At 38.8% G+C, this 72,089-nt stretch overlaps 1 pseudogene; it reads left to right on the forward strand.

The window, feature by feature from the left end:
* Nucleotides 1–38,483: 38,483 nt before the first annotated feature.
* On the forward strand, nucleotides 38,484–49,623 carry LOC140507966 (G-protein coupled receptor 54-like; annotated as a pseudogene).
* Nucleotides 49,624–72,089: the final 22,466 nt, after the last annotated feature.

Genomic DNA, 72,089 nt, shown 5'->3' on the forward strand with positions numbered 1-72,089 from the left:
TGTACCACATATTTCTATAGGGCTCTTTCATCCTCCTTATTTTCCTATTTACCATAGAGTCAAAACAACCTGGAAAGATAGATGTGTAACCTTGTGTAACCCTGGAAAAGTCATTTGACATCTCTCATGCTCAGTTTCTTCATCTGAAAAATGAGGATAATAATAGCACCTACTTGGGGTTGTTGTAAGGATCAAATGAGGTAACATGGTTCTCTTTAATGTAAGTGCTTTTCCTCTGTTGATTATCTCCACTTTATTCTGTATATGTCTTGTTTCCACATAGTTGTTTTCATGTTGTCTCCCCCATCAGACCAAGCTCCTTGAGATCAGGGGCTGATTGAGGGGAGACTTTTGTATCGCCAAGTCTTTACATAGTGCCTGGCAAATAGTAAATGCTTCATACATTTTTACTAACATACACTAAATGCTAGCTATTATTATTGTGGTTATTTTTATCATACCTCTGAGTGTCTCAGATAACTCCATAAGACTCATCTACTAAATCATAGATGGGTTCTCTATGGTCTTCACTGGTCAGAGTTTCTTCTGTGGATGATTAATAGACTCCTCAGTTATTAGGGCATTTTCCTATTATCTCCATGATCTTTCTCCTGTCTTTTTCTCTGTCTCCTTTTGCCTCTCTTCCTTTCTTCCCTTCTATCTCATCTCTCTTTTACTTCTTCATTCTCTTTTTCTCAGTTCCCTTCTTTCTCTCTTTCCACTCAACTTTTCTCTCATTTTTCCCATTTCATCTTTTCAGTGAAAACCTTTTCTTATTTATATAGTTTCTTCTTTACACAAAATGGTTTTTGCATCTGATCCAATTCTGCTCCCAATCTCCTGATGCTTTAGCTTCCTATCTGTGTTTTCCTCAGTGCTACTCAGCATAAAGGATGTGTCTCAGTAATGTATATTTTTGCTGTCTTCAAACTTTAACTAATGATTTTATATTTTATCTTTCCTACTAACTTAAATTTCAAAAGCATAATACATGACAATCTCTCATTAGTTTGACACTGGGCCTTAGCCCAAAGATCAATACTTTCCTCCCTATTCAAATGCATAATTTAAAGGGCAAAGTTATAGGACTTGAAGCAAATCTTTTGCTCTTCTTCAGATCTACAATCTTTTGTTTGTGATATCTGACTCACTTACCAGTCCAATCCACCCTCACTAATAGATTTGAAATGCTTCTTAGATCTCTTGGGCTGCAGTTACTATTAGTCACAGAGCTATTTTTGATTCAACCTTTAAAAAAATTAACCTAATGGTCAATCCCTACACAGCCATTTGATCAGCTTAAATTCTATTTGGTTTCTTAAGCTGACTGAAAACAGTGGGCTAACCATTTCCTGATTTGTCATTTTTCACTACATAAATATTTTTGTCCACAGTCAATCCTCAACTTTTGTGGCAGTAACATTCCTAGAAAACAGCACAAAAATCAAAAAACAGGAATGCTGATGCACTGAATCTATGGGAAATGGGGGGTTACATTCCCATGACCACAAGAAACTGTAATCTTTCACTAGAGATTACTGAAAATGCAGTTTTCTGCATACACTTCTTTATAACAAAACATTAATTCTGGTAATATGTACTTTCCTAACACAGAAACCATGAAATACCCTATAAAATGCAGGGGAGAGGACAGGCATCTCAAAAGCGACAGGAAAGGGCAGAGGCAATGATGTCAGAAGAACCCCAAGGTAAAAGGGAAAGGGGCAATCTGCCATCTCTAATCTCCTTTTGACTCAGTGACTGAACTGATCCTGGATGAAAAGAACATGCCTAAGGGTGAGTCCTCACTCCAGGTTGGCCATGGAGCCCCAGGCTGGCCAGCTGCACTGGCAGCAGGAGCGGCTGGTTGATTGTCTGACCACCCAAGGGCAGGAGTGACCCCCATCTCATTTACCCAGAAACTTAGCTGCTTCTCTATTTTTTTTCAGTTCCCTCATCCTGTACTCAAGAGGTTATTTTAACACTTTCTAGAGCAGATTGACAAATACTTTCATGGATAGTGGGTTTGTAAGGTCCAACCAAAGTAACTACAGACATTCCAGCACAAAGTTTGTCTAACACCTTTATTTTCTCACTTAACCACTTCACTGACTTTGCAGGCTTAGGCTTAAAAGCCACAGGACTTGCACTAAGTCTGGGGGCCATAATTGCAGCACAAAATTGCATCACAAAACCTGAGTTTTAAAGGCAAACAATGAAAATATGCGATGAATGGACAGGGAGCCTTCACAATGATATGGCAAACAAGCACCTGATAGGATATCAGCCTCTCCACAAATATACTCACATTTTGCCTCTCATTTTTTCTCTACCATGCATAGCTACAAATGTGCAAAGTTACCAATGTGAAAGTGAAAATGAAGTTACTCATGGTAAAAGTGGTGACAGTTAAAACACTGAGTGTTAAAGGTGGACTAAATAGTTTTCAAAGTCTAATGAATTATCTTAAAGATTTATAACATAGTACAATATTTATCACCTCCAATAAATTAGAAAGAATAATGCTTCTATAGCCAGGATACCCATATTTGAATGTTGGCTCCAGCACCTGGGAGCTCTTCCAATTTAGTCAAGGTATTAACCTTCAGTTTCCACCTACATAAAGTAAGGATAGGAGTAATTTCATAGAATCATAGATTTAGAGCTAGAAGACACCCTAGAAGTTATCTGGTCCAACCACGTCAGTGTTACAGGTGAGGAACTGAGGCTAAAGGTTAAATGATTGCCCAAGACATCCCAGGTTGTAAAAATCAGAGATGGGATTTGAGTGTAGGAGCTCTGACTTCAAATCTAGACCTATTACCACTGTACTCCACTGCCTAGCCCTCAGGATTACTGGAAAGAAAGTGTGTTCCAAACTTTAAAATATAGAAATATGAATTATTATTGTTATAATCATCTAAGGCTACATTGTTTTATGCAAAGGTTTGTGTCTTGATTGGTTGAAAATATATGCATATGTACATACATACCTATGTGTGTGTATATGTATGTATGTATATATATGTGTGTGTGTGTGTGTGTGTGTGTGTGCATAAAGTGTGTGTGTGTATTTCCACTCACAAAATCTCTGGCTCCAACCTACCTTTTCAGATTTATTTTACTTTAATTTATTTATTTATCCCTTCACACAATCTATCTCGTAGTCAAATGGAGCTAATTTCTGTCCCTTGAACTCAGCAATTGGTCTTCCACTTCTGCTTCTTTACACAGTCTTCCCATGCTCAGAATGAACTCCTTTCCACCTCTCCTCTAATTCTTTGAATCTTTAGCTTGCTTATAGATTCATCTTAGGTACTAACATCTATGGGAAACCCTTCCTGATTCTCATCAATGCTGTCCTTGAATTATATTGTTTTTACTTATCTATTTACTTTTATATCTCGCAGTAAAAGGTTAAATTATTGAGGGCAGAATGTTTTAAATTTTTGCTTTTTAATTCTCCACACTTAATACAATAATTCATTGTATATGTTGTATATGTTGCCTATATGTGCCCTTGTATATGTTGCTTAATGAATGTGTGTGTATATTGTAGTAGAAACTCCCCCTCTTGAGCACCCAACCATTGCTCTTGGTTCCAATTTCAGACTTTGCAGCCATCACCTAGGAAGGCAACTTCTTTGGAGAAGGGTCCAACCATCCCCACCGGCTATTACCCACAGAGGAAACAAACCAGTTGAGCTTCAGCAGCAAAGCATCCTGGAGAAGAGATAAGAGGCAGCATGTGCCACACGAGTTAGACCACCACTACCACCACCTTGACCACCATTCCCCTCAGACTCTGATGGAGACAGCTCAGGACCCCAAATCAAGATCCTTAAGAAGAGCAATGCTTCCATCCCAATACCTACACTCATCATCCTGGGAAGCAATCCCTGTCAAGACATAGCCTGACCAATGCTCCTGTAGACCCAGAAATTAAATTTCTTGCCACTAAATTCTTTGACATTGTCATATGGTTCAACATCAGAAAATATGATTTTGACGCTGAAAATGACACTATAAAAGAGATATTAATATCTGCTCTGCCACTGAATCCTAAGACCATGAGACCCTTCCACCCTATTTGCAGTAATATCTTCTATATATGCTGTCTCAACCCATTAGAATGTGAGTTTCTTGAGAGCAAAGACTTTAATTTGTCAACTTGTATCCCGAGCATTTAGTACAGTGTTTAGCATATATTAAGTGTCTAATAAATGCTTTATATTTCATTCATTCACATATGTGTATATATTTATATACACATATATGTGTATCCACACATGGACATATATTATTCACCTGGTTAGACTGGGTAACACGGGAAACTTATTAGCACTTCCTAATTAACTTTTAGTCTATGAGCTAATGTTTATAATGAGGTGACCCTGGTTTCAACATCCCTTTGCCTAAGCAATTTATCACATCTTGGTAGAGAGGATATGACCCTGTTGTTAAAATAAAAATAACACATGGCCAGGAAAAGTCTTTCCAGATTCCTAATCTAATGACCAGCACATGTGAGTGAATGATTTCATAGAATAGAATGACACCAAGGGTGGCAAGTGCTTTGCCTCAGAAAACTGAAATGTAAAGAGTGACAACAATACTTCCTTCAGTAATATAGAAACAACTGAGCCTAGCATCTAGTTATAGTTATCAGCAATATTTAGTCAACATAGAAAACTCCTGGATAGAGGAGAGACTCTCTGCTACAGATGCAGTTGTGACAGCAAGTACGCTGGCACATCCAGGAAGGCCTGCTAGCATAGGTTCTTAGATCTACTTTTCTAAGGAAGGCATCTTTAAAGGAATCAACAATCTTCTTTAATCACATATACCAAGAGAAAATACAAGCAGACAAATAAAGACCAACAGACAGGGCTTCCAACTGTCTGACCATAAGCAATACGTACGTCACAGATTAACAGACAGATCCAACTGTCTGACTATTATATTATATACATAGTTACCAGAGAGAGAAGCCACAACATCTGGGTTTTCAAAGTCAGGGGGCTCCTTAATGGCTACTCAGAGTCTCATCTGACCATATCACATGAGCATTTTTCTCATGAGCAAAACTTCCCCTTAGAGCATATGTAGAGCCAGAAGACCTCACAACCCACATGCTTCAGTACCTAATTACCAAAAGGTATGAAAGCCTTCAAGCAAGCAAATCTCCCCACAAGCAAACTTTCGCTTTAAACAAATTCCTCCCCCAATGCGCTCTACTTGAGGTCTATTACTGGGCAAGGAAGATCTTTAACTCTCACTAATATAAATTCCATGAACATTACAGAAGTTCATATGTTGTATGACAGTTCTTCCCCTGTCAGTCACACCTCCCCTGACACAGTTGAATTTGTCTCTAAAGGTTGATTTTGGAATGTATGCAATGCCATTTGCCCTGGGTGCAAAAATTGCTAATTAAATTCTGATGTATTTGTCTAAGTGGGTTTAACACTCAAGGAGCTAATATGGGTTCAGTGAAAGCTCATTCAAATCAAGATTCCAATCTATTAAATGGAAGAGAGAGATGGAATTTGAGTAAGAGAGGAGTATAAAGAGGAAAGGGGGAAGCAAGATGGACCAGTGGAAAGAGTACAGGCCTGGAGTCAGGAGGATTCAAGTTCAAATCCAGCCTTAGACACATTAGCTTTGTGAGCTTGGGCAAGTCACTCAATCTGTTTGCCTCAGTTTCCTCATCTGTAAAATGAGCTGCTGAAGGAAACAGCAAACCACTTTGGAATTTTTGCCAAGAGTCTGACAGAGAGTTGGACATGATAGAAACAACTCATCAACAATCATAAAGAGGAAAAGAGCAAACAAGGAGAAAGAAGAATATGCACAGCTCAATATGCTAGCACAGACAGGAGTGGTAGAGGAGGCAGGGTGATAACTTTTTATACCTTTGAAAAACAAAAGAAAGGATGCTGAATGTTGACTGGGAAGAGCCCTGAATGCAGAGCCAGGGGCCCTAGGTCCAGAACCTAGCTCTGATTCTTGCTCCCTGTGGTAAGGGTAATTTAAAAGGAAAGCTCTTTCCCACCCATTAATAGGCCCATGCTTAAATCACATGGAAGTCTAAGTCACATGTAGTGAGAGGAGTTTGCTGAATGGGTGGAACAGGAAGGGTGGAGCAGAGGTAGGAGGAAGTTGGTCAGGCTAGTCAGAGCTGGGAAGGGCACAGGCAAGCAGGCACAGTTAGGCCCTTGCCTGTTTGTTTGTTTGTGGAAAGGCCTGGGGGGAGCACGGAAAGACTTGGGAATGGTTTTGTCCCCTACAGTGTATTGACTTCCTGGCTACTATGACTGATTTGGCTTTCCGGTGTCTGAATAAATGTTTTTCTTCTGCCTTTTATATGGAGAGTCTGTTATAGTTGGTGACTGAAAACTATGCCAGCATATTCATAGTCACCACCAGTGCTGTGAATATTGCCTTGGTGATACACTTGTTTAGGCATGTGTAACCCACTTCACCTTATACCTACCTCAGTTTCCTTGTGTCTATAAAATGAAATATGATCTTGAAAGCCCCTAAGATCACATACATATTCAGGCCATCCTCAGTCAAAGTATAACTAGTAATATGCGGAGGTCACCTAGTCTACGCTATACTTAAAAAGGAATTCCATGTATAACCTATATCAGATTGTTTATCATGCCAGGGAAAGGGGAGGGGAAGAATAGAATTTGGAACCAAAGTCTTTTTTTTATCATTATTTTATTTTTATTTATTTATTTATATTTATATTTTATTTTTTTAAATATTAAAAACTGTTTTAACATGTAATTGGGAAAAAAATAAAATCTTATCTTAAAAGAGAAGGCATTTGCTTTATTTACATCATAAATGACAAGTGGACGCCCAAAATCAAGCTGAAGACCCCAGCGATGAGGAACTCACTCTCTGCTATGCCAGCCTATTCTACTTTGGAAGTGTTGTAATTATGATGTGCTTTTCCTTAAGCAGATAATAACTCTACCATTTAAGCAACTCCACTTATTTCTTCTAGTTCTAGTTTATGGGGCCAAGTAGAACAAGTCTCATCCTTCCTTTATTGGCGCTCCCTTGAGAAGAGCTCTATTTCTTTTTTATTACACTTTCACTCTGGAAACTTTACTGCTACATATAGATCATCCTCATAGAGAGCAGATTCTGTATTCCTTCTGGAATCTCTGTCAGGGGATCTAATAGACTAATTTTTGCTAATGAAAAAGACCTTCCCCCACTCCCAAATAATATGTATATTAAGAACTAGAGTGAGGGAAGAGAAAGGAAGATGGAAACAGAGAGGGGAATGCCAGAAGAGAAAGGGGATGGCAGGAGAGGGGGGAGTCTGAAGTTTGCCTGTTCATCATTTTTTAGAGCACAATAGTATTCCATTACATTCATATATCACAACTTGTTCAGCCATTCCCCAACTGATGGGCATCCCCTTGATTTCCAGTTCTTGGCCACCACAAAAAGAGCTCTAGCCCACTCTTTAAAACTAAAAGTTTCAGAGAAGGTGCCAACCTATATCAGTAGATGACATTTCCTCACCAGGATGTTTTCTTTAACAATCAAGTTATTTTAGAGGACGTAGGACCCTGAGGGACATTCTGCAAACATACTACATAAGTATGTGAACCTCAGTTACGCAGGAGCATCCTGGATGCACTTCCACAAAACTGCATCATTCTCCACCCCCATCCCTCATCCGGAATGTGAAACATGATCTTGGTTCTCTGCTCACAAATAAGAGGTTTGTGTAGAGCAGATGATTTTGCCTTTCTCATTCTTCTGACCAAGGGAATATGTTTATATAGCTTAGAAGATATTTCCTCATCAGCTTGGTGTTGAAAATGCTCAAGAAAATGCCTGAGCCAGGCATAATGTAGAACTGGCTTTTCCAAATGTTAGTCTCCAAATACTCATAATGAAACCAAGAAGCCCTGAATCCCATAGCACCCAAAACCAGAGACTATGACAGTATTGATTCTACCATTATGTTCCTCTAGGAGCTTTCTGGCAACCTTAAACATTTGGGGGTTTAATTTTTTCCCAGTCTTTGCAACCTGGTATATATTTAGAAGACAGGAATTACTAATCTACTTTTTAGAAAATGCTTCTTTACATAATTTAAATGAAACAATATGATAAATCAATAAAATCCCCCCCAAACCAGACAAATCACTCAAAGTTCCAAAAAATAAAAAAACAACTGCCTAAATCTAAAATCTCAAAAAATCTTTTAAAAAGGTGCTAAACAATGTGACTAATGTGGAAATATCTTCAATACGATTGTACATGTATAGCCTATATCAGACTATATGCATGCTGTCTTGGAGAGGGAGGTGGGGAGGGAGGGGGGAAAATTGAGAACTCAAAATCTTATAAAAGTGAATGTTGAAAACTACAAAATAAAGTAAACTGAGTCTTTCTCCAAGATGTATGGGAAAAGGGACAAAATGTCCAATAAGTATTTTCCCTAGATTGGGAGAGGAAATGATATCTTATAGACTGTGATTAAAAGACAGGGTATATTTGTGTTCTGAGTATTAAAAAAAAGATGCTGAAAGTCAGAACTTTTTAAAAAGTTATACTGTAAGAAACAAATATTTTAAAAAATATTTTGTCAGTGCCTGGTTTGCATTGCTGGACTTCTCAAAGAGTCCCCAGTTAGAATCCTCACTTGTAATATATTAAATGAAACAAATCAGTACTCCAGAGGACAAATGGAAAGACCTTTCTCCATCCTACCAGAGAAGAGGTAGCTTAGAGGAGAGACAGAGACACTCAGGGTAATTCATTCAGTTCTTTAATCAGCATTTACAGTCTACCACTTCTCTACAAAGGGGAAGGGGGAGGGAGAGAGGAAAGGTGGGAGAGAGAAGGAGGCTTTACTACCAGGTTATTTAAAGGCAGGATTAGTCAACATATGCATCAAAATTCTAGTGTCCTTCAGTGTTGCTCTACTTTGCATTGCTGCGGTCATCAGGCAAATTCTCCAGGCTCTTTATATTTTGCCCTTCATCAGTTCATCAAAGTCTTTCCCAGACATTCTGTATTTTTCATAATTGTCATTATTTTATGACACAATGATATTTATTGCCTTCCCTTAGGGAGAAAATTTACTCCCCTTATAGTTTTTTGCCACTGCAAAAAAAATTGCTATAAATATTTTTGGAGTATATAAGACCTTTCTTTCCCTGTCTTTGACTTTTCTTGATGCACTGAGACATCTAGGTGGTACAGGCAATAGAGCATTGGATCTAAGATTAGAAAGACCTGAGTTCAAATCCAGCCTCAGATACTTACTATGTGATCCTGGGAAAGTCACTTAACTTTTATCTGCCTCAAGTTCCTCAATTGTAAAATGGTTAGAACAATACCACCTACCTCCCAGGTTTGATGTGAAGATCAAATGAGATAATATTTTTAAGGACTTAGTGCAGTGCTTGGAACACATTTAATTCTTGTCCCCTTCTCTTCCTCCTTCCTTAGGATAAACACCTATTAGTGGTTTTGTTGGGTCAAAGGGAATGCTGATTTTAGTGACTTTTTTTTAGTATAATTCCAAATCATTTGATATAATGGTCAGACTATTTTGTGGCTCCACTACCAGTAAATTAGTGTGCTTGTCTTTCCACAGACCCTCCAACATTTACTGTCATCTTAGACAATTGATGGGTATGAAGTAATTTGTAATAGTGTTATTATTAGTGATTTGGAAGAATCTTTCTTATGACTTTTAATGGCATTAATTTCTTTTGAAAATCACTTTTCACATTGTCCTACTCATATATGTGTATAAAATTCCTATGTGTATTATCTTGGTAATTAAAACTCTATCAAAAATCCTTAACCAAATCTTTGACATTCTTCCTGTGTCTTAAATTCTCAGGGAAGAAACTGTGTCCTCTCATATTTAAATAGTTTGATTTCTGCTTTATTGTTCTGTTTATAGGTTTGGTTTTTATTTTCAGGAAAAAAAATGGGAAAAATCCTTTCAGGATGCTTGGTGTCTGTCCTGTTGTTCCCATGGCAGTTAGCAGGGTACAAGGGTAAGGAGAGAAAAGGAGGAAATTAGCCTGTCACTCCAGGAAAGCAAAGCCTCCTGATACACTGAATAAGCTAATATTAGCTTTTCGAAGCAGTTTGCATCAAAGAATAACAAACAGCCTGGAGGAAGAATGGAAGAGATTTCTGCTGCAGGTTGGCAGCCAAGAATGTATCCTATTTTGGCCCCAGCATTTCATTGCATCTCAAAAGGGCAGCGATAATGTTTGAGTTGGAAAAACAAATGAGGAAACAGAAGCGTTCATTTGAAGGCCTTGGAAGGGATGTTAGGAAGCATCTAATCTAGCCCTGTTAATTTTCAGAGGAGGAATCTGAGTTCAGTTTTGAACAGGGCTTTCTATTCCATTTCATAAGGAGATGGCCAGTAGGTTTCATAATGACAAATGAGTTGGGAAAATAATATAGGAATGTAGAATTATTAAATTTTTGAGCTGGAAAGAGCATCTGGTTCTGTCTTTTAATTATGCAGATGAAGAAACTCAGAGAAGCTGAGGTCATAAACTGATTTTTACTAAGTCACACAACTGGTTAGTGCTTGAGGTAGGTCTAGAACTGTTTCCTGACTTCTGTTCTGGTGCCTTCCCATTGGTGGGAACAATCTCACACACACACACACACACACACACACACACACACACACACACACCCCTATATAAATATGTGTATATACATATATAAATACATATATGTGTATGTATACATATGTATTTGTGTAGATGGAGACAGATATAATTCAAATTCAGCCTCAGATACTTACTAGATGTGTGACACTGGGCAAGTCACTTAACCTGTCAGCCTCAGTTTCCCCAAATGCAAATCAGAGGTCATAATAACACTTATCTTCCAGGGGTGTTATGATCAAATGAAACAATAATTGTGAAGCACTTAACATAGTGTCTGATACCTAGTAGGCGCTGTCTAGATGTCTGCTATTGCTATTAACAGTTATTATTATATACTAGATGGAAGCTAAATGGCACAGTGAACGGATTTTAGGATCTAGAGTCAGAAAACCCCAAGTTCAAATTCTGATTCAAACACTTACTAATTGTGTGACCCTGGGCAAGTCATTTAACTTCTATTTGCCTGATTATTCCTATCTGTAAAGTAGGGATAATCATAATACCTACCTCCCATAAAATATTTTTAGAGTGCTTTGTAAATCTTGAAGCACTACATTTATTATTATTATGTTTCATTTATGTGAAGATCAATAGAGGCTAGGCAGAAACACTGTAAATGTCTGGAGGACAGGAGGAGTAAATACGAGGCTGCATGGTCTGAAGGGCTTCTCTGGGATTCTAAAGACCTTGGCCAAAGACCTGGCTGGCTCTGCCAATTGTCAGCAAGTCACAAGCTCTCTGAGTCTTGATTGTTGGTTTGTGAATTGGGTACAAGGATATTTACACTGGCTGCCATACAGGGTACACTGTTGTTTGGCTGCTTTCAGTCACGTCTGACCGTATGAACCCTTCTGGGATTTTCTTGGCAAAGATACTGGAGTGGTTTGCCATTTCCTTCTCCAGCTCATTTTATAGATGAGGAAACTGAGGCAAATGGGGCAATTTGCCCAGAGTCACATAGCTCATATCTGAGGCTGGATTTTAAACTCAGATCTTCCTGACTCCAGATCCAGCGCTGTATCCATTGGGTCACCAAACTGTCCAGAGTGTTCATGGAAACACAGATTTTGAAAGCTGAAAAATACATCAGAGGTCACCTTGAATAAGAAGGGAATTCTCACCATAACTCATCTGACACATTGTTGTTCATCCTTTGCCTAAAGACTTCCAGTCAAAGGGGGAACACTTTCAAGGCAATTGAAATCACTTTTAGAGAGTTCTAATGGTTAGGAAGGGGCAGATTGGTGCTGCAGTGGATAGAGTGTGGGGTCTTGAATTCATCTTCATAAGTTCAAATGCTGCCTCAAACACTTACTAGCTGTGTGACCCTGAACAGGTCACTTCACCCTGTTTGCCTCAGTTTCCTCATCTGTAAAATGCACTGGAGAAGAAAATGGCAAACCATTCCAGTATCTTTGCCAAGAAAACCCCAAATGGGGCCATGGAGAGTCAGGCAGGACTGAACAACAATGATGAGGAAATTTTCCTTGGCATCAAGCCTAAATGTACTTCTTTGCAGTTTCCTCTAGTTATGCCTGGTTTTGCCCTCTGAGTCCAAAAAGAACAAGTTTAGTCCCTCCTTCACATGATAGGCCTTCAAATACTCAAAGATAGTATCATATCCCTGTCTTCACCCCTGTGCTTCTCCTTCCCACAATGGGCCAAATAAACAGTTCCTTCAATTAATCCTCATAAGCTCAAGACCATTGCCCTGGATGCCCTTCAGGATACCAGCTAGTTTATCTAGTTTATCAATGCCCTTCTTGAATCACGGTGTCCAGAATTGAACATAGTGGAGATCTGACAAGGGTAAGAGATAGTGGGAATAATACCTCCCTACTCCTGGAAGCTCTGCCATGCTTAATACCACTCAAGATCCTATTAGCTTTTCACTACTATCATGCTGCTGACTTGGATTGAATCAGAAACTCACTAAGACCCCCAGATTTTTCAAAACAACAGTTGTCTCAATACTGAACTCCCATGTTATACTTATACAGTTGGATATTTTTGTACTCAAACACAAGATTTGATATTCATCCCTTTTGAGTTATCAGATTCTGTCCAATGATCTGGCCTATCAAGAATCCTTTGGATCTTGGCTCTGTTATCCAGTGTGCTAGCAATTTGTCCCAGCCTTGTGTCATATACATATTTAATGAGCACACCATTTCTACCTTTATCCAAGGCATTAATAAGAATCTTAAACAGCAGAGAGTCAAGCCCAAACCCTAGGTTCTCCAGTGGAGATCCATGCCATGTTTACATTGAACCATTAACAAGTATTCTTTAAGTCCAGTCATCTACTGAATTTGGGATTCATTTCATTTTTTTATTATCTAATCAATATCTCTCCATCTTCTCTATAAAAACAGTATGAAATATAAGAAGCTTGGCAAAAATCTTGCTAGATTATACACAACAGCATTGTTATGAGCAAAGTTTCACAAAATTATGGGCTTTTATTATAAAAGGCAGAGACGAGAAAGGTCAGTCAATAAACATTAATTAAGCACCTACTATGTGCCAGGCAGCTAAGTGGCACAGTGGATACAAATGCCAGGCCTAGAGTCAGTAAGATCCTCTTGCCAAATTCAAATTCAGCCTCGGACATTTACCAGCTGTGTGACCCTGGACAAGTCACTTAACCCTGCTTGCCTCAGTTTCCTCATCTGTAAAATGAGCTGGAGAAGGAAATGGCAAACCACCCCAGTATCTCTGCCAAGAAAACCCCAAAGGAGTCATAAAGAGTCAGACACAACAGAAAAATAACTAGAGAACACGAAATAGGAAAGGAGAAGAAATTAATTTCTTAAGGAGTTGGAGATTAGGATGCTTGTGATATTATGGGAAAATCAGTGTGATATAATCATAATGACAGTATTTACAAATCACTTTAGGGTTTGCAAAGAATTTTTATATATTTATCATTTGATCCTCACAACAACTCTAGGAGTTTCAATGGTTTTCAGTCTGGACAACTCTTCACAACTCCATTTCCTTGGTAAATATATTAGAGCAGTATTCCATTCTGTTTTCCAGCTCATTTTACAGATGAGGAGACTGAGGCAAACAGGTTATGTGACTTGCCCAGGGTCACACAGCTGGTAAGTGTTTAAGGCCAGATTTGAACTCAGGAAGTTAAGTGTTCCTGACTCCAGGCCCAGCACTCTATTCACTTCCCCACCTAGCTCCCTCTAAGTAGTAGGCATTTATTATTATTCCCATTTTACAAATTGAGGGGTTCAGTGACTTCACCATGTTCACATAGCTAACAAGTGTCTGAGGCAGGATTTGAACTCATGTCTTCTTGACTTGTGGTCCAGTTGTCTACCTACAGTGCCATTTAGCTGCCTTGTATTTTCCTATTCAGTGGGTTAGGCACCATTTTGAATAAATATATCACTTTCCACATTAAATTAAACTCTCCAAAGTTGAAAGGGAAAAAAAACCCCATATACCTTAGAGGTCATCATATCACCACTCAGGCATAAATTAGAGCTAATTATTGTGACACGACATTAAAAATTGAAGAGCATGCTGGATTTCATGTCAGGAAGACTGCAGTTTGAACCTACATTAGTATAACTGTGTGACCCTGCCTCAGTCTCCTCACCTTTAAAATAAGGATAGTAATCAAACCTATTCATTAAAACAATTGTTATATGGATTTTACACACACACACACACACACACACACACACACACACACACACACACACACACACACACACATACACACACACACATTTTGCAAACCTTCAAGTGCTCTATAAATGTCAGCTAGAATAATATTGTCTATAGATGTTCTCCATGATAATCCTTATGGCTCCTTCCTTGGAGCTTGTGACCGCATTTTCCAGTATGACTCAACCCTTCAAACTCATTGTGGGTCTCAGTCAGAACTGCATCTTGAAGTGACGAGCAGCAAGAAATGACCACAAATTGCCATAGTATTTTAATTTAAATAAAGAAGAATTAAAAACACATTGAGACCAAAACACTCATCCCAGTGACACAATGGTAAAAATAATCCATTTGGATCATGTGTCATAAAGTTTGGAAGCTTGTGTTGTCATCTCAAACATTGATGGTAACTTGCATATACATACATGCATACATATGTGTGTATATACATACATATATGTCAGATAAAATATACTACCAATGGTGTAGGATCTGAAAATATGCATTCTCTTGGAAATCTGTCATTTTCATAAGGCCTGTACTTTCTTTTGTGCATCTGATTAATGTTGAAGAGTGCAAAGGCCAGAATATTTGGCTTCTCTTTGAGATAATTGTTTGGCACTCAAACCAAGAATCCCAGAAGAGGAGAGATATGAAGCAAAGTAGTGAAGAGCATGGAAAGCAAGTCTCTGTATTTCAGGTTTCCAAGCCCAATTTTTCCAAACTATTTTTCATAATCCCTCAGTAAAGGAGACCAAATACAGCTGTGTGTTTGAGTTGAATAAGCCAAGACACTTTGAAATGATCATTTCACAAGGTTGGAAAAGATAAATTCATCATCATCAGAACTATTGATTATCACAGGAGGGTTCTAATTATCCCTGTGTATAGCCTCACCCTATGGTATCTAGGAAGGCCTCTCCACTCTTTCAGGTCTTCCAAGGGCATTAAGTGACTACTTATGTTTCTAAAACCCCAAAGCAGTTAGCTAAAATTCAAATATGCAAATATTTGGCATCATATCTCTCTTTAGGACTAATTTCTTCCAACAAATTTAACAATTTTAAAAACTGAATTGAGTCAAACTCATTTGTAGGTGTAGACAAGCATATAGAGATCAATAAATCTTCAGAAAAAAAAGACTATTTAATGAAATGAATTACTTTAAATGATGACTGTATTTTTCTAAGGTCAAGCCCATGAGAAACTAGGGCATCATTTTGAATTCATAAATTTGTTTTCGTTTTTTGGCAATACCCAACTTCCCCATTTTATGAAATAGATTTCTAAAACAGAACAAAATAACCTTCCTGGCCATGAAATCTTTTTAAAGATGATTTTAATGTAAACAAATTCCAAACATATGGATTAAATTTTCCTTCAAAAATAAAGGGATTTTTGAACACTTAATAGAAAAAACAATTCACAAAAAATGCTTTGTTTTTTGCCAAACCCAAATCGCACAAAAAGTGCAGTGAACTCACAGTGAAGCCAAATTCAAGCCTTCCTTGTTTTAAATGGCCAGGAAAGACATCTTCAAATGTTAATCATACTTTATCTTCCAGGACTGGGGTAGGTGTGGATGGGGAAGAGGCCTACCTTCTAAAAAGCAGTATATTTAAATATGGAATTTGATAGTCTATCCTTATGGAACATATATGACCTTCTCAAGTGTAACCTACTTTTATTGGTTATAATGTTTAAGAGAACTTATTGAATGAAGTTAAAGTTTCCTGGTAAGGATGAAGTTGTTCATTTTTGTCAACAATTAAGTTGTTATTTTGTTCAGAGTAGCTAAATTATCAGACAAAGTCATTTGTCATTTAGTTACCTTTGAGTGTGTATGTGTGTGAATGCGCATGTGTGTATGAGCATGCATGTGAGTTTACAATTAAAAGGTTAGGTCAATAAGGAAAATTAGTTTTAAAAGGAAAATTTTCCATTTTATAGGTTTATTCTTTAGTGACATTGATTTGGGAGAACAAAACTAGTTGAAACTAAGCAAATGATCACTGCACTAACAAAGCAAATGTTAAAAAATGTTGCTTCAAATCCAATATCCCAAGTTTACAAATAATTTTCATTTATATTATATAGTTTGACCCTCACAATAACTCATTCTAATAATATTTATGCAGTACTTTAAGGAAGCAAGATTTTTCAGAATATAAAACACTAGACCTGGAGTCAGGAAGATCTGAGCTCAAATCCAGCCTCAGATTTAACTTCTATTTGTCTTAGTTCTTCATCTGTAAAATGGGGACACACTGGAGAAGAAAATGGCAAACCATCCCAATATTTTTGCCAAGTAAATCCCATAGACAAGTCCATGGGGTCACAAAGAGTCAGACACAACTGAACAGCAGCAGCACTTCGTGTATCATCTCATTCAATCTTCATAATAGTCCTGTGAATTAAATATTACTAGCCTCATTTTACAAATAAGGAAAACAAGTCAGAGAAAAGTTAAAGGACTTACCCAGGATTACACAGCTAACAAGTGTCTAAGGAAAGATTCAAACTTAGCCTTTCCTGACTCCAAGGCCAGCAACACCAGGTAGCTACCTAACACAATCTTGATTACTTGTGATAATTCAGTCCTCCAACAGTCCTTTCTAGGCAATAACACGGATATTAGAAGTTCAAAGACTTGAGAAACACTGTTATTGTCATTCAGTCTTTTATTAGTGTCCAGATCTTTGTGGCTCCATTTGGGGTTTTCTTGGCAGAGATACTGGAGTGGTTTGCATTTCCTTCTCCAGTTCATTTTACAGATGAGGAAAGTAAGGCAAACAGGGTTAAGTGACTTGCTCAGGAGATCAGATTTGAACTCAGGAAGATAAATCTTCCAGAGTTAGCCCCGGTACTCTATCCACTGCACCACCTAGCTGCCCTTGAGAGACCTTACCAAAAGGTATATATAGCAGTGGGCTCTCATTTAAACCACTTCTCACTGGAGCAGTTGAACAGTGGGGAGCAAATCTACACAGACCCACACGTCTTCTTCTCCTACTCTTCACCTTGCTGCTGGATTTTGTTGTTGTTCAATAGTATTCAACTCTTCTTGACCCCATTTGGGGTTTTTGCTTACCAAAGATAAGGAAGTGGTTTGCCATTTCCTTCTCAAGCTCATATTTACAGATGCGGAAACTGAGGCAAACAGGGTTAAGTGACTTCACATAGCTAGTAAGTGTCTGAGGCCAGATTTGAATTCAAGAAGATGAGTCTTCCTAACTCCAAAGCCCACCATTGTATCCACTGCACCACCTAGCTGCTTTTACCTCTGGCTATGTAATGCCTGTTTATCCAGACCAGATCCTCCTCCCTCACAGGAAAGGGCACTGATCATAATAAATTTTAGACCAGCAGTTCTCAAACCTTTTGGTCTCAAGAACCTTTTAAGCTCCGAAGACCTACTGAGGACCCCTCAAAGAGCTTTTGTTTATGTGTGACTTATCTGTCATTTTTTTGTCATGTTAGATATACTCTTAGCTTTAGCATTATAACGAAAATAGTTTTGACCTCATGGTCCTCCAATAAAATCTCAGGGACTTCCAGGGGTCCCTGGGCCACACTATGAAAATCAATGAATTATCCTTTTGAGAAAAAGATGAGTCTAAAAGAAACTAGATATCATCTGCCTTTTATTTTCGTGGGAATCTAAGTCTTGAGTCTATAGTATTAGCTCAACGCTATGACGTGCTAAACAGGAAGTAGGAGAAAGTGAGTGCCAAAGGTATGGGAGTAAACAGCTCTGCCTTTACTTTGAAACTACATCTGTTACTGTTATGTAACGTGTGAATCTGGCTGATGTACTAACACGCAAAGAAATATTGCTATTTTAAATGTGTAATGAAAAAATGATTCTTAGTGAATATAAGGGGCCCCAGAAAGAGAAGTCATCAAAAGAAATTAGAATAAGTAGGTAGAGGTGGCAACCTGAGATAGAAAGGATTCATTCATTCACTAGGTTCAGAACCTATTAGCCATCTGTGCCCTACAAAAGAGCTAAGAGCTGGAAGGAAGGACAGAACAAGAGCTCAGACAGGAACCAGAAACTTAATGAGTAGCTTGAAAATAGCATTAAAGTAGCAAGAGACAGGGACTCTAGATCTCATCATCAAAAAGAGCTGATGTAAGAAAGCCATCATCAATTCCACATGTCCCCTATGAAGACCAGACCAAGTTGCTAGCCTAAAACTGCAGGGATATAAATATGCCTTCACCAAAAGATTAGCAGGAAATCTAACAATGAGCTATTGAAAAAGCAGTGAGCCAGGAGCAAAAAAGTACTTTCAAGGATTCAGAGCCATAGAAATCTCCAGAAGGGAGGACAGAGGAAGGGGAAAGAATGACCAGACATCCAGAGGAGGAATCTTTGGAAATATGTAAAGAAGTACCTTCCTTACTCATGAAGCCATGAGCTACAACAGAACCCAGGAGAAGTAGAGCATCTGTAGAATATAAATGACCTGTAAATTATACAAACTCAAATCTATCTTGAGCTAATAGTCATCTGAGTAGCTTGACACTATGGCTGCTCTCTTTTTCGTCCAGACGTAGATGGGGTAAGGAAGTAAAAAGTGGATTCTGTCCAAGCCAATCTAGCTAAGTTTTAGTTTGTAGGATCATAGGTTTTTGAGACAAAGGGGGCCTTAGAAAGCATCTGCTTCAACCCCTTTTTTAAAGATGAGGAAATTGAGCTTCAGTGAAATTATTATTTAAGATCTCAAGTGCTGAAGCTTGATTTGAATCCAGGTTCCATGAGTTCATATCCATTACATCATGTACTTTAATACTCAATAATCTACAAAACCATCAGGATAGATTTAGAGACTCCCAAGATTCACCTTGAATATATTACCAGTAAACACAAGTGGATAGGTTTCCTGAAGGAGGTGATATGTGGGCTAAGTTTTGAAAGATGCTAAGAGTCAAAGCAGACAAGGGAGTTAATTTCAAGTCTTGTAGATTTTGCCCTTCCAAACCAAAGAGATTTCATTGCCAAGCTCACAGACAATTGTCTGTTTGCTATTCTTATGGTCATGGGCCACCATAATGGGCCACCATAATATGCCTATACCTTGCCAATGTTCTTAAAGGTATATTCATTAGTGTCACAATTAAACTCTCAATCCCTTTGTATACCACACTCTCCTCATACTTGTAATTTAGCAGCCGTCTGATCATTCTCCCAACTTTCTCAAGGACTTAAGGTTTATGTTCTTCAATTCTTCTCCATTCTTGGTAATGACTCCTCTCCTATCATCATCATTGCAGATTTCAGTATTCATATGGACAACCATCCCTAATATCTTGACCACATAATCCTTCAAAATTTTCAAATCTAATGACCTTTTCAAGCTTACTTCAGTCTTACATGATCATAGTGTAGACCTTAGACCTCACCAGCCATGGAACTGCAACACTTCCCAAGTCAAAAATCTTGAAATATTTATCTCTGATTGTGAAGTCCTGTCATTCCACCTCTCCCACTGTCTCATACACCAAACCTGTCCTTTTTCCATTTTGACTTGTGGACCTTTAACAACTCTTCCATTCTCCCAGTCCATCTCCCTCATTTTGGCTTCCCTTACCTCATTCATTAACTCAACAAACACATAGTAAGTGCTAACTACATGTCAGGCTTAGTACTAAGTTATAAAAACCAAAAGCAGTCTGCCTTCAGAGCTTACATTCTGTTGGAAAATATATACACAGAAATAACATATATACAGAAAAAGTAAATACAAAATGTATACAGAGTAGATAAAAAGTAATTTCCAGTGGGACAACACTTGTCCCTCAGGTTTCCTTAGACTGAACTTTGAAAGAAGCTAGGGATCCTAAGAAGAAAAGCTAAGGAGGAAGTTAATTCCAGGTCTTGGAGACAGCTTATATAATACAATGAAATGGAATGGAATGTGGTATACATGGAACAACAAGTAAACTAATATGACTAGATTAAAGAATGTTTGAAGGCAAATAATATAAAATAATAGTCAAAGAAATGTGTATTTTATTCAAGAAGCAAGTGGCAACCTCTAGGGCTTCCTGAAAAGAGAAGTGGGACAGTCTAGCCTTTACTTTAAGAATAACGATTTGTTGATTGTGAGGAACTGGAGATGGACTGGAGGTGGGGAGACCATTTAGAAGTTAATAATCTGGGTGAGAGGTGATAAGGACTTGAACTAATGTGGTAGCCTCATGAATGGAGAGAAAAAGATGAATGTGGGAGTTAATGCTGAGGTAGAAACAAGAGTTGGCAACTTCTTGGATATCAGGGATAAAAAAGTAAAGTGAAGTGTTAAGACCTACTCCAAGGTTACAAAGAGGAATGACTAAAAGGATGGGCTTCCTCGAATAGAGAAATTCCGAAGATGAGAAAGAGGGTAAAGATAAGAAATTCTGTTTCAGACATGTTGAATTTGAGATGCTTATCATCAATATGGTACAAATGGAATGATAGTTTAATTGTGATACTCTCATGAAAATATCACAGAGATAAGAGTTGAAGATGATGACATCTGAGAGAAGAAAAAGGAGCTCGAGACAAAGCCTAAGGATGTACTCAGCCATAGAAACTCAGATAAGGATTATGGTACAGTAAAGGAGGTAGAAGAAGCATCCAGACAGGTTAGCAGAGAAGAATGTCAGAAAAATTTAGGGAAAGGAGGAGATCTAGGACAAGGGCATAATTGACAATGTTATTGAGAGTTCAGAACAGATGAGGAAGGAGAACTATTTATTGGATTTGGGAATTAAGAGATAGCGAATGTCTTTGGAAGACCAATTTCCGTTCTACAACCAGTTTGCAAAGGGTTGAGGAGTGAGAAAAAAGTAGAGGTGATGAAAATAGACTATGTTTAGTATATTTGATAGTGTGAAGAAGAGAGATACAGCATGATAGCTTTAGAGGGTGATTGGATCAACTGATTTCGTTTTAAGATTGATAGAGATTTGATCATATTTATAACCAGTCACGAAAGAATCAGTAGATAAATAAGAGACTGAAGAGCAAAGGGGAGGGGAGGTGGTTAAAAAGAGAAGTTTTCAAAGAAGTCAAGAAGGAATGAGATCAAGTGCCCAAGTATATTGGTTAACATTGGAAGGAAGAAAAGCAATTTTTTCATCAGAGTCTTGAAGAGGAGAGTTGGGAATGGTGATAAGGTGATCTGAAGTGTAGAATGGAATAAAAGGAGGAGCTCATTATAGATGTCCCTAATTTTTTTAGGGAAGTACAAGGCTAGTTCTCTTATGAGAAAAAGGTAATATCTACTTTAAGTGACTTGAAGAGAGAGGTTTTGGAATAGATGCTGCAAATCCTAGAATAAAGTTCATCAGAGTAAAAGGCTTGCCTTGCAGTAATGAGGGGCCAACTGAAAAGATGCAACATAAATCAATAGTGGTCCCACAACTGTGTGACTTCTTTTTCCAGTGTTCAGTAGCATAAAAGTAGGAGAACATAAGACAGGTAATGGGTATAATCTCCATTCCAGATTTAGAAGGGGCTAGTGATTAAGAGGCAGAGGATAGCCAAAAAAAAAAAAAAAAGCTGAACTATTACCTATAGGGTCAAGATTTTAAAGAATAACTCTAAGGCCAGAACAGAAGCAATGACTTGTTGACTAACTAAAGGTTATGGTGAATACAGAAGGTTTACAAGTGGTTAGGCACAGGGAGCGATGGAAGGAAAAGACATCATGATCAGAGGAATTTCAGAGTTCTTGATCATGGAAGGGAACACTTGTGGGGAATGATGAGGCCACTGGTATATGTGCATTTCTGTGTGGGGCTAGAGTGGAGTGAAGGTGCAAATGATAAGGGTTGAGGAGTTTGAACTGAGAGGTGAATGTATCTTAAGGGATATCAGCATGTAAATACAAACTTCCAAGAATGGGGGGGGGGGAGGCGGCGGGAGTGGAGAAAACCAGGAGCCAGATACTCCTTCAGAAAAGATAGGAATCGATTGACATATTTGAATGAAATGAGCCTCATAGGAGAGGTTGCTAAGTGATAGTGATAGGGGTAAAGTCAGGAAACATGGTGAGGGACAACAAACACGCACCACTCCTTCTGTCTGTCTGTGTGTATGTGGCAGAGAAAGGAGTGGGGACGAATGAAGATACCTACTGTATTTTAAAGGGTTACTGGAAATTCAGTTTTCTTAAGGAAGTCAATAATTATAATAAAATAAAACATGAGAACAGTTTTAATACAGAGAGCAGTTTAATAGGAGAATAATGGTTCCATAGGAATCAAGGGAAGGATAGAATAGAACAGGACATGGGATAGATAAGACTTATTTGTACAGATCTGGTAGATTGAGGGATACTGGCCAGGGAAGGTGACTTCAGAGAGAAGAGTGGTCAGCTGTTCTGAATAACAGACCTCGAGCAGAGAGATGAGACAGCATGTTGTCATGCCTTTGAATAGCAATAGTATTGTTATTTTGATTATAATTCCTTGAGCAAGAGATGGAAAAAGAATGAGTATGGTAGGGCAGACTGAAAGTCCATGGTCCTACGAGATATGATGGTCAAAGGCAGAGGCTGGAGTTTAGATGGGCAAATGTTGGGACCTGGATGGTTATAGGAAGGTCAAGTGTGACTGGGTGGCTGACTTTATGGCTTGCTCCACTGCTGAGTAGATTATCTCCTCCAATATTGGGAAACACCTAAATGTCATTCTTCCTGGCTTAATATCCGGTATGAAGCAGGCAGAGGCATCAGTATGAATGAAATGTCCCTGACTCTGCATGATGGGTAAAGACCTCAATGCCTAGATATCACCCTGGGATCTGCCAACATTCTAAAAGCACTTGCCCCAAGAATTCTGTGTTCTTTATTTCTATCACTCTACACTTGACCTGTTTTCCCTTAGAATTCTTAAAAAAACAATAGCCCAACACTACTGAACTAAGGAGAAAAGTAATATTCCACACTTCTGCAAAATAGGAAGGAGAATCAATTGCATTCCCATTGGCCAGATACAATGATAAAATCACCATCTAGCCAATTTGAAAGCCAGAAAAAGGAAAATAAAGATGGGACAAAGATGGTATGGGAAACTACAGGAGCTAGAGCCTGTTAGCCCCAAATGTTCACCTTGGGCCCTCTCTCACAAGGAAGCATTGGTAACTACAGATAGAGCTCATATAAATTTCAGGGCCAGTTAGAATTTGTTAGCCAACTGATTTTTGTAAGACTGCTATATTTTATCAATGTACCCTTGAATCCCTAATTCTTTTGTTCCTCATTATTTGCTATGCTAGGAATTATCCCTTGCCAAAATCTTTGAGCTGCTCCTAAGACACAATTTTGATAAATATGCAGGTACCAAAACATGGAGATCTTGTTGAAAGTGAGAGTGGAATGTAGGAGATTATCCAATAGTCAGGGTTTGGTTTTCCTCCCTCCTTTTCTAAATCCTACATTAACTTTATTCAGGCTATATCTACATTGAAGCCAAGTCTCCAGATGTTTGAAAACATCCAGATGATTGATGACATTTTTCACTTTTCCTCCAGATGTTGGGTTGCTTGCATACACTTCACCCCTTATTCTCTTGGGTCATTATGCTTTAAGGGTATGTCAGTAACAGTTCTCAGATTGCTCCCCAAGTCCTCAAGTTAAGAGATCTGAGATCTCTCCCCATAATAAATGCCCTGAAGTTATATGTTATATTATAGTAAACTACTTCAAAGGTTTATGATTTCACTGGAGTTGATACTCCCTCCATCAACAGTGACCACTTAGTCTGTCTTTGTGAGCTGTTGTGGCCATAAAAATGCATCACTTGGTGGCCAACCTTCTGGTGATGTCCTTTTCTAAATTCAGTTTGACGGATTCTTGGACATCAGACATACAGTCTATTGCCAATGCTAGACCCAAATCCTTTCTAGACCAGTTAGCCATGCTGACTTGCTCACTATTAACATTAAAGTGGCATTGTGGTATATGAGTAGGACCTGAGTAGAATAAAATTTCAGTAAATAAAAGAATTAAAGTCAAAGGAGTACAATTGATGTGATTCCACAAGTCCACTAATGCCCTGAAAATCCAATCACATAAAAGTTACCAAAGACAAATATTTCTCATGAGATCCACCACCTGATCATTTTGGACTGGACCTGTGAGCTAATCAATTTGGAAAATTTAAGGAACAGAGGCACAGATGCATTCACTTTAAACCAACTACAAACTCTATTAGGTAATGGCATCCAAGGCATTAACCAAACTCTTGATCATACAAAAAGAGTACCATATGTTCACGTTCTCCAAGACACTTCCATCCCCAGTTCTTTGATTTGTCCTCAGGCAGGGAAGTGAATTCACAAATACAGGTAGCTGAATTTGAGAAAACCAACTCAATCCATGCATCCTACCACTTCTAGGTGGCCTATAGATGTTAGTGGGCTATGAGTATTATACTAGGTAGCAAAGATAACTAGATGATCCAATCGAGAGTAAACAGATTCAACTGTTTTTCAATACCTAGATTGGATCTAATTAAATACAAATTTGTCTATATATGCATGCCACACCTTCCCCAAGTCTAAAGACTCTGATCAAACTAGGATTCCCCAACTAATTCTTTTCCTTGTCCTGGTCACATGATCCTTGATTTTTTTTTTCAAGTCTAGTATTACTTATGAATCAAGAAGACTTACCTTTATTTAGAAATCCATGCTGTCATGGTTAGTTCCAACAAAATCTTTATGCTCAAGTCCTAAGCCTTTCATTTCATTTGAGATCAGTTCCTATCATTAAGACATTTTTGAGAGGGTTCATGGTAGCTTTGTTGCCAGCATTCTACACTCCCTTAAAGAACAGTACCTTTTTTTCATTCAGACTTACAGTATATTTCCTCTGGGGTAGTTGACTCCTCTCCCTTGTCCCCAACACCCACCCCATTCACAGTTACATTAAAGGTAATAAATCTTAATCTGGTTGGAGGGAACTATAGTACACTCCCATCATTTTACAAATAAGGAAATTGAGGCTAAGAGATGCTAAATAGCTTGCAACTTGAACTCACATCCTTTAAATCTAAATTCTCTTTCTTGAATCAAGCTATAAAAATGTTTGCATATACACAGATCTGTCATTTCTGTGAGGGCAACATGATCTGCCAAATTTAGATTAGCCTTTGATAATTTTGCTTCCAGGGCAGCCAGGTAGAATAGTGAGATAGGGTGTGTGGGCCTGGAGTCAGAAGCCCTGACTTCAAATCTGATATCAGACACTTACTGCCATCTGAACCTGGGCAAATCATTTAACCTCTGTCTGCCTCATATTCCTCAATTATAAAATGGGAATCATAATAACCCTATATCCCAGGATTAATGAGATGTCCAATAAGATGTTCATAAAATGCTTTTATATACATATACATATATAAGTAAGCACTTAATTATTGCTTATTCTTTGTCTCTTCTTTCTTCATTGATACAAAAAATGAGCTTATGCAATTAATTTCCAGTGTTTCACGTGGGCCTCTGTATCCACCTATGACTGGGATACTAGATAAATATAACAAGCAACTAGGCCTTTCCAGCTGTTAAAATACTAGTTAATTAAGAAAGTCCATTAAATGAGAGGGAAAGATAAATTGGGAGAGAAACAGAAACTCTGTAGATGATTCTTGTCTTCCTTTTCATGTAGATCTAATAAACCCCATGACAAAGAATTTCCGTCCACATTTCCTTTCTGGTCCTACTTCTAAAGAACATGTGCCATATGAACTTAAAAAAAAAATCAAGGGAAATACCAACTGCATTTTTCCCCCAAAGCCTCTTCTACTTCGGAAAGCTGACCAAATATTTTTCTCTCCTGAAGTGCTTAAAAAATTCTCCTAAAGTTCCATCACTGACTCCCAAACCACAGTCACCTGGCAACAGCATTAAAGAAACAAGTCTTACAAAAAAAAAAAATCAGACTAAGAGCCACCCCCTTTGCTAAGGTTCCATTTGCATTATACTGAGTAAGGCTTTTTTCAAAACTCAAAGACTGAAATTAGTTTGGAGCCTAGGATGCCAGCAATCTACAGACTTGAGGGACTGACCTCTTCTAAGAGTTCTGAAAAAGAAACTTAGGCATAGAGCAGACAATTTCCTAGGCCATATCAAAGTAAGTTAAGTGGACAAACTTCCAAGATTAGAATCCTTAAGAACAACCTTGCTGTTTGGGGGAATAGTGTGACTTTTGTAAGAGGGTCACAATTCCTGCTCTCAATTATAAAGATCAGTTGGGCAAAGCAAGTTAAAAAGTGAAGCCTTATTTAACAACAGGAGAAGAAGAAAATTCGGGAGGAAGGTTTTATCAATCAGCCAGAATGCATTTATTAAGCACCTACCGTATTCCAGGCACTGTGCTAGGTTCTGGAGATATGGAGACAAAAAGTGAAACTATATGCTCTTTAAAGCCTGTGAATTAAAAGGTCTATTTCAACTCAGACCACTGCCTTTCTAAAACCAAGGTTTGTATGTGTATGGAGAAAGGCGAAGAGAAGTAGGGAAAGCAGGGGAGAGAAAAGCTTAGAGAAGGGGGAGGAGGGTGGAGAAAGGGAGGGAGGAAAGCAGAGGGAGAGGAGAGAGAAAGAGGAAGGAAAGGGTTGGGGGAAGGGAGAGAGCATCCTATTTCCAGCACTGAGCCAGTTTCCAAAGCTAGGTGATAAAGTCTGAAGCCTTTATTTTTTCCATTCTTGTTTATTCAACTTTCTCCTGAACTTTAGTAGATATATGTGAGACAATGTAGTGCTGTGGTCAGAATATAGATCATGAATAAGAAAGCTTGGGACCTTTCCTTGGATTCCCCCCACATATGAGCTATATACATTGAACAGCATCACTGGATTTCTTTGAACCTTAATTTGCTCATCAGTGAAATGGACCTAACAATTTCTACCTTATAAACCTCTTCCTGTTGAGGTGAAGGCAAAGATGATATGTGTGTATGTCTTTATACACACACACACACACACACACACACACACACACACACACTGCTTTATGAGGCAGACATCTAGGTGGTGCAAAGGATAGAATGCCAAGACTGGAAGTCAGGAAGAATTAAGTTCAAATCCAACTGCAAACACTTACTAGCTATGTAACCCTGGGCAAGTTACTTTATCTGCTTGCCTCAGTTTCCTCATCTATAAAATGGGCTGGAAAAGAAAATGCAAAGCACTCCAGTACCTTTGCCAAGAAAACCCTCAAAAGGGGTCACAGAGAGTTGGACACAACTGAAATGACTAAACAACAGTAACTTTATGAAGCAGGCAACCTGGCATGGTGGATAGGGAGCCCACCTCTGAGTCAGAAAAACACATATTGACTGTGTGACCCTGGGTAAATTACCTAACCTCTCAGTCTTAGCAGGCAACTCTAGGAATATAATTTGTAGAGCCATGCCGATTTGAATTGGCAGGGGGAGTGTCTCCCTACACCAATGAAATCACAGGTCTGTTGTTTTATTTTAAAGCAATTTATGAAGTGTTATAGACTCTAGAGCAATATAAACCCTGAAATAATAACAGTCAACATTCGGTCTAATTCTCCAATGCATAGATCAGGGGCTGTGCTTTCATACACCTACAGAGGGAAGCTCTCTGTAAATTGAGAGATGAGGAAAAGATTGATTTTTCTACATAGTACCTCTGAATCCTGCTCCCCAGAGTTTTCTGAAAAGACTTGCAAACTCAGGTTCCCAAAGCCTACCACTTTGGACTTTTTTCCCTCAGAGGCAGAAGCCATCAACCCTGAGCACACACCCAAAGGTAGGCTTTGCTGGTCAGAATCCCACAAAGCTTGCTACTGGGCTCTCCATCCTTAGGTGAGTGATTCTCAGGATACCTGTGACTCCACTCCTTTCCACAAAAGTGGGGACTGTGCTTTCTTCAGCACGCAGGGGAGATTCTGGCTCACTGTTTTACCTTTATCAAGTTAGCTGCATTCTTTTCCCCCAAACACCATAAAACATATACACTCCCTTTAGCTACGGCAGCTGCTTAGAAGTGTTTAGTCAAATTGTCCTCTCCAAATCTCCAGCGGTTAAGAAAACAGTCCAAATGTAAACACCACTGTGAAGGGTAAACCTTCTCAAGCACTTTATGTCCTGTTTGGGTATGAAGATTACAGGTCCCTTGGGTTATTAGTCTGTTTTTTCCAAAGAGCCTAGAGATGCTGTGTGGGCTTTTCCAAAGCTGCTACTTCACCATAACTGCACACACGTTAATAACTGATTTGCTGGGATCCTAATACTGCCTTCTCTCAGGTGAAGTCATATTTTTGTGGCATTTTTCATGAAAGTTGGTACTGGAAAGGACAATGATCTACTTACTTTATAGAATGGTTGTAGGGGAAATACTTTGTAAATGATAAATCGTTAGATAAATGTGAGCTATTATCTCATCCAATCTCATAATTTTATTTTTTATTTTGAACCTAACAACAAATAAAATGAGCTGTTTCATATATATCATGGCACAGGGAAGGGTTTTATGTATAACTGTGACCGTCACATTATCATTACTATTGCTAACATTTATATATCACTTTAAGTTTTGCAAAGCATTTACAAATATCACGTCATCTGAGCTTCACAACAACTCTGGGAGGTAGGTATTATTTTGATCCATGTTTTACAGATGAGGAAACTGATGCAGACAGAAGTTAAGTGACATGCCCAAGGTCACACGGCTAGTAAGTATCTGAGGATGGATTTGTATACAAGTCTTCCCTGATTCCAGGTCCTGTATTCTGTCTACTGTACTACCTATTTGCCTTTAGTTACTGCTTATTCTATTAAGTTCTCCATCAATGTTTGCTTTTCTTATGCACTCATAATTTGGCTTTTATCACCAACTAGCTACATGACTTTGGGCAAGTCATCTGTCTTCTTCGAGACTTAGTTTTACTTGATCTCTAAGATTCCCCTCACTTTGAAAATTTATGATTTGTAATATTTAAGTGACAACCACATTAAGGAAAACAGAAAAAAAATAGTATATTTTGTGACTCTTCCATTTCTAGAAAATGCCCATTTGCAACTTGTACCCTGAATATTTTGTTTTGAAAACGTTACAGTATTTTATGGAATTATGGATTCTTAATTTCTTATAAGTGGCACAGTGAATAGAGTGCCAGAGTCAGGAAAACTCTCCCTCCTAAAATAAATCTGGCTTCAGATCCTTACTGGCTAGGTGACCCTGGGCAAGACACTTAAACCTGTTTGCTCCAGTTTCCTCATCTGTAAAATGAGCTGGAGAAGGAAACAACAAATCACTCCAGTATTTTTGCCAAGAACTCTCCAAATGGGATCACAAAGAGCTGGACATGACTGAAAACAACTAAACAACTACAGCACAATTCCTTATAGAAAAGAGAACAGCGGCTATTTTGAGGGAGGAAGAGAGTTTAATACTTGTTTTTTAAAGTTTCTCAAAGGTCAAAGTAATGACTCTTGACAATTTCAATTAAGACCCAGTATATCCAAGTCACTCTTGCAAAAGTGATTGACCTTGAATCAAATCTGTTAAACCAAATTGAAAATAAATGACTCTCCATTTGATGGAAACATTATTAAAATAGAATCACAGAGTCATTTGTTTTGCTCAAACCATAATGGATTTTTTAAACAGCCTGAGAGCATCTCTTTGGTCTATGGACGACCTAGCATATTTCTGTTAGCTATATGTGTGTATTCTTTTGTGTGTGTATATATATATACATATAAATATATATGTGTGTATGTGTGTATATATATATATATATATATATATATATATATATATATATATGAGTCTGAACCTTCATAGAAGTCCTTGACATCTGAATAGAGAACACTAATTTCAACCACTGATTTTGTTTCCAGTAAGTCAATAAAATTTAATTTGAGTGGTTATTCTACACGTTACTTTACTAGGCATCATTTTTTTGCAAATGTTGCCTCCTTCTCCAAGCTCCCCCAATTCCCAGAGGAGGATCTTAGAGGACAGGGGCTGTTTTGGTTGGTTGGTTGGTCTCAGTATCCCCACTGTACTGCCCATCTCTCCATTGCTTGAAGGCAGAAACCTCTACTCCTTATCCCAATGGTCCCACCATTCACCTTGTCTCCCATGTTCAGAACATCTTTGATTCTTCTCTCTACCTCACACTTCATATGCATAGTCATCAATATCTATCAATTCAGTCTCTACTTTCCATCCATGGGATTTTCATCTATCTTCTCCTTTTCATTTGTATTCCCACTGTGGTCTCACTGTAGCCATTCTAACAAGTCTTCATTACCACTTTCCTCAACTATTACTGTAGCAGCTTTAAAATTCTTTATAACTTTACTTCATAAACTTTTGTTTCATTGAAATGAATTTCAATAAAGTGTTGCCTGGTCCCTGGAACATATAAATTCCCTGAAAATTCTCTTGAATAGAAAATACTCTTTCTCCTGTTCCTTGTCAGAAAGAGTAGGGTGTGGGGGCCAGAATGTTTATTGTTCCCCACTGCCACTTGTAGACCATTCCTAGACCACCATCGCACTATGACCTTGTGTCCTTTAGATATGGACATATTATCAGACAATCTCAGACAACCAGCCTCCAGGTTGCTGTCCTAAGTACCTGAGTCAGTCTTGTTCTTTACCTCATCCCCAATTTTACTGCTAAGGAATTTCAATATTCATATCAATCCCCTCCTCCCATTCTATCCTTCACATGTCTATAAGAATAACTATTACTCATAAATTTAGTCATAGTTTTTATTTTTAACTTTCAGAAAAGGATATTTCCTTCAAAGCTATAGCAAGAACAAAGTGCAAACATTTCCCCTGATTGGGGGGGCATGGGGCATGTGGCATAGTTCTTAGTATCCTACCTTGGTCTCTCAGAAGAGTATGTCCACACTTAATACAGTTTCCACATGTCTCACTGAATTCACATCCAGATACAGCCCACCACTTTTTGACTCAAGAATCTCTACTGGCTTTTCAGTGGCCTAAAAAGAAAAATTCAAATTGCTTTGCCCAGTACTAAAGGTCTTCACTATCTGGCACTACCCTACATTTCCATGGCTATCATATTACTTATATTTCTCTCTTTCCTCACTGTACTCCATCCCTCCTACAGCTATCAGAATAATCGTATCATGCAAAATATACCCTTAATAAAATGTTGTTTAATTTAAATGAATTTTAATAAAGTTTTGTCTGATTCCTGGATATTCTCTGCAATGAAAAATACTTTCTCTTTCTCCCTATCTAATAGCACCAGGAGTAAGGACTGAAATGTTTCTTGTTCCCCACTGCCATTTGAGATCATTCCTCAACCACGATTCCACCATGAGCTTATCTCCTTCAGAGTCTATATAATCCAATATGGCCACTCAATATCTTTTGTTGTTGTTGTGATCTGATCTACATACAAATTTTCTGAGAGATATTGGCACCTAACTCACAGCCTTATTCTCTTCCTCGCCCCCTGCCATAGCACTCAGGAACTTCACTATTCATGTGAATTACCTTTCTGCCACCCTGACTTCAATCTCCTCTACTCCCACAACCTCTATTTCTCTCCCTCTTCAGGCAAACACTCACATGGTCATACAATAGACTTCCCAGTCACATGGAAGAGCCCATCTTTTAAGATCTTGACCTCTGAAATATCACTCTGCAGCTACTTCCAACTCTTCTCTGTTTCTCTCTTTTTCTTTCTCTTTCTCTCCTTCATTCATGCTAACTTTATACTATATCCTAGTGTAGAATGCTGATAGAACTTGTGAACTGTTAACTCTCCCTACACTCCCAGGTGTGAATGTTATAATCAAGAAAACCTCAGGGGCAGACTGCAGTTTGAGTTGACTTTGCCTCCAGGTGGATTAATCTGGGACCCAGCTGTGGGCCCTTTGGATATAAAAGTGTTTTTTTCTTTTTTTAGGACTTTGGAAAAGGAACTCCTGAGACCTCAGGGAATCTTTTTGATGACTGCTTTTAATTTTCTTGGGCAGCTTTTACTTCTGCGCATTGCTTTTAAACCAACAGAGAGATGAAGAGAGAGAGAGAGACAGAGAGACAGAGACAGAGACAGAGACAGAGAGACAGAGACAGAGAGAGAATTATATATATATATGTATGTGTATATATGTATGTACGTATTTAAGACTGAGCCCTCCTTATAATATCTAGTCCTTTGAACCTTCCATGTTGTCCCAGTCTACCTCCTCCATTCTGCCTTACCTTAAAATGCTTTCCTGGGCACTATTGCTCTTAGTACCTGTGTTGTTCTTAATTCTCTAAAACTCAGCTCTGGGTAGTCCCCATTCTCTGATTCCTCTACTCTTTCTCACATGCTCAAGAAAAATCCCTAAATCAGGCTGATTTCACTGACTATACATTTGTGGTATATAATCTCGGTTACACTGGCTCTGATACTTGGCAATGCTTCCACCCAGTTCTCGTTGATTGTTTCTCTTGTTAGTCAAATGGACTATTTCTCAGCTCCCCTTTATTCTTAGACTCCCAACAGTCTTGCTAACCAGACTGTTATCCTACCCTCTAATACACCAAGCAAATGACCTAGCCACCTCTATTCCTGAGTTGAGCTTCCTCACTTGCCCTAATACACCTCTTAAAACTTCCATCCTTCTGTGTGTGTGTGTATCTGTCTTGTATTTACCTAGTTAATTACATGGTGGGTTAATTCCTCATTTGAATGTGAACTCTGTGAGAGCAGGAACTGTGTTTTTGCCTTTCTTTGTATCCCAGCATTCACTCAGCATAGTGCCCGGCTCATAGTTAACATTTATTGAATACATGTTGGGTTGAGTGACTTGAATTGAGTATCTTCACTCATTCTCTGCCCCTCCTGCCGTCCAACTTCTGTCTCTACATGCAAAACTATATTTATCATGTTACATTTATTATATTATTTGTTATACATACATATATACACACAAAAAATTAGATTGTTAGTCCCTTCTCCCTCCACCTCTTTTAAGACCTTGCTTCATCAACCATCCTCTCTTTCTCCCTCTCCTTCTTCTCCTCCTCCCTTGTTTCTTCAGTCTTTCCCTTTCTTTGTTTTCTTTCTATCGGCCTTTCCATCATGCTGTTTCTTTATTTCTTTATTTTTTATACATTTATTTATTTTTAGTTTTCAACAATCATTTCCACAAAATTATGAGTTCCAAATTTTCTCCCTATCTCTCCCATCCCCCCACCTCAAAAAGTCATGCATTCTGATTATCCCTTCCCCCAATCTGCCCTCCCTTCTATCACACCCCTCCCTTCCCTTATTCCCATCTTCTCTCTTTTCTTGTAGGGCAAGATAGATTTCTATATCCCATTGTCTGTATTTCTTATTTCCAGGTTGCATGCAAAAACCATTCTCAACATTCGTCCTAAAACTATGAGTTCCTGCTTCTCTCCCTTCCTCCATCCCCACCCATGCCCACTGAGAAGGTAAGCAATTCAATATAGGCTATATATGTGTAGTTTTGCAAAAGACTTCCATAATATACAAGTTATGTAATTCTAATTATATTGCCCTCCATCTATCCTGCCCCCCCCCATTTATTCTATTCTCTCTTTTGACCTTGTCCCTCCCCAAAAGCATTTACTTCTAATTACTCCCTCCTCCCATTTGCCCTCCTTCCTATCATCCCCCCACCCCACTTGTCCCCTTCTCCCCTATTTTCCTGTAGCGTAAGAGATTTTCATACCAAATTGAATGCGCATGTTATTCCCTCCTTAAGGCAAATATGATGAGAGCAAGCTTCATTTTTCCCTTCTCACCTTCTCCTTTTCCCCCTCCACTGAAAAAGCTTTTTCTTGCCCCTTTCATGAGAGATAATCTGCCCCATTCCATTTCTCCCTTTCTCCTCCCAATATATTCCTCTCTCACCTCTTAATTTTATTTTTTTAATATCATCCCTTCCTATTCAATTCACCCTGTGCTCTCTGTCTACATATATGTGTATAATCCCTTCAAATATTCAAATATGGAGAAAAGTTTCAAGAGTTACAAATATTATCTTTCCATGTAGGAATGTAAACAGTTCAACTTTAGTAAGTCCCTTATAATATCTCTTTCCTGTTTATTTTTTCATGCTTCTCTTGATTCTTGCGTTTGAGAAAATTTGAGTCAAATTTTCTTTCCAGCTCTTTCCAAATTTTCTTTTCATCAAGAATGCTTGAAAGTACTCTATTTCATTGAATGACCATTTTTTTCCCCTGAAGTATTACACTCAGTTTTGCTGAGTAGGTGATTCTTGGTTTTAATCCTAGTTCCTTTGACTTCTGGAATATTATATTCCAAGCCCTTCAATCCCTTAATGTAGAAGCTGCTAAATCCTGTGTTATCCTGATTGTATTTACACAATATTCAAATTATTTCTTTCTAGCTGCTTGCAATATTTTCTCCTTGACCTGGGAACTCTGGAATTTGGCCATAATATTCCTAGGAGTTTCTCTTTTTGGATCTCTTTCAGGAGGTGATCAGTGGATTTTTTCAATATTTACTTTACCCTCTGGTTCTAGAATATCAAGGTGGTTTTCCCTAATAATTTCTTGAAAGATGATGTGTAGGCCCTTTTTTGATCATGGCTTTCAGATAGACCCATAATTTTTAAATTGTCTCTCCTTGATCTGTTTTCCAGGTCAGTTGTTTTTTCAATGAGATATTTCACATTATCTCTTATTTTTTTTATTTTTTTGGTTTTATTTTGTAATTTCTTGGTTTCTCATTAGCTTCCATCTGCTCCATTCTAATTTTTGAACAACTATTTTGTTCAGTGAGCTTTTGAACCTCCTTTTCCATTTGGCCAATTCTGCTTTTTAAAGCATTCTTCTCCTCATTGGCTTTTTGGACCTCTTTTGCCATTTGAGTTAGCCTCTTTCCAAAGGTGTTATTTTCTACAGCATTTTTTTGGGGGGTCTCCTTTAGCAAGCTGTTGACTTGCTTTTCATGATTTTCTTGCAGTGCTCTCATTTCTCTTCCCAATTTTTTCTCCACCTCTCTTACTTGATTTTTAAAATTCTTTTTGAGCTCTTCCATGGCCTGAGACCATTGCATATTTATTCTGGAGGTTTTGGATGCAGAAGCCTTGACTTTTAGGTCTTCCTCTGATGGTATGCATTGTTCTTCCTCATCTGAAAGGATGGAAGAAAATACCTGCTCACCTAGAATGTAGCCTTCCGTAGTCTTATTTTTTTTCCTTTTGTGGCCATTTTCCCAGCCAATTACTTGACTTTTGTGTCCTTTGTCAAGAGAAGGATACTCTGGGAACCTGTAAGTTCTCAGTTCCTCAAAGGTGGCAGAATCAGGGGAGAAGAGTTTACTCCTCTCCTGGTCTGTGCTCTTGTCTGTGAGCAACTACAAGCACTCTGTTCTGCCCAGGATCTGCGAGTAAAATTCCCTCTCCACAACCACCTCCAGTTCTACCATGCCAGTACATTTTCTCTATCCAGGAGAGTCTCAGGAACTTTAGGCCAAGAGCTCCAAAAATGGATGCTGCTGCTCCAGTGACTGCTGCAAGTGAGGCCAGATCCAGTTCCCTTCTCACATAGGTGAACGAGCTTTCTCACTGACCTTTGAAGATGTCTTTGGAGTTTGTGGGTTGAGCAATCTGGGAACTGCAGCTGCTGCCATGGATTCTACCCCCTGAAGCCTGTTCTGGTCCTATCCCTGTCACACCAGGAGGCTAACGCTGGGCTGTACTCTGCTCTGGGCCTGGTGTGATAGACCTTTCCTGTCAACCTTCCAGGCTGTCTTGGGCTAGAAATCTCTTTCACTCTGTCATTTTGTGGCTTCTGATGTTCTAGAATTTGTTTAGAGTCATTTTTTACAAGTATTTTATAGAATATGGAGGGGAGCTTCTACAGGTCCATCCTTCTACTCCACCATCTTGGCTCCACCCATCATGCTGTTTCTACAGTGCTTTAAAAAACCTTTTATTCTTTGCAACAGTAAGCACCCCAACATACAAAGGGGGGCCTGCTATCACAGGTTCTTAGATCTGCATTCATAAAAGGAAAGGCAACTTTTGAGGGGTTAACAATCACTTTAATCAAACACATGTATCAAACACATAATCAAACACATTCCTTTAGCCAAGCACATATATCATTCACCTAGTTCAGGGGAGTCAACACCCTGAACTTCAAAGAAAATACAGAGAAATCAAAGATCAATAGACATGGTTTCTTCTGCCTGATCATCAACAAACAGGTCCAACTATATGACCATAGTTACCAGAGAGGGAATCACTGTCATCTGGGTTTTCCAAGCTGGGGGGCTCCTTAGCAGCTTCCCAGAGTCCTCCACTGATCAAACAAACACTTCCCGTAACCCTAAAGTAAAACCTCAAGTCAGAGTATTTATACCTTTTTTACAGCCAGAGGGCATCCCAACCCTTGAGAACCAGGGCCTCATTAACAAAAGGTATGGGCCTTCCCCTAAATCTTCCCTAATCAAACTCCTCTTAATGGGCAGGGGAAGATCTTTAATCACAGTAAAATAATTAACAATACAAATACATTACTTGCTTTGTTTCTTATCCTTCCTTTCTTTCCTCATTCCTTCCCCCTTTCCTTCCTTCCTTCCTTCCTTCTTTCCTTCCTTCCTTCCTCCCTCCCTCCCTCCCTCTCTTCCTTTAAGACATAATTCAAGCACTACCTTCTACACAAGGTCTTTCCTGATCCCCTACCCCCCAACTTTATTGTGCCCATCTCTCAAACTACATAGTTAAAGAGTACTTTGCATATATTTCCATTTATTCATTTTTATATATTCCATATATATTTACATGTATATTTGTTTTCTCTACTATTAGAATAAACTCCAGTGGTTTTCTATTACCTCCAACAGCACCCTCCTGAATCGCTTGACCAGAGGAGCACCTTGTGAACTTTAAAGGGCCAGAGAATTTGGAATTTTTCATCAGCATCCTAGCAATATCTCTTGAACATCAGTGACTAGTAGAAGTATTTGTGATCTGAGGACAAATTAGATGTGCTTCAAAACTCATAAAAAGAACCTGGAAGAAAAGCTACATTGAACCTAAGGGAAATGTCAGAAGTACCTCCAAAAGGGAGAAATAACTCCCTGCAGCCCTGAGCATTGAGTTGCTCTCTAAACTTAAGTCCATTCTCCCTATAATCTGCATTTTCTTGTAAGAGAATATGTCACAGACTTTTTTGTACCAATAGCCATTACTATACCAACTTGGCAGATTCTCTTTTTTAAAAGCTAATTAAATCTGGCTGCCTAATTGAAATCAACTAATAAGTAGTTGGGGATTCATGAACTATATATAACATTAGAAAGACACCTGTAATCCCTCAGGGTCTCATATTCTTAATGGAAGACAGACAGACTCTGGGTAATCCACCTGCCAGTGTGAGTGTGAGTTGGGAGTGTGGTGCCAAATAAATTTGTCTCTCCCCATTGACTAGTCTGGGACTATGCACATAGTGTTGTTGTTCAGTTGTTCAGTCACATCAGACTCTTCGTGACCCTATTTGGGGTTTTCTTGGCGATGATACTAGAGTGGTTTGCCATTTCTTTTCCATCTCATTTAAAGATAAGGAAACTGAGGCAAACAGGGTTAAATGATTTGCCCAGCGTCACACAAATGGTAAGCCCCTGAGGCTAGATTTGACCTAGAATTCCAGGTCTTATGCTATCCACTGAATACCTCACTGCCCTTTATGCACCTGGTAGGTCATTAATAATTGTTAAGGCTGGAGTTGAAGAGTATGCTCAGAATCATAAAGCAGGAAGAGAATAAGCATTTATAAAGTGCCCATCATGTTCCAGTCACTGGGCTAAGCACTTTTTACAAATATTATCTTGTGTTATCCTCACAACCACCCTGTCAAGTAAATGCTGTTATTACCCTCTTCTCACATATTGAAGTTCAGTGATTTGTCCAAAGTCACAAGTGTCTGAGGCCAGATTTGAACTCTGTACAGATCTAGAAAATGCACCAGACAGAATTCCAATGGAGAAATCCAGAAAAGCTTCCCATGAGTCATTTGTCTAGCCCAGATCAGCACAGAGAGATAGACAGAGTGGTCTGAAGACACTGGGTAGGGTGGGACCAGGATCATGCACCCAGGAGCACTTCAATGCCCAGGGAGAGACACTGAGCCAGGAGAAGAAGAGGTCCCCAATCTGTTCCAGGGCTCCACCAGACCTATACCAGGACACTGCACCAAGGACAAGTGTGAAATGGCAGCTTTGGCGCCTGCTACCATCCAATTTTGGGTAACATGCTCAGGGCTAACCCAGCAGGGTACCTGCGTACAAGGGTGACATTCCCTTGGGGAAGCTATTTCACAGACATTTGGGGAGTGAATGTTTTACATCTGCATCAATTTGCCCTTACTATATCACCTTAGTAAATATTCCTTTCTAAAAGCAGTGGCAAAGAAAATAATATAGCCTTTTTAATATCATTTTCACTAATAAAATCATATCCATTTCTGATGACCAAGTTATGGTATATCTCAAGAGAGAGAACTGGTTAACTGAAGTACAATTTTTTCACTGTATTTTTCTTGCATTTTTAATAATGTGGCTACTATGGAAATATGTTCTGCATGATTTCACATATATAATTGTTATCATATTGCTTGCTTTCTTAATGGGGCTCAAGGGAGGGATAAAATTTAGAACTCAATTTTCTTACATGTATGTTAAAATAATATTTTAAAAAACAGGTATGGTATATGTATGGGATGGGATACTATTATGCTACAAGAAATAATGAAGAGGATTGTGTTTCAGGGAAACAGGAAGATGGGAAGTCTTGTATGAACTGATAAAGAATGATAAGAATACAATCAGAAGAATAATTTACTCAATAATAACATCCATGTAAAGACAAACAGCTTGCAAAGACCTCAGGCCAACCCAATGATCAATGATGATTTCCAGTGGACTCAGGAGACATGTTACCCACATCTTGAAGGAAAGGTGGACTCAGAGTGCAAAGTGAGAAATGTTTTTTTTCAGATATGGCCAAACTCTTGCTTTACTTGACTACATATGTTTGTAACATAGGTTTTGTTTTTCTTTCTCAATTGTGGGAGTAGGTGATGCAAAGGTGGGAAGGAGAGGAGGATTTTCATTGATGGAAAAAATAAATGCTTAATTTAAAAAAAAAATAAACGTCATAAAATTACAAGGTAAGAAGGAAAGTGAGAGATCTATATACACTATACATGTTCTCAGACTTTTTCAATGTATTGATCAGTTTTGATGTTTTTCTCTACTTCTTTTTCATATGGGATGGCTTATTGTGGGGTGGTAAGGAGATGGACATGGGAAATTTTGGTATTTTTAAAAGAGCAAAAGATATCAATAACATTTTAATGAATGAATGAATGGCCCACCAGCACCTCAAACTCAATATGAGGGTTGAACTAGATGGTCTCCAAATTTCCTTAGGCTCAAAATCAATAATCAGTTGTCTAAAGCCAAGCTTGTTATCGTTCCCTTTCCTCCTTGTAACTTCAGAACTTCTGAAGTTTACCGTCTCCTAAATTCAAAACCTTAGAATTACCTGACTCTTCTCTCTATCTTATAGCCATAATCGTTGAAAGAAGGAAACGAGCCCTACTATGGTCCAGGCACTGTGCTAAATGCTGTAAAAAATATTACTTCATACCACATTAGATTGGCTAACATGACAAAATAGGAAGATGATAAATATTGAAGAAGATGTGAGAGAGTTGGAATACTAATTCACCGTTGGTAGAGCTATGAACTTATCCTACCATTCTGGAGAGCAATTTGCAACTATGCCCAAAGGGCTACAAAAATGTACATACCCTTTGACCCAGCAATATCGCTTCTAGGGCTATATCCCAAAGAGACCATAAAAACGGGAAAAGGCCCCACATGTACAAAAATATTTATAGCAGCTCTCTTTGTGGTGGCCAAGAACTGGAGAACTGGAAATCGAGAAGATGCCCATCATCTGGGGAATGATTGAACAAGTTGTTATATATGAATGTAATGGAATACTAGTGTGCTATAAGAAATGATGAATAGGAAGACTTCCAGAGGGGCTCGGAAAGATTTATATGATCTGATGCTGAGTGAAAGGAGCAGAACCAGGAGAACTTTGTATACAGCAACAACCACAGTGCGTGAGGAATTTGTTTGGTAGACTTAGTACTTCACAGCAATTCCAGGACCTAAAAAACTCCCAATGAACTCTTGAAGCAAAATGCCTCCCAATGGAACACAGAATGAAGCAGACCATTTTCTCTTGTGTTATGTTTTGTTTTGTTTTTCATGGTTTCTCCCATTCATTTTAATTCTTCTATGCAACATGACTAAGGTGAAAATGTATTTAGTAAGAATGTATGTGTAGAACCTATATGAGATTGTATGCCATCTTGGGGAGGAGGAAGAGGGGGAAAAGGGGGAGAGAAGGAAAAAAATCTAAGATATATGGAAGTGATTGTTGAAAACTGAAAACAAATTAATTATTTAAAAAATAAAAATTTTTAAAAATTGTTTAAATTACAAAAAAATACCCCATCTCATCTTCACAACAGTCCTGTGAGGTAAGTGCTATTATTATCCCCATTTTACAGCTGAGGAAAATGAGAAAAAAGCAAAGGTTAAGTGACTTGCCCAGGATCATGTAGCTAGTAACTGTCTGAGACTGGATTTTAACTCAGGCCCTCCTGACTCAAATCTAATGCTCTATCCACTGCAATACTTTAATTCCATCTCTTTTCTATTACCACACTCACCATCTAAATATGTACGCTGTCATTTTTTGTTGTTGTTCGGGCATTTAGGTCATGCCTGACTTTTCGTGACACCATTTGGGGTTTTCTTGGCAACGATGCTGAAGTAGTTTGCCATTTTGTTCTCCAGCTCATTTTACAGATGAGGAAACTGAGGCAAACAGAGGTAAGTGACTTGCCCACAGTCACACAGCAAATAAGCATCTGAGGCCGGATTTGAACTCGTCTTCCTGACTCCAGGTCTGGTACTCTATCCACTGTGCCACCTAGGTGCTCAAGCTGTCATTACCACTTACCTGAATTATTTCGATAATATCCTAGGAAGCTTTTGCCTTCCCTTTCCCTCCACCACCAACACACACACACACACACACACACACGCACTCGATCTTTCATACAGCTATCAAAATAACTGTATTATACATAGATCTGGCCATGCCATGCTATTGTTTAAAAATTTCTAGTGACTTTTCAGTGACTTAACTTGAAATATTCAAACTGCTTTGCCCACCATTGAAGGGTCTTCACCATCTGATACTAACACGGACCTGCTGCCTGAATGGGGACCCAGCTTGGTAACTCAGCTCATCAGCTCCTTTCTGTCTCCCCCTCCCTCTTCCTACTCCTCTCCAAATGAAGGTAAATTTGAATGGCCAGAGGACACCCAGTTAACTTGGGGTTTACAGGCCAGATTTATTTCTTTTCTTTCATTTTTTCTTTCTCTTTCTCTCTCTCTCTCTCTCTCTCTCTCTCTCTCTCTCTCTCTCTCTCTCTCTCTCTCTTTCCTTTTTTCTTTCTTGTCTTTCCCAAAATCTTAAATCCAGTATACTCTGAAGCCCATACATTGCACAACAATAGGTCCCTGAACAAACTCCACTTAATGGCTCTTTTGGGGACCCTCCTGGCTTCAAAATGATTATCAAGAGTAAGTGTTGTTCTTTCCCTCCCAGCTTGATTTATTTATTTTTTTCTCTTTTGCCTCCTGGGCCTTCTCCAGTCATCCTGATGAATATCTGGTCACTGGATCCAGATGGCTGTGGAGGAGAAGTGAGGCTGGTGACCTTGCACAGCCCTCCCTCACTCAAAATAAAGTCAAGTGCAAGTCATGTCATCATTTATCTGATGTCACGGTCTTCTTCAAAAATGAAGGATGAACACACAGACAAACTTATCTATTCAGGGTTAACTTAAATTGCTCACTTCCACACAGTTTATACTCTAGTCAAATTGATTACCTCTCCCTGTCCCACCAGCCTCACCACACACAGCCCTTCTCTCATCCAGGCTTTTCTAGCTTTGAGGTTGGCTTTCTGCTTAAAGAGGGGTGTCCAACACCAGGTTGCTGTATGGGACAAAACTCCCACAACCTGAACCAGATTAAAATGTAACTGGTAAGTGTTAAACAAAATAAAAATACAACACAACATCAATAATGTTAATTTGTGGTTTTCTAAGTATAAAAAAAACTACCCTAAGGTTTCATTTTTGTTTGAGTCTGACACAATGCCTTTCCCACTGTCAATTCCATTACAATTGAGACTAAGTCTTCTCAAAATTATTCTCTTTCTCAGATTCTAGCACAGTGCTTTGCCCACAGCAGGTACATAAAAAGGGCTTATTCCTAGGTGGCCATACACTTTAGTGGATAAGGTAGAGACAGACAAACTATGATTTGGGAAAGGCACAGAGCAGCGCATTCACACACACACACACACACACACACACACACACACACACACACACACACACACACACACACACCCCTCAAGGATAAATGTCTTCCCACCTCATGTCCAATGACTGATGTTTCTTTAACAAGAAATAAAGCCTTCTGTTGCACAATTACATGTAAGACTTAAAATACGAATACCTTAGGGAACAGAATTATCACAATCCTGAAATTTATATCATGCTTTAGTGTCAGTAACCAATTTGGCTGGGGGGGCAGGGTGAGGGGGGAGAGAAGATTATGGGAGGACAGTGATTCCTGAAAGAAAGAAGAGAAGGGGAACCACTATGTGCAAGTAAAGGGGCAGGAAGGAGAGGTTGGGGGTGATGTTGGAGGTGGGGACTGATAGGAGAGGTCAGGGGTAGAGAAGACAAATTTTGCTGACTTCATAATTTTGTTCAAGGGCTGCCTATGGTTAGAAGTCTAATATTCAATTAAAGGAAATCTGGCAGCCAGGTTGTCCAAGAAAGACTGGGTAAGCTGGTGCTGATTTATCTTCCTCATAGGGTATCTCCCTGACCTCTTCATCTAACTAATAATATGCTTGCCATCTGAAAATTTTATGGTGCTTTTGACCCTAGAATTGTGGTGTATCCCAGATGGCTATGTTTTGACAGGAATGGAATTTACAATGAAAAGTCCTAACCCAACATCAAAGGGTTAAAATATTTTAAAATAGCAATTCTTTTATTCTCCCACTTAGCTCTCTTATCTTGAATGCTACTGTATTAACATTTAAATACTTGAAAATATTACTTGAAAAACATAACTTCTAATAGTCCCTCTCCTTTAACATTTTATTGGAATATATACATTATAAAAATAGAAAAGCTATGGAAAGAAAAGGAAATAATGAGTTCATAAGTTAACATTATAATATTTTGATCTATAAAACTATGAAATTCTAAATTAAAATTAGAACACCAATTTATGGAAAATCCATCTCCCTTGTATATTTTTCTTTCAAAATTTAATAAAAATATTAATATGACAAAAATATCTTTAAAAATTCAAATTATACAGGCTAAAACTTTCTTGATGGATATTCTATAGATCTTAACAGTCATAAAACATGTGCTGTGGGTCAGCATTTTTTCAGCTGGTATGAAACAGTACACATACCAGACAACAGTTGATGCGTAAGGGCAAACTTGACAGAAGTCACACATCTGCCATTCCACTGTATGCTTTGACCTTAAAGCTCTAACTAAGCTTGAAATGAAATGGAATGCATGTGTCAAACCAGATCAGAAACACAGTCTCTTTCCCTTGACCTTGTTGCAAAAAGTCTCTCTTTCAACCATCGCTAATTCTTTTCAGCAGTGAGCAGGTACAAGTTAGTCTATTCCCATGACATGCAATGATGTATTCAGTTTTTGAACTTTTATTCTGTTTCACATTTTATTCAGTATTGCTTAGTCCCTGCCACAGTCTTTTCTTTACCTTTTCTTGGGAGAATTTTGAATTATTTCAAAAATTTTCTAAACAGTTGACAGATTTCCTCCCTCAACATTGTAATACCTTTTCAGAAAAAAAAATGTTGCTTCGTCTTCATAGTATCTACCGTTCCGATGACAGCAATCACATTAATAATCTATGTGCCTCTGTCTATTGAACAGGATTGGCAAGGAAATGTTCCCCATGTGCATAAAATGCTTTACCCTCCTCACTTCCACCTACTGATTTCCCTTTCTTCCTTTAAGACCCAACTAAAATCCCATTTTTTAAGGGAAACCTTCCCCACCTCCTCTTAATTCTAGTACCTTCCCTTGGTAAATTATTTCCTACTTATCCTGTATCTAACTAGCTTGTATATATTTGTTTACATCTTGTCTCTACATAGACTGCAGGCTTATTCAAGGCAGGGACGATCTTTTGCTTCTTTTTGTATCACCAATGCTAACATAGTGGCTGGTCCATAGAACATGTTCACTAAGTGTTTATTGATTGATGGAATAAAATTGTAGTCTTTAAATATTATTGAGTCATCAGAAGGCTTGGGTTTGTGTCCTGCTTCCTCCACTAAAGTGGCACAGAGATTTCTGCTCTAATTCTTGTCATTTAAATACTGAAGCTAAAGCTTAAATACTTTGGCCATATAATGAGAAGACGGGACTCATCGGAAATGACCCTGATATTGGGAAAAATTGAAGGCAAAAGGAAAAGGGGATGGCAAATGATGAGATAGATAATGTCATGGACACAACAAATATTAGCCTGGGCAGGCTTTGAAAGATAGTGGAGGATAGACCCACCTGACATGGTATGGTCTAACAAGGGACTTTATGAGGTCATGAAGAGTCAGACATGATGACAACTGAACATCAACAACAAAAGGTCAGATACAAGTGTTATTCTCCCCAGTTTGCAGATGAAGATAATAGTGCTTTGTATTAGAGGGGACTGTAGGACTTTGGTCTAAAAGGGAGATTATAAGCCATTTAGTCCAACCCTCATTTAATAAATGAAAGAATTAAAGGTAAGCAAGTTGAAATGACTTGTGCTAGGTTTCAAAGGTAGCAAGAAGAAGAGTTGAGATTTGATCTCTTGTTCTCTGATTCAAATGAATTCTTTCCACTCCACCTTCTTCCCTATTGCTATTATTCTAAGACTTATGACGCAAGTCCCCATTCGCTTTATCCATCTACTTCATGTTTCTATAGACTAACCACAGTCCCTTCCCAGCCTTCATCCTCACGTAAAGACCGAAAAACTGATTTGTCGTTTGCTTTTTTTTGGTTCTCAACTGAGATCCCTTCTTCTTCCTTTGTTTCTGTGGGTACCACCTGCTCCATTGGGTCTGTATTGAGATATGGGGACTAGGACTCCAACTGACTTCCTAGACAGTCAAGGAAGATAGAACTGTTAAGTCATTCGCCCAAAAGCATGTAGTAGTAAGTTGCAGAGCAAAGACTCAAACAAGTCTTCTGACTATAAATCCAGTCCTCTTCTCACTGAACTTCACTGCCATTTATATAGCACAGACAGGTGAAGTTATGTGGACTTGTGTTTCTTCATCTCTAAAATAAGGGGTTTGGCCAAAATGTTTCTTTTCCAGATGCTAGATCTTATGATCTTATAACCAAGAAATAAGTAATTGTTTATCCTTTGTTTTCAAAGAGGCCCAGTGACATCACAGGTGATGTCTTGATTTGTCCATGAATTGGATTTAAGTGAGGCAGAGTTGCATGCCATCAGCCTCACTCTCTCTTCCAAAGTCATCAAAGTCCAGTAGCAAGACTGGCAGTAGGGAGGACTAATGATGGTCCAGGATGCAGTGGTTGTTGGAACAAATTGTTCTCATCCACCCATTCCATCTGGGAATGTTTTCACATGCTTGGAGTAGACACCCCACTAACTTGCCAATGGATTTATGTCCCATGGGTTACTTTCAATGTAGTTTAGTTCCTCTGTCTAGATGGTTTAAAATGTGTGGCTACTAAACATGCTACAGCTTCTTGGAGCCACAAGTCCAGGTGGACACCAAAGGTGGATGAACAGCCCTAAAAAGGACTCAACAAGCCCTTACACCAGAGGTACTAGTCCTCTTTGAATGCTCCATATACTCCTATGTGGAAAGTAACATTAAATTATAGCCACTACAGCATGAGGGGAGAGATGAGAGTGAATAGTTTTATAGATATTCTACTTAATGGAATTCTGGATTCTAGGTCAACAATTTTTTACTGGGTCCTGCTGGATTCAATCTTAAAATGCTTGTGACAGCAAAATTTTTGGTGAGAATCCTTGCTATTCTCTTCACTAGCTAGTGGATATAAGATCTAGAAACACAGAAACATTTATCATATTTAAGCTGAAAGGAGTTACCAAAATCAAGTCCAACTTGCTCATGTTTCCAAATGAGGAGAATAAAGCCCAAGAAAATGATGTTAGAAGGCTGTAAATAATCATTTTATCTCTATAAAAACGTACCATGCAAATGGCGATGAACTATCTAAATTCCCTGTACCTCACTGTGATCAGTTTCAAAATGAAAATAATAAAAGCTACTGCTCAAGAAAGTTGAGAGGACCCTTCTCATGAGAAAGATAGGGAGAAAGGGGGTGCAGAGCAGTCTATCCAAATAGGTGCCATGGCTTTGTTGGTTGGTTTTGCTTTAATATTTCCCTTTATTATAAGAAAGAAGATTTAGGGGGAAATTCACTATGGTTTAAGACACAAAAGACAGCAATAAAACTTTTTTTAAAATGTGAAGAGGAAAAGAAAACTGAAGAGTATAACATCATTTTTTGAGTAATAATGTGTAGGATCAACCTTAGGCAAAATTGAAAAATACTAAAATTGAGGACCTAGACGTTCCCATTCCCTTTTAACCTCCTGATACTCGTCCTTTTCATTCCTAATAGCTCTTGTCTTCCTGCCTTTCTTCCCATCCTACTCAGAGCAGCCAACTATGGAGGCCCTCTGAGAATGCCCTATCCCATCATCTCAGCATTTCCAGACAGCTCTCTGCCTTCATTCTCCCCTCCCCATCAAATGTACATTTCCCATTCTCTCAAGACCTTGATACAAGAAAGGATCTTATCTGATAAACCGATTCCAAAATATCATCAATCTTCCCAAAGAACTTATTTGTCTTCTAACTAGGATAACTAAACCTTTTTTTTTTTACTAAAATTCAATTTAATGAACATTTATTAAATGTCTACTGTGTGCAAGGCACTGAACTAGGTGTTGGGGTTGTAAAGAAAAAAACGAAAGAAATTTCAGTGGTCTTACATTGTACTGGGGGGAAATGTATGTTTGTACTGGTTAAGACACAATCTGATTGAGAGATTTGAGAACTAGGAGATCAAATGGGACAACTCAAATCATATTAGTCAGTCTGTCAGTTAACACTTATTAAAAGCCTACTGTGCTAAGCACTAGGGAAGGCAAAAGACAGAACCTGTTGTCAAGGAGCTCCTAGTCTAAAGGGGGAGGCAATATACAAACAACTGTATACACACATAGATGTGTGTAACTGTGTATATATTACATACATATATGTATATATATTTCTTCCCCCTTCCCCTTCCCTCCTCCAATCTTTGAAATTTCTACCAAGATTACCATCTATAGGAAAAGTGTTAGTCTTGGAGTGAGAAAGGTCTGTTTTTGAAATTCCATCTATCAAATACTCACTAACCATATAACCACAAACAGAAACACACATATGCACACATACCTCTGTAAAGTCTATCAGATGATGTGTATACGTGTGTATATGTATATGTATATGTACATATATATGTTTCATAAATATTTGGCTTATTTAAAAAAAAATAAAGGACAGTTGCTGGAGCCAGAGAGGTATGCTGTGCCGTTCCAGTGTTTCTGGCTGACAAGAGTCCAAAGTCCCCACAGCACTTGACCTAGGTCCCCTTCATGGCACAGAGTGAGGAGGAGAGAGAAGGGGAGATCCAGTCCCATCCTGTTCTGCACAATCCTGTCCTGCCCCAGCTCGGGTTCATGCTCTCATCCTCCCCGACCCTCACATCCCTAAGGGTGCTGCTCCCCTTCACTTCCATCCTCACTCTTGTGACAACAGTACAGGCCAGGACCATATACCATCTGGGAGGGGGGATGCCCATGACTTGGGCCAGAGGTCAGTGGCTCCTCCTGCCAAGGGCCTGGGGTTGGGAGCAGCTGTGTCAACAGCCTTGAGGGTTATGGATACCTGGCTAATTTACTCTTCTTCACTGTTCTCCAGGTAGTGGGGCTGGCAAGTGACTCACTAGTCATCTTCTAGTGATCTCTTAAGCACAAGCAGGTGAGGATTGTCACCAACTTCCACATAGCCAATTTGGCAGCCACAGGCATCATCTTCCTGCTATGCAGCATGCCCTTCACAGCTATGCTCTATCCCCTTCCTAGCTGGGTCCTTGGAGAGTCCATGTGTAAGTTTATCAGCTACATCTGGTGGGGGTCTGTCCTGGTCACCTATGTCACTTTGACAGCCATGAATGTGGACAGCTGGTACATCACCTTGTTCCCCCTGAGCTCCTTACTCTAACATACCCTCCAGCTGTCCTTTACTTGAGACTGGGCATCTAGGTTGGGTCCTTCCTGGTATCCAGTTCAATTGCCTCACCAACATCTACTGGTTTGGGCCACAAACATACTGCATAGAGGTGTTCCCATCTGCTACCTAGGACCTGCATCTTGTACAATTCTCTGGCTTTCTATCTGCTGATTCTGCTAACTCTGGGTCTGCTATGCCACCATGTTGTACCAGATGGGATGGCCCACTGTGGAGCCAAGTACCAGGTACAGTTGCTAGCAGAACTTTGGGAGACCATGTAGGGTAAAGTGTCTCGTCTGGTAGCTGTTACTCTGCTAGGGACTTATCCAATTCTACATCCTCCTCTAGACCTTTAGCTCTGGCTTCCAGTATGACTGTTGCCTACAGAGTGAAGATCTAGTTATCCTACATATCCTACAGTAACTCCTCCCTCAACCCTGTGCTTTAAGCCTTCCTGAGAGCCATCTTCTGCAAGGCTTTCCATTCTGTCCTTTGGCTGGCCATGTGGGCAGTGCCAACCTCCATACAGAGATATGTCCTCAGAGCCCCTAGCTTCTCTCCACCAGCTCCAGCCCCAGGAGTTCAGTGAGGCCCTGTGATCTACTGGCATTGCTTTGGAGAAGGGCAGCTCCATCCTGGAACCAATCATTCACTCACTACGTGGCCCTTGAGCCTCTTGACTACTGGACTATCTTCCAGAGGCCATAGGACAGACAGCCAAGCTTCCTGACCTCAAAGAGCTCCCAGTCCAGTAGGGGAGAAAAGATTCATTTGTCTGTGTATATATGATATATGATATATGTGTGTGTGTGTGTGTGTGTAGATATTGATATATGATAAATTAGAGATAATCAATAGAAGGAAGGCATTAACATTAAAGAGAATCAGGAAAGGTTTGTTGTAAAAGATGGATTTTAATTGAGACTTGAAACCTACATAAGCTGAGATGCTTACTAACTGTGTGACCCTGGGCCAGTCATTTACCCTCTGTTTGACTCATCTGTAAAATGGGAATAATACCAAACTCCCAAGATTATTGTGAGGGTCAAATGAAATAATAACTATAAAACACAGCACAGTGCTGGGCTTATAATTAGCGATATATAAATGTTACCTAGTAGTACTAGTAGTAGTACTAGTAGTAGTAGTAGTAGTAGCAGTGGTAGTAATAGTAACAACTAGTCCACTGACTGTAAAGTCATGGGACCTGAGTTAAAATCCCAGCTCTTTCTGCCTTTGTGACCTTATGCAAATCTCTTTCCCTCTCTTTTGTCGTTGCTCAGTCCTATCCAATATCCAACTCTTCATGAGCTCAGTTGGAGTTTTATTTGTAAAGGTACTGGAGTGGTTTGCCATTTCCTTCTCCAGATCATTTTATAAATGAGGAAATTGAGGCAGACTTAAGTGACTTGTCCAGAGTCACATAGCTAAGACATAGTATCTTAGTCTGGGTTTGAACACAGGTCCTCTTGACTCCAGGCCCAGCACTCTATCCACTATGCCAGGACTTCTTAAATTTTTTCCACTCATGACCCCTTTTTGTATATTGGCAGAGATCATTGGCATTGTGTGGCCTAAGGACATGTGCAGTGCAAAGTGTGTATGCTTTGTGTTCAGAACCAAGGCTGTAATAAAGTTAAGGGATACAACATGGGCAAGTTAATTAATTTTTGGCTGTTGAGTATTCAGAAACCTTTTACTGTTGCCAAATTTTGGTGGTTGCAACTCACAGGTTAAGAAGTGCTGGTCTAGAACACAGTAGGGTTTGGTTTAGATGACCTCTAGGTCTCCTCCAGGTCTAAGTCTTATGATCCTTCCGCCTACCTGAACAAATTCTGATAATCTGATAGTAAAACTGCATAATTTCTAAGTTAGTACCTAACAATACATTTATAATTTTTTGTTGTTGTTGTTCAGTCATTTCAGTTTTATCCAACTCTTTGTGATCCCATTTGGGGCTTTCTTGGTAAAAATAATGGAGTACTTTGCCATTTCATTCTCCAGCTCATTTTACAGAAGAGGAAACTGAGGCAGAGTTAAGTGACTTGTCTAGGGTCACACAGCTATTAAGTGTCTGAGGCCAGATTTAAACTCAAGACTTTTTGACTCCATGCTCAGCACTCTATCCTCTATGCCTCTATCCACTTCCCTCCCTCTAATGGTTTTTTAATAGTCACAAGTATAGTAGAATCCTGATCAGCAAATAGACAAATTCAACCAGTTGTTTGCAGTCAAGTTATTTGGGGTTTTCTCCTATAACATTAAATTGAGTACTTGGGTCTCCCATGTTACTTCCCTATCAACTAGCTTAACTATGGGCAGTCTCTTCCAGTATGAGGCCCCAGGGACCTCTTGGAATTTAACACCCCTCCATGGAGGCAATGTAGATTAAGGTATGAGAAGTAATTTTCATACTTTCCCTATGAGCTCTCTCAGCCTTATTCTGTCCCAAATTCTCAACTCTCTTTTTTGCCCTAATTCTTTACCAATTCCTTGTTATAACCATTTCCAGTAGAAATTTTACAGGCCAGACTAATTTGAGCTGCCCACATCTTTCCTTTCCATGGTAAAAAAAAAAAAAAAATTCCTATCAGAGCAGTACAATTGTCTCCTGGGGAAATCTTCCATCCTTCTGCAAGATAATGAATGTCCCCCAGAGCTATGATCTCTCTCTGCCCATTTTTGTGGCCTGTTTTATTTCCCTCTCTGTGGCAGCCCTCCACCTGCTACTCATTGCACCTTGGGGACCCAAGGAGGATTTTCTGTACAATATTCCTGCATCTGTCCTGCATGCATTCTCTCTTCAATATCTCTGTTATTTTATTTTAGGCAGTCCTTCCATTTCTTTGACCTTTGGTTTTATTAACCATGGGAAGCTTTCTGCTGTGCAGGCTATATTTCTCTGCTTTCTTTTCAACACTTTCTCTGTGCCTCTGTGTGTGCAAACCATACACATAAATATTAGGAGGGGTCGTAAATCTCAGAATCATTGATTTTTAGTTAGAAAATATTTAATAACCATCTAGTCCAACCTATACCCCCCAAACTAGACGCAACACAACAGTCATCCAACCACTGATTGAAGACTTCCAATGAGTAGGGAACATACCACATCTTTAAGGACCCATTCCACTTTCAGATAGCTCCCATTCTTAGGAAGTTTTCCCTGTAATCCAACCTAAATCTACCCTTTTACAACTTTCACCGTTTTTTCTAGCTCTGTCCTTTGATGCCAACCAAAACAAGTCTAATCCATCTTTCCCAATATAGCCTGTATAATTCTTAAGATCAATTATCATTAACTATCACATCTCCCCCTACCTCCTCCCCAAGTCTTCACTCCTCTGGCTTATCAGCTTATCATCTAACCAGCACTCATAAGCCATGAACTCACAATCCTTCACCAACATAATTGTCCTCTTCTGAAGGCTCTCCAGCTAATCATTCTCATAGGGCTACACATGTATAACAGGAAGAAACCTCAAAGGCCATCTATTTTCAAGTCCCTCATTTTACAAATGAGAAAACTGAGGGCCAGGGAACCTAAATAACAAAGCATCACACAGGTACTAAGAATAAGAGTCAGTATTTTACTCCAGAGTCATCTTTCCACTGTAACTCACTGGCTTTTGCTAAGCCTTGGCATCCAGGTCTGAACAAAGTACTTCAGATGTTTTCTGGACAGGGCAGAGTGCCACAAGACTTACTCCTAGAAGTTATGCTTCTCTAATGAGAGATAGATACATAGATAAATACAAAGATACATAGATAGATTATAGATTGTTATATATAATTAAAATTCTCTAATTATATCTCATTAATTTTGTTTTGGTTTTGTTTTGCTTTTCTTCCCATTAAAATTTATTGTTGTTTTTGTTGTTGATCTTTTGTTTCCAAAAGGATCCAATGACATCACAGGTGATGTCTTGACTTGTTCATGAATCAGGTTTAAGCAAGGCAGGGTTGTGCAAAGTCCTCAGCCTCTCTCTTCCTCAGAATATTAGAATACAAGCTCCTTGAGGACAGAACTATTTGTGTTCTTTTTCATTGTACATTAGTGTCTGGCATGTAAGAGTTTGATTAATACCTATTGATTGATTGGCTGCCATGATGCACTGTTTACTCATATTGAGTTTGCAGTCAATGAAAATTCAAAATTCTTTTTCACAGAAACTGCTATATAACCATGCATCTCACATCCTGTACTTGAGAAGTTGATTTCTTGAACACAAGTGGGAAACTTTGCATCAATTCCCATTAAATGTCATCATGTGAGATTCAGGTCAGTTTTCTAGTGATTTGGGTCTTTTGGGATCCTGAATTAAATCCTCTCATTAACTATCTTTGGGGTAACTAATTGGCACAGTAGGTAGAACGCTGAGCCCAGAGTCAGGGAAACTCATCTTCATGAGTTCAAATCTGGCTTATTAGCTATGTGACCCTGGGCAAATCCCTTAAACCTGTTTGCCTCAGTTTCCTCATCGAGAAAATGAGCTGGAGAAGAAAATGGCAAGCCACTCCAATATCTTTGCCAAGAAAACCCCAAATGGGATCATGAAGAGTCAGATGCAACTGAACCAAACAAATTGTGTTCTCCACAAAAAAATGCTCTGTTAAAATCCAGCTGACTTCTTTCTATAACATTATCCTGATCTATCAGTTAAATAACAATTTTTAAAAAGAAAACAGCAAAGGACTGGTACAACCTTTGTGCAGCCATGTTGTCTCTTTCTGAATACTTACTAATCATCTCTTCAACTATCCTTTTAAGAATTCTGCCAGAAATCAATCAAGCTCACTACACTAAAGGATGCGGACATCCCCTCTGCCCTTTTTCCAAAAATCAGGACATTTACCCTCAGCCAGTTCTATGGCACATTTTTCTATACTCCATGATCTCATTTCCAGTGTCACTGAGAGTGACTCCTTCAGTCCCAGCTGCCAGTCCTTTCAGTGGCTAAGGATATGACTCCTCTGGATCAAGTGACTTCAATTCATCAGGAGCAGCTGGGTGCTTGCTCATGGTCTCCTTACTTACATTGGGTTTAAAGTCCTTATTATATATTTTTGTTCTCGCCTTTCAAATCTAAAGAGGTGGAAGCAAAATTAGACTTTTAATGATTCTTCCTTTTCTACATTGTCATTTATCATCAGTAGCTAGGTGGTACAGTAAATAGAGCACTGGTCCTAAGGTCAGGAAGACCTGAGTCCAAATCTGACTTCAGAAACTTACTAGGTATGTTACTTTGAGCAAGTCACTTGACCTCTTTGCCTCAGTTTCCTCATCTGTAAAATGAGCACCTACCTCCCAAGATTGTTGTGAAGATTCAGTGAGATAATAAATCATAAAGCACTTAGAACAGTGCCAGGTACATTGTAGATACTATATAAATGTTAGCTCTCATTATTATTCCAACCACCCTAAGCATGCTCATCTATATGTCAAAGGCAAAATTTGAGCCCAGGTCTTCTCGACTCTGATTCTCTGTCCGTTACGCCTGGCTTCTTCCTCATATAATACATATGTAGAACAAACATGTACACGTGATAACAGCATGAGAGAGGGAGAAGTGAAGAGCTATAGGAGATCCAAAGGAGAATTATTTTGTTCAGCTTCTAGAGGAAATGGCATTTTAACTGAGCATTAAAGAATGGTAGAATTTTAGTAAATGAAGAGGATGGAATAATCCTGCCAGGAAAAGGAAAGTTATAAGGCAAATAGCAGCATAGGACAGGATTAAGATACAGAGTGCTCAGTAGTACATTTTAATTGAGCCACAGGCAGCTAAATAGCAGCATGAATAAAGCACTGTACCTGTAGTCAGGAAGACCTGAGTCCAAATCTGACTTCAGACACTTATTACTGTGTGACCCTGATATCTTTCCCATCAATTAATAGGCTTCCTTAAGTCACATTGAAGCCTAAGTCACACGAGTCTAAGTCATAGGGAGCAGGAAGGGCAGAGCAGAGCTGAGAGAAAGTGAGACAGAGCAGACAGAGCTGGGAAAGAGAGAGGAAGCAAGGCAGGACTGTGAGTGAGAGAGGAAATGATCTTGCTTGAGGGAGTTGGTTTGTGGGAAGGCCTGATAATGTATATAGACTTCTTGGTTACTATGATGGATGAGGCTTTCTGGTATATGAATAAATATCTTGGTTCTGTCTTCGATGAAAAAGATCTGTTATACCTTGTGATTCAAACCTGGAAATACACCAGCATATTCCAAACTGCCACTGTGGGTGTCACCTTGGTACTATATCTGGGCAAATCACTTAACCTGCCCACCTCAGTTCCCTCAACTGTAAAATGATATTAATAATAGCCCCTACCATCCAGGGTTGTTATGAGGATCAAACGAGATATCTATAATGCACTTAGCACACTGCCTGTCATACAGTAGGTGCTTAATGAATGCTTATTCCTTCATTCCCTTCCATAGTCTATATGAAAGGGAATGATATGACAAAATAGAAAGGCGAGAAATAGCCAGCAAATTTCCAAATCATTAAAGTGCTCCAAGTGTATTCTGGAAAGTATAGGAAATTGGTCCCTGTTTTTGAAGTGAAAGGAAATGAAATAGAGAGAGAGTCTCCCTAATCATAGTACCCAGAATGGGCAGGCATAACGGCTTATGAAAGTGGTGACAGCATGCTAAATCCCACCCCTCCAGATCCCAATAAACCATCTCTAAGAGAAACAGACAGAGAGGTGGTGGGGAAAGGGAGCTATCAGCAAATCCAGAAGCATGTGCACCCAGCTATTCTTGGAAAATCTAGTTGGAGTCAGCTAACAGCTATCTGCCTCCTACTCTACTTTGCAAACAGCTGTACAGCAACCGAGATCTTGATGATTTGGGTTGATGGTTAAAAGGGTTTACATTTCTGCACAATTTCGGTTATATATACTATGTAATACCCATACCATAAAGTTTACTTGAAAGAGAAGATCTGTATCTTTGGAATTTACTTCTTGTCATACCAAGTCTAATCTAAGCCTATTTGTACAGAGAGCAGGGCTTAAGGTATATCTTTGTTCAATCAGGACACTTCCTGATTTGTATAGGACCGTCATCTGGAAGAATCACAGATTATTCATCTAAATCAAGTTTAGCCCTGATTTATGGTGTCTTAACCAGATGCCCAGAGGTTTCAATGATGAAATATAAATCAAGTCATAAATTTGGAAAAAGCAAGAAAGCAACTGCAAAGTAGTATTATCACAAAAGCAGTTTAAATCTCTGTTCAAAAACATTCTTTCAATTCTACCTCAAAAGTTCTGTTCTATGTAAGACCAGTTTGGTCTATTTAGCTGAGGCAGTTTGTAATTGAAGTTGCTATCCCAATTAGTTGCTAGGGAGTTGTCAGAAGAACTCAGCTACCAAGAGCTGCTAGTAATTTTCCTATTACTTGATGCAAATGACTATGGAAGAATTTGCCAGAGAAAGCTAATGAGAGGGTACTAATTAAGAAAAGTGCAATGTTACTTCTATTCAAATGGGAAAGAAAGATAAAGACATAAATACTCAGTCACTCTTTTAACGCTATACTAAGGATGAGTAGCTTACTTTTTACCCCTTCTCCCACATGTAAAGAAAGGATCAGAAACTCTCTGTTTTTTAAACCTCTGGTGTAAGGTATAAAAAGTTTAAGAGAATATTTCTGGCTAATTAATCATTTTATTAATTATGGCTAGTGAATAATTAATAAAAGGATTGGTCATTTAACCACCTCTCATATACCAAAGGCAGATCATGGCAGCCTATTGACGTTTATGTGTCCTTGGAAGAGTGGGTGCTCACAACAGACAGCAATCAACTCTGATTGGTTAACAATTTGTTAGAATGAATATTATAATGAGAGGTGAACCTCTTCTAATGGAGGGAGTGACTTTGATTATGTCACGTTTACTCCCAGTCTCCTGGCAATCTAGACAAAGGAGCTGTATCCTCCTCCCCCAAACCAGTGTAGAACACAATAGGCTTCTCCACCTGGGTAGGATATGAATGAGATTGAGGAGAAAATTAATCCAACCTCATTATCAGCAATGTCCTTCAGACACTGACTGAATAACCTACAAGGGGCTGATTTCAGAAGGAGGAAATGGGGGGAAATAACCTTAATCCTAATTCAATAACTGGTTATTAATATATGAGAAAAATAATCATTTCTATCAGTGGACAAACTTTGACTTGAAAACTAAGACCTTCCTTTCCCAGTATTCCCTACACCCATGGCATAAGATCACAGCTCTAGTCCTCTGGTGGCCTATAAAAATGCTAAGTGAAGTATTAGCTTCAGGAATTTTTCCATGTACAATTGATTATTGCAAAAACCAAGCTGTCTACCCATCTATCTACCTATCTATCCATCTACCTGTTTACTTATCCATCTATGTATCTATCTATCTTTCAACATTTACTAAACATAATACTCAAGATCATGCTATAAGTATCAACTGTATATTAAAAGATTTTGGACTATGAGAAAAAAATATTTGCCAAGATTTTAAAGTAATGTTTGAAGCTACTTTATAGTAAACTAAATTTTCCAAATTAAAAAAATTACCATTTGATTTAATATGCATAACAAACTTGCTACTTAAGTTTGCTATTTAATGCTCAATAACCAGTGTTTTTTATGCTTCCCTGATTACTAATCACTTGTCACCATGTTGATGCTCCATGATATCATCTGAAGACAGAAACGTGTGTACTTCATTTCTTGCTGATTCTCCAGTCTTTTGCTCATTCTCCCTGACAATCTTCTTCTCATCCTAGAGAACCTTCTATCCTAAAGCCCTTTCTCAAGACTGACTGCTCTAACCAGGGTTTCAGTAGGGGACTGTGATGGCAATCAAAATAGGATCTTTTGCTGTTTTTGTTTTAGTATAATCAAGAAGTATAATTCCTCCGTTTGAATGTGATTAAGGAGGACCTTTCCCACCCATTGTGGGGCCTGGGAAGATTTGAAGGAAGGTCCATGGCTTTTTTTAATGAGGCACTGTTCTCAAGGGATGTGATGCTCTCTGGCTCTAAAAAGTGCATAAAGACTCTGAGGTGAAGGTTTATTTTGGGGCTTACTGACTGGAAGTGTTTGTTTGGTCAGACCACGACTCTGGGAAGCTGCTCAATGAACTCCCTGGCTTTGAGGACCCAGATGTAAGTGCTTCCGTCTCTGGTAACTATGGTCAGACAGCTGGATTATGGTCAGGCAGAGGAAGCCATGTCTGTTGATTTTTGATTTCTCTGTATTTTCCTCGAAGTTCGGGGTGCTGACTCCCCTGAACTAGGTGAATGATATATGTGCTTGGTTAAAGGAATGATACATGTGCTTGATTAAAATGATTGTTAACCCCTCAAAAGTTGCCTTTCCTTTTATGAATGCAGATCTAAGAACCTGTGATAGCAAGCCCTATATATGTTGGGGTGCTTACTGATACAGGGACCAAGTCATAATTAATTTCACTCTCCAGTGGATTCTCTAGCCACCTTCTCCTCCTCCTTACCAACTGCCTTGTACCTAAGTAGTTACCATCTCCCCTGACTTTCTAGATATCCCTTATATATGGTCTTCCCCTATTAGAGAGTCAGCACCTTTAGGGTGGTAGGTGGCATAGTAGATAGAGTGCCAGACCCGAAGTCAGGAAGACTCATCTTCCTGAGTTCAAATCTGTCCTCAGAAAGATTATCTGGGTGACCCCAGGCAAGGTAAACCCTGTTTACCTCAGTTTCCTCATCTGTAAAATGAGCTGGAGAAGGAAATGGCAAACCACTCCAGTATCTTTGCCAAGAAAACCCCAAATGGGGTCAGGAAGAGTCAGATATGATGGAAAATGACTGAACAACAATAACCTCAAGGGTAGGGACTCTTTTTGACCTGCTTGTATTTTTATCCTTAGCACTTAGCAAAAGATCCTAACACATAGTAAGTGCTTAATAAATGCTCAATCTATCATCTCTCTATGTATATGCAATCCAGCAAGTATTTATTAAACACCTACTATGTGAAAGATATAGTGATAACCGCTAGAAAGTAAAAGACAAAAAGGAAAATATATTTATATGTAAATGTTTCTGAAGACAAAAAGTGAACACTGAGATTAATACGTTTCAACAAGGTCCAGGATTCATGGAGTACATATAGAGTATTGTAGAATGAACTTTCTTTGGAAAATTTCACGCATCATTGCTAAAGATATTACCAAAAAAGAAACCTGTAAAAATAAAATGACTTTCTGAGAGACATTAGTCAATTCCCTTTGAATATGAATTAATTCCTTATGGTTTCATAAAGAATCTGAAAATGAATTACTCCCCACATATCTTCCTCAGGACCCCAATTCCTCTTCCCCCATCTCCACCAGTGTTCTCTCATTGATTTCAATTGGCGAGGGCAAAAGGCCATGTGAGACCCAACCTTCCCTATGACTTTAGTGAACCATTTAATGAACCATTAGTCTGCAGAAGAGAGCAGGGAATGACTGAAAATGACAACTCAGCTAAATATGTCAGCTTTCTACCTGACTGGCCACCGAGAGATCTGCTTACCACAAGGGAAGGAAACTCAAGGGGTGGAAAGACTTTGCCTGCTCCACTACCTTGAGAATCAATAAGTTTTCTTCTCTCTGTGACTCTGGAGAGAATTATCCTGTTTTTCTTTTCAAAAGAAAAGATTCGAGTCTCAGTTCTGATGCTGACTAATTTAATGACCTTGGCTATATATCTTTATCTGAATCTCTGTTTCCTCATCTGCAGAGTGACAGGGTTAGACCACAAGGCTTCCAAAGTCCCTTCTAGCTATAGAACTAAAACCCCATTGTATTAATATCAATAAAGCTTGGTACCAATGAGGACACATTGCCCTCAAAATCTTTCTTCCCAGAGCCATTCTTGGCACAGTGGATAGGCCTAGGTGGCACAGAGGATGTAAAGTGCTAGATTTGGTACTGGTTGTGTAACCCTAAGCAAATCATTTCACCTATGTCTGTCTCAGTTTCCTTATCTGTAAAATGGAGATAATAATAATCTTCCAGGGTTATTATGAGAATAAAATGATATGAAATTAATAAAATGCTTTCAGATTTTAAAGCAGTATACAAATGTTGGTGATAGTGGTAAGGATGATGTTATGTCTTATCATCAACGAATAACTGGTTTGGGAGGTTCTACCAATTTCCTTTTCTAAAAGCATGAGGGAGCAATGGTAGAGGATTAAATTAAAAGGGCATAAAACACAAATATAAATGTTGATTGTCATTCAGCTTTGTGACCCAAGGAGCTGCTGAGGGAGGAGAAAGAGGCAGTCAGCAGCTAAGAGTTCACAAGTTACATACAATTAACATCAGAATGTAGACCCCCATCACCTTCCCCATACCCCTTCTCTGACACATGCTCAGTAAAACTTAAAGACTGCTGACCCAAAGGCCTTTTCTGATGTTTATGTGTTAAGTTCTACTGATGGAGGCTGCCCCTGAAGTTCATCTTTATCTGCTCTGACTTGAATAAAAAAGTGAGACTAAAGAAGGCACCAAATAATTTGTTCCAGTTACTCCACACCATTTAAAGTTGGCCTTGTATTTTTCCACTTTGAGAGATATCTCTAGAACTCAAATGTGACAATGAATCTATGTTCTTCTGTATGTCAGGAAGATTTTGTTATCCTTTTTTAGTTTAGTTTCTCAAGATCCATGGCCATGGGAATGTCTAATTTTCAGTGTTAGATAATAACTCCCAGAATAACCCCAAGGATTCTAGATAGTAGTTCTTAGAATCATAGTGACAGATGGTCCTGCTGAGGCTGTGCTATGAGATATGAGGTGACATAATGTGATATTTACTATGCTTGCACAGAATGACGATATTGGTAAAGTTAACCTGTGAGACCATTGTTGATAAGATGCTTTCTTTGTCTATTGCCCTATAAAGCAAGTGGGCACTGATCAGTGAGTGGGGAAACCACAGGGAACCCATGGCGGGGACCCACAGATAATGCATAGAGGAATGCCTGTACCTACCTCTAGTGGCCCCTACTGAGGCTTGAGGGGATTCAAGGGAGTGCACGAGCTGTGCCTGTGTTGATTGACCCCATGGAGACATAGGGGTAGTTGTGATAAGTTTCTCTCTTTTCCAAATAGTCAAAAAGTTTCTGACCTTTAGAAATGTGAAATGGTCATTGCTGTGTTAACTGAAGCAAAAGCAATGTGCCCAATAAACCATTTCATGTTTGATTTTATCCTAAGCTTGTCAGAGCTGGTTCATTCACTCAGATTAGAGAGAGGAAGAAAAGAAAACTGTGTACAGTCAAACAAACAATATTTATTTTCAGCCTGAATGAGCCACTTATCACAAATCCCTTCTTTGAAGTTCTTCACAATTAGAGTTTCATGTTTCTAGGTTCATTTAAGCTAAACTAAAAACAATAAGAAAAAGAGAGGAACAGAATGAAAAAGGAAAGGCAACTGGAAAAGAAAAGAATACTCACAGAATTTTTAAGTCTCTTAGAATTAAAGCCATTTCCCCTCTAAAGAAGATCTCTAAACAGCATATGAAAAAATGAAAATTCCTTACTTCTCTTTGACTCAATAAGCATTCTAAAACTTTCTGTCTCTTTCTTTGCTGATATCTTTCTAGTTAGATTGTTTTTTTCTATTCTTTAATAAATGGTTTTCCTCGTTTATCTGCACTGGAATACCTTCCAATTCACACTCATGTTTGGGGCCTTGGGGTTTTTTGGTAGAGATAGTGGAGTGGTGTGTCATTTCCTTGTCCAGCTCATTTTACAGATGAAGAAACTGAAGCAAATGGGGTTAAGTGACTTGCCCAGGTGAATGTCTGAGGCTGGGTTTGAACTCAGCTTGGTGCTGCTAAGTCATCTAGCTATCCTACACACCGGTGTATTTACCTCTAAATTGTGTCATTTGATGCAATTAGCTTAAAGCAAAAGTATATACTGAGGTGCCATAGTATAAACAATAGTGACAGAACATTCTCCCATAAACCTGATGCACACTCTTCTACAACTATACGCAGTATCAATAGGAGGAATGGGTACACACTTAGAATACATTAGTAGAAAAGCACATGCTTTGGAAACACAAAGGGTCAAAGCAACTTGTTCCTCTGGCCCAAGAGCCCTCATGCTCTTCCTCTTCTATTTTCAGGGTCTATTTTTCATAGATCATCTTCTGATAATCTGGGTTGACCCTTTTCTCCACTTGCAGAGCTTTTCCTCCTCAGCCATCTCAAATGTAGACTGCTTAGTCTATTCCCTTGATAAGGTAAAGCATCTACTACTGGGAGAAAAACTGTTTTAGGACACCATGATCAATTTTGGGGGGAGTCCAGCGGGGAAAGAGCCTAAGGTCATTGTTTTGGCAGGATGATCCTAATCTCCAACATCCTAGAAGGCAGCAGGTCTCCAACCCAAGGATCTGAAGTAGAACTGGGGGGTGGAGAGGGAGGCTTCTGTTGAAGTAAGGATTCCTGCCCTTTCAGAAAGAATCAAAGAGGAGACCAATGGAAGTACAGCAGCTGAGCTCTCTAGCAAGAGGTGTAGGGATTCCAACAGAGTGACCCACTCAGTATAAATTGGCTTATACCCTGCCAATTCCTCAACATGGAAACCATGTGCTTTGGGGAACATTCTGAGATCATGAGAGGTGAAATTATCTCAATCCAGTAGTGATGGAGGCCAGAGTTGGCTTGGCCACATGTGTTTCTTCAGTGTCCGCTCTGGGCATTTTCTCTGGCCATGTCCCATGCCTAGAACACTCTCCATCCTTTACTCTAACTACTGACCTCCCTGACTTCCTTTAATTTCCAACTAAAATCCCACCTTCTACAGGAAACCTTTCCCAAACCCTCAATTCCAATGCCTTTCCTCTCTTAATCATTTCCTATTTATACTACATACCATTTACTTTGCATGTGTTTGTGTGTATATACATATATGTGTGTGTGTATGTATATATGCCACACACACACATATATATGTACATATATATATTCATATATGGAGAGAGAGGGAGATATTTATTGCCTCTCCCATTAGATTATAAGCTCCTTGGGGACAGGAACCATCTTTTTTCCTCTTTTGATATCCCAAGTGCTTAGTAGAGTGCCTGGCATATAGTAGGCACTTAATAAATGTTGATTGATTGATTATATCCACTCTTCACATTAATTTTTATGTGTACCTGAGGGAGAGTGGATCCCAAATTTATTGGAGGGGTAGATGTTTCATAGGTGTCGTTCTTATAATGCTATCTTAATACATGTCTTTGCTTTGAGTTAATAGTCTCCTCTGGCTGACTATTAAAAATAAATGCACTAGTTGGGGTTCTTGAATTATATAGTTTTAGTAGTATAGATACCTTGAGTCCAAGGAAGTTGCCCTGCTGAGGACTCAACCTATGAGTATGAGTTTAAGGGTTCCAAATAGGGAGGGCAACATTACTAAAATTCCTTCCAGACTGTTTATAAATTAATAATCTTGAAATATCCATCATAATAGTGGAAGGAATTTCAGATTTCGCTCCTCTGGAGCAAACAACAAGGCAAAGAAAAATCTCTGCATTCGCTCTAGAGTTTATTTCAAACCCTATTAATTTTTTTTTTAAAGCACTGGTTTCTCAAGGCAATAGGAGGTCACAGAATTTCCTTAAAATAAATGCAACTAGAACATAAATCTACAGTAGCAGATAAGCTGCTTTTGTCTTTGTGTCCTATAGTATCCAGAACAGTACCTTTTTTGTAGTAGGCTCTTAATAAGGAAACGAGCATTTATTAAGCACCTACTACGTATCAGGCACTTTTCAAATATCATCTCACCTCACTTGATTTTCACAACAACACAGAACAGTAGGTGCTATCATTTTCCTCATTTTACAGTTGAGGAAACTGAGGCAACAGAGATCAAGCGATGTGCCCTGGGTCACTGAACTAATAAATATCTAAGGCCAGATTTGAACTCTGGTCTTCCTGACTTCAGGTTCAGTGATCTATCCACTGTACCACCCTCACTTAAAACTAGATTTTAATATACCTAATTTCCTAATTTCTACTAAAAATCTAGGTGATTACTTGTCTTATAGCCACAAGCCCTCCCATCATTAAATATTTTGTGATGCATGCTTTTCCATTGAAATTATTTGCATATTCCCCTGTTAGAAATTGTCATCAGCAAAGACTTCATTATATATAAAGGTTTTAAGAAGAAAGCAAAGGTAACAAATATTTTTAAAATACTCAAAATAAATGGATATTAAAGTTTCTTAGTTTTCTAGTGGGACAGGGGAGAAACATGAGGGTTTGAGTGATTTTTTTTTATGATGTGTTGCCCATTGTTTCTAATTATTGCACAAACACCCCTAGCTGCTCAGCATGACAAATAATGAAAATAGCTATAATTGGTGGCTGTATTTTTTTAAAGGAAATTTAATCATAATAGACATTCAATACTAAACATGTTATCCCTCAAGCCTTCTCAGTATAATACATCAGGCAAAATACATCAATTAAAATACTGTAACAAAACACAGAGGAAAAGTGGGAAAGGCAAAATTACCTAAAATCCTTCAAAAGTGCCGCAAGCTCTACACATTTCCCAGAGGATTTCCCGTATGGTAAAAAAAATTCACAAAGATTTAACATGCCTTACATCTGGAAAGCCCAAATCCAGAGACTGATTAAGTAGGTTGAGATTCTAGCTCTTTAAATAAAATGCCAGGTGTTTACCTAACAGATTGCTTGGAAGAGACATATAAAATTGGACCCCTAGAAATGAAAATGCAGGAGCTTGAATACCAACTTTCCAAAAAAAAAGGTAAATCCAGATTGAATTGGTGAATAAAATACATGAGAATGTAATTAGGAGTTCTTGTTGGGCACAAGCATACATATGATGTTCACTTGATGCTATTAAAGTGCACCATAAGTTGGTGCTTGTACGAAGAAAAAAAAACGCCTAATGCTATTGTCCCATATGGAATGTTTATGATATACTTTGAGAAAATCCACCAACAAGCCTTTATTAAAGGTCTAGCATGCAGCAGGCTCTGTGCAAATTTCTGAGAATACAACAATAAGCAAAATAGTCACTGTTCATGAGAAACTTACATTCTAATGGAAGAAAAGAAAATTTTGTCTATTTTCTTTGCTTCAACATCTAAGCAGTGAAGACCTTGGAAGAAAAATGGGAGTGAGATGTCATGAACAAAATTAATGATATGAAGGTTATATGACAAGGTTATGAGGATAGGATATTTCCACTGGCAGCCTTGCAATGTCAGAGCGATCAGCCTATTGGTGGTCAACATTTCTATGCTTAACTAGACAGTTAGGTGGTGAAGTGGATAGAGCACTGGTCCTACAGTCAGGAAGACATGAGTTCAAATCTAGCTGAGGACAGACACTTATTGGTTGTGCATCTCTGAACAAGTCACTTAGCTCTTCTGTTTGCCCCAACTATAAAATGAGGTTACAAAGAGCACCTACCCCTCAGGATTGTGGTGAGGATCAAATAAAATAATATTTGTAAATATTATAAAGTGCTTCTCATAGAGTCTAGTTCACAATAGGTTTTATATAAATGCTATCTATTATTACATTATTATTATCAGGTTGGTTGCTAGAAATCAGACACAGTCTTTCCAACATGAAACAACTTGCCAGAGCTTGTCTTTCACAGGCATAGCCATTAAAAATCCATCTGGGTCAGATCCAGACCATAATAATCTCAACATAGCAAGATTTTTGTGGTGCATCAAATAACAACACAAAAAATGAAATTGATTATATTTTAAAGGAGAGGAAATGCCTGGCTACCAATGTGGTAGTCATTTCTGAATCAGCCGTCTGTACATAGTTAGACCACCAACTTAAGAAAGCAAAAATCAAATCATGTGGTGCAGCAGAGGAAACTGCTGAATTTGGAGTAAGAAGACTCAAGCTGGAATCCTAGCTCTCCCTGTTTACTTCCTGTGTGGCAGTCCTGAGTCTTAGTTTCATTAGTAAAATGGGTGATTGGGCTAGATGACTTTGGGGTCCCTTCCAGGACTAAATCTAGTATTCTATGAAACCCTACAACATTTATTTTATTCACCAAGATAAGTTAAATTAAATAAACTTCAATTAATCATGTTATTCTATCTTGTCTGACTCTTTGTGACTTCATTTGGGATTTTCTTGACAGTGATACTGGATAGTTTGCCATTTCCTTCTCCAGCTCATTTTACAGATGAGGAAACTGAGGCAAACAGGGTGAAGTGACTTGCCCAGGGTCACACAGCTAGTAAATATCTGAATCCAGATTTGAACTCAGGAAGAGGATTCTTCAGACTCTAGGTTTAATACTTTATTCACTGCTATACCTAGCAGCCTCAAAAATTAGTCAAGTGTTCCATCCTTAACTGTTCTTTCCCAGTGTGTAGAGAAAAGGACTGGACTTATGATTTCATTGGTATAGGGTCCTCTCAGATGAGGAAATTCCATACACCAATTCCAGTTAGCACTTTCTTCACCATTATAGCCTCAGAAAATTTCCTCCTGGTTAAAGGGTTAAAGGATTTGTCCAGGGTTACAAAGCTAATATGTGTCAAGAGCAGGACTTGAATTAATGACTTTCCAGACCAGCCCTCTGTTTGCTGAACTCTCCTTCCTCTTACATATAACATATACCTGAAGAAAATGTGGTTGAATTATACGAGGTGACATTGACAAGGCTAAAGAAATGAAAACAGTCAAACCTTAGCCTGGTTCTCCACATTGTCTTTTAATACCATGACAGTTATTTAAATAATGAAAGTAGTCATGTTTGTGTCTACCTGTATCAATATGTCCCCACATATTCCTCCCACAATATCCCCAGCCCCTAGAGCAGTGCCTTATACAGAGTAAATGCTTAATAATTGAATTGGATCTATATAAGATAGAGAATTTTGATCAGTAGCCTAGTCAATTTGACCAGCCATGTGGAAATCAGACTTTATTATAGATAGAGGCTCTTGAAATGACAAAATTACTAGGAATTCAATCATAGATACAGACTCAATCCAGTGTCTCAAACTTGAGATAAATTCCTTGTTGACTACTAACCAGCACACTATTTAGTTCCAAATGCAAATCTAAGCTATTTTTGAGGGGCCAGTAGAAAAAAGGGAGATTGAGAGTTTTCCTTTGTTCAAAGAATGGGGCACAGTTGTGTTTTAATATCATAGCCTATCACAAAAAAAGAAAAGAAAAAAAGAGGAGGCAGAGTCAAGATGGCTGAGCAAAGATGGCAGGGACTCACCCTTGTTTTAGCGCAGACTAGGGCCTAGAAACCCAGAGCAGACCTCGAACAACTGAATCATTAGCAGTAGTGGCAGTTTTCCAAACCTGTCAGCCCACAGATGCCAAGGGCAGCATGGAAGGTCAGCAGGAAAAGTCTGTCATACCTGGGTGAGTGTGGAGCACAGTCCAGCACAGGTTGTACCAGCACAGCTCACGCCCCAGCAAACCAGGAGCAGGCCTTGGGAGTGACTGAATCAGCAGCATCAGTGGCTGCTTCCAGAGCTCTCAGTTCACACACGGTAAGGGAGTCAAACAACTGGTCAGAAGGAGATTACAGGGGTCTTTTGCTAGCAATGAGGCAGGACTCTGTTGCTTTCCCTGTACTTGGATCCAGGTCCCAGTGCTGGGTGGCAGTGCCAGGGCAAGGAGGAGCACTAGCATGGCAGAGTTGTGCCAGCAAGGAGGGAGGATCCTCCTCACAGTTCCAGGGCAGAAAAGAGTGCTTGTGTGCCAAGCACAGACCACAGCACAGGTCAGGAGAATAGCAAACACCTGTCCTTAGATCTTACTACCTTGGAAGAACTGAAAACTTACAGGTCCTTAAAAGTACCTCTGAAAACAACTGCACAAAACCCCTGAACCTAGGGACAGTGCACGTTCCAATCTGGAAGTAAAGCCCTACTTTAACAAACAGTTAAAAGTCAAGTAATAGGCTGGGAAAATGAGCAAACAACAGAAAAAGACCTCTGACTACAAAAAATTATTATAGCAACAAGGAAAATCAAAACACACAATCAGAAGACGACAGAGTCACAGCTCCTACATCCAAAGCTTCCAAGAAATATATGAATTGATCTCAGATCACGGAAGAGCTCAGGAAGGATTTTCAAAATCAAGTATGAGAAGTAGAGGAAAAGATGGGAAAAGAAATGAGTGATGCAAAGAAATAATGAAAAACAAGTCAACAACTTGGTAAAGGAGACACAAAAAAATACTGAAAAAAATAGACTAGATCAAATGGTAAAGAAGTCCAAAAAGCCAGTGAGGAGAAGAATGCCTTAAAAACCAGAATTGACCAAATGGAAAAGGAGGCCCAAAAACTCATCCAAAATCTCACTGAAGAAAATAATTCCTAAAAAATTAGAATGGAGCAAATAGAAGCTAATGACTTTATGCAAGATCAAGAAACAATAAAACAAAACCAAAAGAATGAAAAAATAGAATATTGTGAAATATCTCATGGTGGGGGGATGACTTGGAAAATAGATCCAGAAAAGATAATTTTAAAATTATTGGACTACCTGAAGAACATGATAAAAAAAAATAGCCAAGGCCTAATCTTTTGAGAAATTATCAAGGAAAACTGCTCTGATATTCCAGAACCAGAGGGTAAAATAGAAATTGAAAGAATCTATCAATCATCTGCTAAAAGAGATCCTAAAATGAAAACTGCCAGCAATATGATAGCCAAATTCCAGAGTTCCAGTCAAGGAGAAAATATTGAAAGCAGCCAGAAAGAAACAATTCAAGTATCATGGACACACAGGCCATGATTTAACACATTTAATACATGATTTAGCAGTTTCTTCATTAAAGACTTAATAATGTTAAGCTGTTTATATTTCTACATGAGGAGATGGTATTTGTAACTCATCAGACCTTTCTCATTATTAGGGTAGTTAGAAGGAATACACACACACACACACACACACACACACAGTTGAATATGAAGAGATATCTAAAAATGAAATTAAGGAGTGAGAGAGGAATGTACTGGGAGAAAGAGAAAGGGTGGAGTAAAATGGAGTAAGATATCTCATATAAAAGAGGCAAGAAAAAGTTTTTACAGTGGAGGGGAAGAGGATGGAGGTGGGGGGAGTAATGAACCTTACTATTATCACAATTGGATTGAAGAGAGAATAGCATATACACCCAATGGGGTACAGAAATCTATCTTACTCTACAGGAAAGTAGGAGGGGAAGGGGATAAGAGAAAAGGGTATGAAAGATGGGAGGGCAGTTTGGGGGAAACATTTTTGAGGAAGGACAGGGTCAAAGGAAAGAAAGAATAGAATAAAAGGGGGGGAAAGGATGGAGGGAAATACAGTTAACACTGGTAACTGTGAAAAAATTTCTGAAGCAAATTTCTCTGATAAAGGTCTCATTTCTCAAATATGTAGAGAAATGAGTCAAATTTATAAAAATAAGGATCATTTCCCAATTGATAAATGATCAAAAGATATCAGTTTTCAGATCAAATAAAACTATCTATAGCCATATGAAAAAATACTCTCACTATTGATTGGAGAAATGCAAATTAAAACAATTTGGAGGTATTACCTCATACCTATTAGATTGGTTAATAGGATTGAAAAGGTAAATGACAAATGTTGGAGGGGATGTGGGAAAAAAAATGAGACTTTAATGCACTGTTGGTAGGGTTGTGAACTGTTTCAACCACTCTGTAGAGCAATTTTGAACTATGCCCAGAGGATTATAAAACCATGCATACTGTTTGAACTAGCAATACCACTAGGATGTCTATATCCCAAAAGAGATTTAAAAAAATTTTTTAAGGTAAAGGACAAAAATGTACAAAAATATTTATAGTAGCTCTTTTCTGGGAGTAAAGAATTAGAAGTTGCTGGGAAACCCATCAACTGGGGAACGGCTGAACAAGTCATCATATGTAATTATGACGGAATACTATTGTACTATAAGAAATGATGAGCAAAATGCTCTCAGAGAAACCTGGAAAGACTCATATGGGCTGATGCAAAGTGAAATGTACTGTGTACAAAGTAACAACAGTATTGTAAGATGATCTGGTGTGAATGACAGCTATTCTTAGCAATACAATGATACAGGACAACTCAAGGATTTATGATAAAAAATGCTATCACTCCCCAGAGGAAGAACTGATGGTACCTGAACAGAGATTGAAGCAATTTTTTTTTTTTAGTTTTCATTTGCCCCCTGCCCCTTCTCTTATCCCTTTCCTCTCCTTTCCTATAGGGCAAGATAGATTTCTATACCCAAATGAGTGTGTATGTTATTCCTTCTTTGAGTCAATTCTGATGAGAATTCACTCACTCCCCCTGGCATCCCTTCTTCCCCTTCACTGTAAAGAATTTTTTGTCTATATTTTCTTTATGTTTTGCAAGACTACATATGTATAACCTCTATATTGAATTGCTTGCCTTCTCAATGGGTGGAAAAGAGGAAAGGATAGAATATGGAACTCAAAGTTTTAAAAATGAATGTTAAAAATTGTTTTTACATGTAACTGGGGGAAAATAAAATACTAAGTAATCTTTTAGATCTTTAAAAAATTGTTTGGAGTCATTAAAAAAAAGAAATAGCAGCAACATGAAATGTTTCTAAATAGCACCACCACAGTTATTTAAAATGTGAAAAAATATCTAAGTTACTTATTAGTGGTTTTGCTTCAAGTAATTGATCACTTTTGGAAAAATTGGACCTCGAGGCAGAGTAGGCACTTTTATACTGGTATAATCTGAGGTACAGTAAAATACCAGCCTACATAGAAACATCCTTCTACTATCCCACTACAGTATCTGAACAAATCATGGGTTTTTGACTGCGTCTGACTCTCACTCCCATGTCATTTTTCCTTGAATTGGTTCAGTTCTGTTTCCTACCTAAATAGTCCTGTTCCGTGCAAGGCAGATAGTAAGCATATAATAACACAACACTGAGCATATTTTATGTTACCTAGGTATTAAATGCATATCATGGGTGTGGAGTGAGGATGTGGTATCACAATAGAGATGATAATGAACAAATAACTAGAGTTAGAGAGGCCATGAAGCTAGACTTCCCTGCAGGATCCACCATCTCCATGGAGACAAGGGCAAATGGACTGTTACTTCAACCTCCTTATATGGTTAAAGGGAGGTATGACTGACAGGTGGAGAGAGTATAAATAGAGGGAGCCCAGATAAAGCAGGCAAGCCTTATGGGGAAAGCACTCTCTTTCCTGTGATGCCCTATACCCAGTGGGTAGGCATTGACTGGAAGACAGCAAGGGCTCATTTTCTCATGATGCCTTATTGGGTACGGGGCATCAACAATGACTGGAGAAGAGCAAAGACGGTTGCTAGAGACATGAAGGAAGCTACCAACTCAGAGACACAAAAGGTGCCTGAAATTCCTGCCAACAACCAGGAATGTGGAAGTGATAAGGGAAGCAGCTGTTGTGCAAATGCTGAAGAATACCTGAGAAGTTCAGACAATATGGAATCTACAACTTCACTCAGGAGACGGAGGCAGGCTGGACCACAACCCAGATAAACCTGGTGTTTTGGAGGCTTGAGGAAGGCAGGACCGGGCCTGAAAAGGGATGCAGAATAGATAGTCTTTTTCCAAATTTTTCCACCTGGACTTAAACCCTATTGTCACAACTTTTGTTCCTAACTGCTAGACTTCATTCAAATTTTATTCACGTCCTTAACTGTTTTGTAACAAACATGATTTATGTTCAAGTTTGGATTGTTTTGTGTTTTTTTTAGGGAGGATAGATTTGGTTGATGGCACATCCTTAGTTGCCTTGTAATGAATATAATTTATGTTCAATCTTTTTTGGTTGCTTGTCTGGTGAAATGACTACTCAATAAATGAACTAAATTCTGAATGGATCTTGGAGTGGGGTGGGGCATCTTTCTGCTAAGGGATAGCTTGGGGTGGGGCGGGGGTAGAAGAAATTTTCTATAGTAATTCCTCTTATTTGTTTCTCTTGGCCTTGATGGGGTCAAGTATATAATTTAGCAAGTCAGAGCTTATTAATTCTAGGGATGCCCATACAAACAAACTTACACAGTCTTTTCCCCTTTCGTGGAGAACATGGGGTGGGGGTGGGGGAAAGCTGGAGGGTTTTAAAGTGGGCCTTGAGGGATTAACAAGTT

This window comes from Notamacropus eugenii, chromosome 5 (assembly GCF_028372415.1).
Source record: "Notamacropus eugenii isolate mMacEug1 chromosome 5, mMacEug1.pri_v2, whole genome shotgun sequence".
Lineage (NCBI taxonomy): Eukaryota > Metazoa > Chordata > Mammalia > Diprotodontia > Macropodidae > Notamacropus > Notamacropus eugenii.